The sequence below is a fragment of the Pipistrellus kuhlii genome, unplaced genomic scaffold, assembly GCF_014108245.1.
Source record: "Pipistrellus kuhlii isolate mPipKuh1 unplaced genomic scaffold, mPipKuh1.p scaffold_m20_p_6, whole genome shotgun sequence".
NCBI classification, from domain to species: Eukaryota; Metazoa; Chordata; class Mammalia; order Chiroptera; family Vespertilionidae; genus Pipistrellus; species Pipistrellus kuhlii.
The window spans coordinates 55683305-55738958 of record NW_023425562.1 but is presented as its reverse complement, the minus strand read 5'-3'; the positions used below and the strand labels follow the sequence as shown (position 1 = coordinate 55738958).

General features: G+C 54.4%; 1 protein-coding gene across 1 annotated transcript; it reads left to right on the top strand.

Moving 5' to 3' along the window:
- The first annotated feature begins 22493 nt into the window (after positions 1-22493).
- On the top strand, positions 22494-49735 carry ANGPT4 (angiopoietin 4). Its single transcript, XM_036419158.2, has 9 exons — positions 22494-23317; positions 34226-34381; positions 34855-34976; positions 37543-37784; positions 39822-39928; positions 41893-41994; positions 43582-43748; positions 47217-47347; positions 48054-49735. Exons 1-9 carry the CDS (start codon positions 23021-23023, stop codon positions 48212-48214), a joined length of 1485 nt encoding a protein of 494 aa, XP_036275051.1. The 5' UTR covers positions 22494-23020; the 3' UTR covers positions 48215-49735.
- The last annotated feature ends 5919 nt before the right edge of the window (positions 49736-55654 follow it).

Genomic DNA, 55654 nt, shown 5'->3' with positions numbered 1-55654 from the left:
CCAAATGCCTGTGCCTTGCCTTTGCCCACCCCCTCCTCCCCCTCTTTCTATCTACTCCTTAAAGAAAGTACCTTTTTCTAGGCCTTTCCCGGTCCTGACCCCGCCTTCTCAGAGAAGGGGCGGGGCCAGGGACTCAGCACAGCGTGCTCCAGAGTCCGGACCCCGCTTCTGCTCCGGCGGAGAACCCAGCCCCTGGAGGCCTTTTCCACCGCCCTGGGCCACGGCTCTCCCAGGAAGGCTCCGGAAGAGGCTCCCTGTGCCCAGCTGGCCATGGAGGCGCCACAGTGCGGCCACTGGCCCGACACGCAGCCCTGTGCCCGCCCGTGGTGTCTGCCCGCTGGAAGCCTTTGGCGCCGCCCTCTCCCCCGGCACTGAGGCCCCCTGCCCTTCAGGGAGCCAAGCACTCCATCCGGAGCTGGAGCCGGCTCAGCCCACACGAGGCTGTGGACGCTGAAAGGAACTTGAAGCAAATCCGGGAGCTTTCCGCCCACTGCACCCCTGGGGAAACTGAGGCCTGCGAAGAAAGGGACTGGCCTAGGGCCTCGGGGAACCCAGGGGCTGTGCCCCCCACCCGCTGGCTGCCCACTCAGCACGCCCACAGCTGGGAGGACTTCAGGCCTTTGAGGGGCCATGAAGAGCACGGTGATCAGGGGCAGGAGCAGGCGCCCACACCCACACCCATGAGCGCTGTTTCACTGTGACCGCCCCCCTCCCCCCACGCCAGGCAAGAAGACGGGGTGGGGGAGTCTCAGGCTAGGCCCAGCTCAGAAGTAGGTTTGCTCTCACTGCTTGTCATTCCACCGCCACGGCACCCCTTCCTCCTTTGTTCCCCAAACCCCCGGGAAGGGGCACCCCAGATTTGCAACGGCGTTACTGGCCGGCCTGAACTCAGCAGCTGAGAGGAAGACTCTGACCTGAGGGGCCCGGGATGGGATGGGGTACCTGAAAACGGGGTGCCAGCAGGCTGGGGCAGGCGAAAGGTGATGAAATGCCCTCACTGCCCCACTCCTAGAGAGTGCCCAGCCTCGGGCCCTCCTCCCCGTCCTCCGCTTGGCACAGAGGAGCCCCGGACCCCTAAGGCCCACCCTACCTCTCACCTCCCTAGGGACGGCTAGACCCCTCCCCCCTCCTCACCTGGCCAAACCACCAGCTTCTATTCTGCAACAGTTTGTGCTTCTGAAATGCTCTTTGTTGTTTCAAGACCCCAACATTTTTTTTAATAAAGAGAAAAGGAAAAAGGAACTTGCAAATGCTTCTTGGGCTTGAGTAGTTGAAATGGAACCATGTGGGTTGTTTGCACGGGAACGCTCAGGGCTGGGGGAGCCCCGTGGGTCAGTGGCGCCTGCGGCTGGGCTTTGGCCCTGAGGCCCCCAGACCCCACGGGAAGGGGGTCAGCCAGAAGCAGAAGAGAGCACCCTGCTCCCCCCCCCCCCCGGTGCCTTTAGCCCCCTGACCACAGAAGTGGCCGCAGAACCCAGCTGTGCTCTGTATGACACGTGCAAGGGGCCAGGGAGGTATGACAATCCCACAGAGCCATGTAACGCCTGCACTGTTGGTGAGGTGGCCTCAGCACTGGGAGGCACGGGTTCGAGTCCCAGCCTGTCAGCGGCCTGTGGGGCCAAGGCCGAAACATTTCCCTTTTCTGGGCCTGATTCCCCCTTTGATAGATGAAGAAGAGGTGTGACTGGATTTAATCCAGGGCCCAAATCTGGTGGCCAGACAGCATCCTCTGGGGGCTTTTAAATATTCTGATGTCAGGGTCCCATCCAGACTTTCTACATGTGGACGAGTTCGGGATCAGTCGGTGAGAGCCAACTCTGGAATGGGTGTTCCAGGACAAGCTCAGTGCGAAGGCAGCTCGCCGGGACCGCCAGCGGGGGTCCAAATACAGAGTTTTCTGATAAGATTCAAATGCGAGGATGCTGACGTGTCTAAAACCCACAGCTTTAAGAGATCCAGAGAGGAGTAGAAGTTTCCCTTCTGGCAATCTCTGGCCGCATTCTCTCCCTCATGGGGACTGGTTTTCTGTGCCCAACTGTGGTCTGTGGTCAAGGTTGTTTCTTACGTTTCCAATTAAAGATATATGTTTCAGTGCCTAAGCCTCTCCCGGGACCTTTGGAGCTCAGACATGCCCTCCCTTCCAGCTCTTAATTCTTTACACATTCTTCTGAGGATGGAAGCGCTTTGCTGGGAAGGACAGCTTCCCGCATCACTGCCTCTCATGGGTGAGGCTCAGAGATAAACTCAGAAACTGGCCAGGCTGTGGGCGGAGCCAGAGGATGGTGCGGCCCCTCCAATGGGAGAGAACAAAGATTTGGCGGGAGCTGGAGGTTTCCTGTCCTACTCCTCCAGCCTGGACACCTGGATCCCCATCCCTGCCTGATGCTGCACTGAGGCCCGGCCTCTCATTCCCACTTTCTGTCACTAGAGGGCGCAGCCGAACCAGAAATACAGCAACAGCCCTAATTACAACATTTTTCTGAAATAGGAACAGTGCATTGCTTTTCTCTCCTGCATAGACCTGGGGAGGGGGCGGGAAAGCTGCCTCCTTCTTCAGGCCGGAGGACCAGCGTTGCCTTAGTGACCTGAGTGACATTCAGAGGAAGACCGGAGCCCAATATCCCACAGCCAGTAATCATGACTGGCAGTTCCTGTTCTCCTGCTAAGACTTCCAGGGACGGGAGCAGTGTTCTATGTCTCCATTTTCACCAATGGAAACATTTCACTTTCTTGTGTGGTCCTGTTGACTCAGGAAATATGCATTCTTATAATAACATAAATAATAGTCATCACGACGCCCTGGCCAGTGTAGCTCAGTTGGTTGGGCGTCGTCCATGTACCCAAAGGTTGCTAGTTCGCTTCCTGGTCAGGACATATGCCTGGGTTGCAGACTCGGTCCCCGGAGGCAGCTGATCAATGTTTCTCTTTCTCCCTCTCCTTCACTCTCTCTCTAAAAATCAATAAAATATTTGGGGGGGGAATAGTAATCATGATAATGATTAAATAAGAGCAATGTCTTATTTGTATGTGTCAGACAATGAAGTGCTTTGGGGCAGTATTTCATTTCCTTTGCTTTCCTCTCCGCAGTAAAGATCACAGTAACTCCCACTGGACTCATTTGCTTTAACGTGCGGACATTTTCACGCCCTCATCTCCTGCCATCCTCACAGAAACCTCGCAAGCTAGCTTCTCGAAGAGGAAACTGAGGCTCAAGAGAAAGTCATTCAAAATTCATCAGTCTCCATTATCCATCCTTTCAATAAACATACCAACGTGCCTGCTGAGTGCCCAGCAGGTGTGCCCAGGCCTTGCCGCTGTAGCTTTCAGTCTGTGGACAAGTCCGTTACAAAGGCCTTCCTCAGAGGATAGGATCCGGGGGGAGGGGGGGGGGGGGAACAGCACTTCCACCCACAGCCTACAGGGCCCCGGGAGCTCCTCCCTTCAGACCAGACAACCCGGCTGAGAGCTGGAGAAGGAGGAGGCGTTGATGGGACGGGGGAGGGGTCCCAGCTCAGGACATCACATGCCAAGGCCTGGAGAAGAAGCTCCTAATGGGTGCCAACCCCAGAACCCTCCTGGGCTGTAGACACTGGAACACAGGGACTCAGCCCTGGGGACTGCTGGCTCCTCCATCCCCACACCCACACCCCCTCCGTGGCTCCCAGACTCCCCTCTAGTCTTTCATGAAACCTGCCAGCCACAAGGTGGAATAGCCCCAGCCAGACCCGCCGCTGAAGACGCCATCTCAGGAGGGAGCTTCCAGTCCCAGCCTCCAGCCCCAGGCGAGGGCCCCGGCAGGGAGACCCTGGCCCCACTCTGTCCTGCTGAACCCTTGGCCCTCAGAGCCCAGGAGCACAGTGAAATGGTTGCTGCTTCATGCCTCTAAGGTTGGAAGGTTTGTTTCCAACAATGGACAACTGAAGCAGCACTGCTGTCCTAGGGCAGTGGGCAGGTAAGCGTCAGACAGCAAGGCCACAAATTCCATCTCCACCTCCGGCCAGCAAGGAGCCCTTAGGCAAGATCCTGTACTTCTTTCTGCCTCAGTTTCCTCATCTGTGAAAGGGGATGGTGACTATCCCACATGGTGTCTCTGTAAGATTTAAATAACAGAAGTTTTTTATTATGACATATATTTATATTACATTTATTCATTCAATAACCATTTTTTAAATATATATATTTTTATTTTTTTTTTTAAGGAGAGGAAAAGAGAGAGATAGAGAGTTATAAACATCGATGAGAGAGAAACATCAATCAGCTGCCTCCTGTACACCTCCTACTGGGGATGTGCCCAAAACCAAGGTACATGCCCTTGACCAGAATCGAACCTTCAGTCTGCAGGCCGATGCTCTATCCACTGAGCCAAACCGGTTAGGGTCCAACAACCATTTCTTAAGCACTAAGTCTGACCAGGAACCGTACCAGGCACTTAACATTGAAAACTTAAATCCATCCTCCCCAGAGCCCTCTGAAGTGGATTTTATTATTATTCCTACTTTTTACAGAAGAATCTGAGGCTCAGAAATTAAGTAGTGAATGAGAACTCAAAACCTTGTCCTCCAGGGGGCGCTCCATGCACAGGCGCCCATGGGGCACATCCCACTCAGCCCAGGGAGGGGAGCATCCCGGAGGAAGTGTGTCCAGAGCTCCATTGTCATCTTCCCCTCAGCAGCTGGAAAAGGAACCTTAAACTACTCTGACCCACACACCAGAAAAGACTGTCCACCTCACTCCAATTAAATGACAATGAAGTCACACAGAAGTACCATTTCTCACCTATCTGATGGGCAAGGAGTCCAAATTTGAAACCACGGGGCCTTGGGTGGGTTGTCGGTGAGCCGGTGTTTTCTCCTACCTCCCTAGGGGAAGGGACATGGCCCAGCCTCTATGGGCAGCGAACTAACAACACCCATCAACGTTATCATGCACATGTGCCCTGGCCCGTTCTAGGGATGTGTCCTCTAATTCTCCTTGCCCGCATGCAAAATGACAGGTGTACTCAGCACAGGGCTGTTCTCTGCAGCCTAGCTGTGGTCACAAAACCCGAAAACATCCTAAATGTCCAGGGGAGATGGGGTCACCTTGATCATTTGATTGGTTTCAGGTCTGACTCTACTTCCCCTGGAAGCCTTCCCAGAGACCACCTAAGGTAGGTTAGGTGCCGCTCTCATTAGCGCTGCATGACATGCCTGTACTGTCCCTGACTCTATGTGTCTGTCTTGCCCCTAGACTGGGAGCTCCATGAGGGTAAGGCCTGGGTCTGACTCATCTCTGGGTCCCTGTGCCCAGTCCCAATCTGGCACAGGGTGGGACACAGTTGAAGGGATGAATGAATGAATGAATGACCCCAATGTGGCTCTAGGCCAGAATGAGATATCCTGTTACCTGTCAAGCAGCAGCCACTGCCCATGAAACCACAGGCTGCAGCAGATCAGAATCAAGCCCCCACCCCAAGGTCCCAAGGTCTCAGCAAACAGCATCCCATCTCGTCATCGAACCCCCACTCTTCACTTCCTACTCACCCTTAGAAGCCCTGCCCTCGCCCTCACACTATGAGCGTGAACAATGAATCGGTGCAGCCTCTGTGGGCAGCTGGAAGTAGTTATCAAATTTATCGACATAGGTATGGCTTAAATATCAGGTTTATTGGAACACAATTTACTACCATAAATAAAATGCACCCCTGGGAAAGGTGAAGTTCATTGCATTTTGACAAATAGGTTCGGTCGTGTGACCACGGCCAGGAACAGTTCCATCACTCCGAACGTGTTCAGGCCTCTTGGCAGTGGCTCTCATCCCCCCTCCGCACCCACCCTGACAAACGCCGATCAGGGTGCTCTCTGACATGGGGCTCTGCCTCCTCCAGAAGGTCACGTAAGGCACATGTGGGGATCATACAGTAGGTAGTCTCTTCTGTCTGGTCATCATTGCCTTCGATTTTCCTCTATATGTTTGTGTGTAAAAATCAATACTTCGTCCCTTTTCATTGCTGAGTAGTAGTTCATTGCTTATCCACTCACCTGTTGTAGGATGATTGTTTTTGCTGATTGCGATAAAAGCTGCTATATACACTTGTGTACAGTCTTTTTTTTTCTCACACAATTTCCACTTGTCTTGGGCAAATACCTAGACTAAGGATTGCCAGCTGGGTGATATGGAAATCATATGCTTAATTTTATAAAAATTACCAAACTGTTGTTGTTTTTTCCAGTTCCAGTTGCTATGTCCCCTCACCAGCTCTTGGCGTTATCCATTATTTAATTTCAGCTATTCTGATAAGTGCAGTGGTATCTCTCAGTGGCTTTCACTTGCATTGGCACATAATATTATGTATCTTTTGATGTGGTTATTTGCCATCCATAGTTGTATTTTAGCAAAGTATCTTTTTAATATTTCGCCCATTTTTATTGCATTAGTTCTTTTCTCATTATTGAATTGTGACAGTTCTTCAAATGTATCCTGGGTACAAATTTTTTAAATCAAATATTACTTTTGAAAATATTTTCTTCCCATCTGTGGTTTTCATTTTCTTAACAGTGTCATTAGAAGAGAAGTTTTAAATTTTGATTAAGTCAAATTTATTTTTTTTCCTTTTTATAGTTCATTCATTTTGTGTCTCATCTAAAACATCTTTGCCTGACTCAAGATCACAGAGATTTTTCTCCTGTGTTTCTGTCTGTATGTTTACCAGGTTGAAGCTGGGCATTTAGGTCTATGGTCCATTGCAAGTTAATTTTTACATGTGGTATGAGGCATGGATTGAAATAATTTTTTACTTATCAATGTAGAGTGTAATTTTTACCTTTGGAAAATAGCCCTACGTATGCCCTCTCACAGAGGTACAACATCGGTACTCACTGCCACACTGGCTGGAAAAGGAACGCCTTGGAACTGCCTCTGTGCCCTCTCACCAGAAGACAGTAATGGGGGCACATCGCTCAGTGAAAACGCCGCGAAGATCAGAGCCCGCTCCGGCCCCCAGCACCGAGCAGCTCCCTGTTCTGGCTGGTCAGCGTCCCTGCTGAACACTTTGGGACATTTTGAATGTCATCTTATTCAGGCGTCTAAAAGACTCCAGAGTGCTTTATGGAGTGATGTGGAAAGACCTCTGGTGTCTTGTTGGATAACAAGAGGATGGAGCAAAGTAGAGGATGCAGTTGGCCGTCCCTGGGTAGAAAGCTCCTAGGTGGGTTTCCTTGGATGCTCATAAAGGATCTCTGGGAGAGAAGTCGGGGTAGGCTGCCTGGGGGAAGGGGCATCTGAGTGACTGGAGGCGGAAGTGGGAGGCTCACTCTCCCCATGTGCCTTCAGGGATTTGTGCTATGGCTATATATTATACACTCAGAAAACAAACGCAAATAGAAAAGGAACACCAAACAAAAAAGCTCTACTTCCGCAGGGGTGCCTGGTCTGGGAACGTCTGTCCAGCATGCACAGGCCTCCACAGATTGGGAGATTCCCTCACGTTCCTCAGTTTCCCCACACAAGCTGCTCTGCCAGGCCAGCTGGACGGAGAATGCCCATCTCTCGGGTGGAGAAACGGAGGCTGTGAGGAAGGCTGACGTTCCTGAGGCCTCCTGGCCAAAGGGGTTGAGAGCCAGGGAGGAGGCCTGCAGCCCGCCCTGCGGGGACCCAGACAGTCACTTAAGGTACCGCTCAGGGCTGAGCCCATCTGGAAGCCATCGCCACCCCCACCCCGGGCTGCAGAGGAGCAATGGGTGGGAGCCCTGACTCTGTGCATCTGTTCCTCATCAGCACTCCTGCTCCGGACCAGGCTCCAGCCCTGGAAACCCCACTTCCCAGCCAGGCCAGGCCACCCTCACGCCCGGCACCTTCCCCACTGGGGCCTGAGCCACGGCACATGTCGGGGAGCAGCCCTGAGATGCAGGCCGGAGCGTCCCTTTACCTCTCAGAGCCTTGGGTTTCCCTGGTTGTAAGGATTCAATAAGCCAGTTGGTGCAAAGCACTCAGCACGGTCCACATTCAGCTACTGCCTCTCCCCGGACACCGCCCTGCCCCCCTAGCCTCAGCACTGCACGGCAGGTTCCCACAGAATCACGCCCACGGGGAGTGTGCCAGCACGGAGTGTGCCAGCGCTGTCTGAAGCCCTGAGTGTGCCCTGACTCTTTCAAACTTCCCAACTGCGGTCGGAGCCAGGTGTGCCTACTAGATCGGCTCTTCTGCTGACCCAGCTGAGGCTCAGAGATGACGAGTAACTTGCCCAAAGTCACACAGCCAGCAAAGGGCATCGCCGGGATTCAAACCTGGGCCACCTGGCCCCAGAACCCCGAGTCCAAAGCTCTCCCGCACCGCCTTCGTGGATCTGAACCTTCTCCCACGGACCCCTGGCTCCTGCCGGTGCCTGAGACAGTGGCCCCCGAGACAGAGGTGAACACGCTCTCCACCAGGGATGTTTGCCTGAGAGACGACACCAACAGCTCGGCCCTGAGATGATGCTCAACCTTCCAGCCACCCTGGAGGCAGGGGACTGACAGCACAGAAGCCTGGGGTGACAGGCACCTCACACATGGCCTGGAGGCAGCAGGTTTGCGAGTCCAGAGCAGATTTCTGGGGAGCGGACACACACACACACACACACAGAAAGAGCATGCGCTGTCCGTCAGCCTTGGGGCCAGGGTTCTGAAACCGGGCCCCTGTGGACCAAGAGGCATGAATAAGGGCTCCCCCAGGGGCCCTGTGAGGAACAGAAAGAGCCACAGCCCGGAGGTTCGTCAGGGCCTCTGGCTCTGCTGCCCGGGTGGCCCAGCCGCTGGGTGGCAAACTATGCGGTGATGAAAAAGCCTGACGCAGGGCTCCCGAGCTGGCGCCCCGGCCAGACCCCATTGTGCAGAGGACAAAGGGAGCTGCAAGGCGCAGTGTGCAGGGTGCGTCCCTCTGGAGCTTTCTGTGCGTAAGGAGCGGGGGAGGGGCGTGCAGGGGACCCAGACATAGTTTTAACCCTTCGTTGGATGGCCGTCTAGGTCTTCTTTCACAGGCCTGATGACTGCTTTATCAGAACAGGGAGAGGGAGAGCAGCAGGTAGCACTGGGGGCTATGTATCATACACTCAGATGGGGCTCAGTATAACCACAGAGGGGGCTCCCCCGAAGTGGAAGAAGGTCCTTTGGGCCCCTGGGGGCCGCTCGGAGCCAGGGCAGAGCTGTGAAGGGGCAGCCAGGCGTCCTTCCCTGGACGGTGGCAAGTGCCTCAGGGAGAGCCGTTCCCGGAGATGGCAGAGGCGGGGCAGGAAAGCCGAGAGGAGGAGACAGGAGGGATCGGAGGGTTAATGTCTACAGGGGGGTTTCTCGAGTGTTTACAATGGGCCGGGCATCAGTCTAAGCAAGAAATCTTCCACTCTTACCCCCACGTGCCGATGAAGGAACTGAAGCCTGGGGAGGGAGGGCAGAGGGGCCCATCCCCCTCCACGCACCGCGGGTCCTGCCGGCGAGCACTGCACCGGGAGTCTGAAGCTGGCTCGCAATCCGCTCTGGCCTCTGCTCCCGCATCCCTGACTCCCTTCCAGTGTCGGGTGAGGGCAGCCAGCAACCGTGGCCGCGCAGCCAAGAAGGCTGGGAGCGATTAGGGCCTCGCCACATTTTTTGGACAGAGGCGCCTTCTGCATGTTAATCACGCAGGGCGAGGGGAGAGCAGCCCGCGGTGCTGGTCTCCAGCGGAGCTGGGGCGTGGTGAGGAGAGGGGTCACGCCTCAGGAAAGGGGAGGCAGGGAGGCATGAAGCATGTGGCGGACCCCGTCCCCTGGGACCTGATGGAGAACCTCCTTTAAAAGGTAGCAAAGGCTTGGGCCTCCACTTCCTCCCTCATCCCTTCCTTCTCCCTCAGACTCTCAGGAACACAACCATAATCTCCCTGATCTTCCGGAGTTGCCATTTAGGCCCCAGGGACGATTTCTGGTCCTGACTTCTCCTCCTGGTGGAAACCACCTTTCTCAGGGGAGTAACGCTTGGGTCCCCTCAGAAGGTGTCAGGCAGGAGGGCTGCAAGGCTGGAGCAGGGAGGGGGGTAGGGCCCATCTCGTGGAGAGGAGGGCAAGCCCCGCCCTCCACCTGGGCCCAGGCAGAGCATCGGGTGGGTAGGTGAACATGACTCCTCAACCCTGGCCGAGGGGGGCAGGTATAGGCAACAACCAGGCCGATCTGAAAGCTGGAAAGGGGCCTCAGAAAGGATCCCCATTAGCACGGAAAAATAGTCGTAATAACATTAATTCCAGCAGGTACTGGGAGTGATCACTGTGCCTTTCATTCTCACCGTAGCCCTGGGGACCCGGCCATCCCCATGGAAACTGAGGTTTGCCCATGGGCAGCAGCTGGAAAACAGTGCCCACCCTCAGGTGGAGGAGAAACGGGAGGCCCAGGGGGTGGGCAGGGATGAGCGCCAGGTCACCCAGCAAGTGAGAGGCCGGGCAGAGGTGTCTGGCCCTTTCCTTTCTTCTGCCGCAGGCTCTCCAGGGTCCAGGAATGTGCCCAGGCCACTCCAAGGGCCGATGGACTCGAGCATGGGCCTCATCTTCCTCAGAGATCTACCCTCCACTTGTAGGAAGAGAGAGAGAGGGAGAGGGAGGGAGAGAGAGAGAGAGAGAGAGAGAGAGAGAGAGAGAGAGAGAGAGAGTCAGTCCAGTGGAGAGGGGAGGTACATTTGGGCTGAGACCCCTGTCTTCTCTCCTCCTTTGGGTACCCCTGCCTGGACCCCCAGAGCAAGCACCCAGATGTACTTTTTCAGGAGTGCCTTCTACCCTTCCCCCATTGCCCACCCACACTTGCCCCTTGTCCCATCCCTGCACCCTCTGCAGCTCGTCACCCTCCTCTGCTGCTCACTGCGCTCCAGCCACTGCCCTCCTGTCTGTTCCCTGACTCCATGGATCTCATTCTGCCTCAGGCCTTTACACTTGCCCTCCCACGCGCCGTTTCCTCTGCCAGGGACCCCGTTTCCTCTGCCAGTGGCTCATCCCTGCTCTCAGGCTAATGTGAGGGAGGTCTCCTCTGACATAGAGATTCAGGACGCCACCTCCTCCCATCACAGACCTGCCGCTTCCTGGCTTAATGTGTTCATGTTCCTCATCCTTATCTGACCCCTTCTTGCTGACTTGCCTATGTACTTACTAGAGGCTCATTGCACGAAGATTCGTGCAAGAATAGGCCTTCCTTCCCCTGGCTTCGCTCCCCGGCCGCCTGCAAGTCTTCGCTCCCAGCTGAAGCACTGTTCCTGTAGCTCCCTCTGCCGTCCGCCCTCCCCCTCATAGCAGGCATCCTGCCCCACTGGTCCGCACCTGCATATGCAAATTAACCCACCACCGCTGTTGGGTTAATTTACATACTCATTCTTGATTGGCTGGTAGACATTGTGGAGGTACAGTCAGTTTGCATATTTCTCTTTTATTAGTGTAGACTAGTGGCCCAGTGCATGAAATTTGGGAGGGGGAGGGCATGCGGGAGAGTGTTCCTCAGCCTGGTCTGCACCCTCTCCAATCTGGGACCCCTCAAAGGATGTCCTACTGCTGGTTTACAGGGATCAGACCTAAACTGGCAGTCAGACGTTCCTCTCACAACCCGGGACTGCTGGCTCCAGCTGCTCACCTGCCTGCCTGCCAGCCTGCTTGCCCTCAAATGCCCCTCTGCTGTCCTACTCACTCTAAACTGCCCCCTCCCACTGTCCTGATCACTCCCAACTGGGCCCCTGTCCCATCCTGGCCTGATCACACCCAGTGACCCAAGATCCCAGCACCTCCTTTTTTCCTTTTTCTTTTCTTTTCTTTTTTTTTTTTTTTCAGTGCTTCCTTGAGTAGAGGCCAGGGCTGGCTGGGAGCAAGTGTCTAGGATTTATTTATTTTTTAAAATATATTTTATTGATTTTTTTACAGAGAGGAAGGGAGAGGGATAGAGACTTAGAAACATCTATAAAAGAGAATCATCAACTAGCTGCCTCCTGCACACCCCCTACTGGAGATGTGCCTGCAACCAATGTACATGCCTTTTTTTTTTTTTTAATATATTTTATTGATTTTTCTTACAGAGAGGAAGGGAGAGAGATAGAGAGGTAGAAACACTGATGAGAGAGAAACATCGACCAGCTGCCTCTTGCACACCCCCTACCAGGGATGTGCCCACAACCAATGTACATGCCCTTGACCAGAATCGAACCTGGGGCCTTACAGTCCGCAGACCAACGCTCTACTGCTGAGCCAAACCGGTTTCGGCTACATGCCCTTGACTGGAATTGAACTTGGAAATTTTCAGTCCGCAGACCAATGCTCTATTCACTGAGCCAAACTGGTTTCGACTCTAGGATTTATTTATCTTTTGTAATTGAAACTCTGTAGCCTTGAGCAAGGCCAGGGACAGCAAGGGCAGGCGGGAAGCTTGGCTTCCTCCATCACCAGGGGAATCCCAAGCCTCCTGCTTGCTCCAGCTCTGTGGCTGCCACCATTTTTGTTGAGATTTATTTATCTTCTATAATTGAAACTTTATAGCCTTGAATGGAGGCCAGGGCCAGCCAGAGTGGGTGGGAAGCTTGGCTTCCTCCAACCCAAGCCTCCTCCTTGCTCCAGCTCCATGGCTGGCCTCCATATTGGTTGAGTTATTTCCATACTCGTTCCTGATTGGCTGGTGGATGTGGCTTGTGGGCAGAGCAGAGTGATGGTTAATTTGCATGTTTCTCTTTTATTAGTGTAGATTGCCTGTCTTCCCACTAGCATATCAGCCCCATGAGGTCCAGGATTGCCATCTGTTTTGTTTGCGGCTGTGTCCTCAGCCCCATACACCAGGCCTGGCACGTAATGAAGTGAAGGCAAGAGCCCCAGTGAAAGGCCGCCCATTGGGAAGGAAGCTTGTCTCAGGGACGTGCTGCTCACCTGAAGGTGCTGCCTTTTGGACGTACCCTCAGGCACTCTCTGTTCTCACCTACAAGCCGGGGCTGACACCAGCTGTGCCCTCCTCCCTGGGTCACCATGAGGATCAAATGAGATCAGGCCGATGAGCAATCAGCTCGGTGCTGGGCCAGTGGTGAGTAGTCTTGAATGCTGGCAGTGGCTTCCATTATTATTATTATCATTATTGTTATTGTTAGTCTCTTATCCTGGCTCCAGGCTTGACTCCCTGAGCTCCCATCTGGTGGCCAGGGAGGAGTGCTCACGCTGAGTCTGGCCTCAGCATCACGCAGTGTGGTCACTGCTGGCTCTCCAGTCCTCCTGGCCCCCACCTTCTGTCTTTGCTGACATGCACAGGGGAGTCCTCTCTGACTGGCCACCCATCGCTTACCCTGCCAGTCTTTTCAGGCCACACTGTTCTCTCTGTGGGTGTCTGCTCATCATTCCTGCGAGGCTCAAGGATCTGCGCTCAGAGAGGTCTTCCCTGAGCACCCTACAAAACACACTCTTTATCCCTTTCCCCACCGTGGTTCCTTCGTGGAGTTTTTATTATCTGACATCATGGTTTAAATGTATTTTCCTATTTGCTGTCCATCTCCCCCATTTGATTGTAAGCTCCTGAGGGCATGGACTGTATCTAAGGCATTCATTTCCGAATCCCCATTGTGTACAATGTACCTAGCATGCAGCAGGCACTCAAAAAGTATTTGTTTTTTTTGTTTTTGTTTTTTTAAAATATATTTTATTGATTTTGTACAGAGAGGAAGGGAGAGAGATAGAGAGTTAGAAACATCGATGAGAGAGAGTCATCGATCAGCTGCCTCTTGCATACCCCCTACTGGGGATATGCCCGCAACCAAGGTACATGCCCTTGACCGGAATGGAACCCAGGACCCTTCAGTCCCCAAGCCGACACTCTATCCACTGAGCCAAACCAGTTTTGGCTCAAAAAGTATTTGTTAAATGGATGAAGTACTGTGCCATCTAATCGAATTCAAGCATTTCTTGAGCACCTGTGGTCTATAGGTTGTGGATATGGACATATGCCTGGGGTGACCACGCTTCGTTTCCTTGTTACATACAGCTCAAAGCATTCTGACGGCTGCACCTCTCTGCCAGGTCCACATGCAGTCCTTGGGAAGGTGTCATCTGATGGGGCCCTGTTCCCTCTGCTGAAATAGAGACTGCTCTTCCCAGCAAGGCTGTCCTTCAAAGATGGCGAAATGGAGAGCTTCCCAACAACACCCGGCGGCCAGCAGAGGTGGGGCATGCCAAGTGACCCCTCCAGCCGCCGCCTCATGAACTGGGAGCGGGCAGGGCTGGTTCCCCTTGGAAAAGCAGCGGCAGTCTGCAGAGGGGGGCAGTGGCGGTGGCTCGCCTCCCCACGCCCCAGGATCCTAGGGATGAGGCAATGTGTTCTTGGCCTAAGCTTCCTCCCATCGTTTCCTGGACTGCGGAGATATTGGCACCTTTATCCTCCAGGCTTTTTACTGGAGAGGTGAGGAGGGGATAGCTCAGCAGAGCTGTCCAGACAGGGGCAAAGGACAAGCCATCGAGCCCACATTAAATGCAGTGGGCACAGGGCCAGCCGTCTCCTGAATCCATCCTATCACATCTCATCTCTCACTGCCCCAAAAGAGAGGAGGACAGGCCTCTCCCTCACACTCCCCCAGGCTCCTTGTAAGACTTCTGAGATAACCAAGTTTGAGTTGAAACCCACCTCCATCGCCCTGGCAGGGGGGTGGCCTCAGGCTGTTGCCTTTCCTCTCTGCACCTGTGTGTCTCGCCCTGGAGACAGAAGGACCCCCCATGGGGGGCGGGGGTGGGAAGGGGATGGCATGAGAAAGAGTAAACTGAGCTCTTGGCCCACAGTGGCCCTGTGGCCAGCAGCAACACTGAGGGCACTTTCTCTGCAAATCCTTCTCATCATTGACGTTTCTATCTCTCTCTCCCTCTCCCTTCCTCTCTGAAATCGATATATATAATTTTTCTTGTTTTCTGAGGTAAGTCTGTAATGCTATGAACTTCCCTCTCAGAACTACTTTGCTGTGTCTCATAGATTTGGAATTGTTGTGTGTTCACTGTCATTTATTCCCAGGAAGTTTTTTTTTTATTTATTTCTTGATCTCATTGGTAACCCAGTCATTGTTTAATCCATTTAGCTACCCTATGTCTTTTGGTTGGAGCATTTAAGCCATTTACATTTAAGGCTATTGATGGTAGGTACTTATTTATTGTCATTTTAATTCTTTATACCTATGTTTCTCTCTCATTTCTTCTGATTATTACTGTAGTCCCTTTACCATTTCTTGTAATGCTAGTTTGGTGATGATAAACTCCTTTAGCTTGATGTTTTGTTTGTTTTGTTTTGTTTTGTTTTGTTTTGTTTTGTTTTAGAAGCTCTTTATTTTACCATCTTTGAATGATAGCCTTGCTGGATAGAGAAGTCTTGGTTTCAGATCCTTGCTTTTTATTACCTTGACTACTTCATGCCATTCCCTTCTGGCCTGTAGAGTTTCTAATGAAAAATCAACTGACAGCCTTATGGGAGCTTCTTTGTAGGTAACTAATTGCTTTTCTCTTGCTGCCTTTAAGATCCTCTCTTTGTCTTTAATTTTTGGCATTTTGATTATGATGTGTCTGGATGTGGACCTGTTTGGGTTTTTCTTGCTTGGGACTCTCTGTGCCTCCTGAACTTGTGGTCTCAGTTCTGGTGCTCTGGGCTTGGGGTTTAGACCCCAGAGTTCTCAGTGGAACCCCCAGTCCCCCGGGCTGAGATATCTCTTCAGAACTTCAGATGCTGTCTGTAGGAGCCCAGCCAGCCCTCTCACACCTCCACACTTCCTACCTACCAGGCTCTACTAGTATGTGGTCTCCACTTTCCATCCTTGGTTATAGGGTTTTCTCCAGCTGGTCCTCAGTTGATTATTTGAGATGGTTTTTCTATATTTTAGTGGCAATCCAAGTTTGGTCCTGGGATGGTGTCAGTGTACCTTCCACTTAATCTGCTTCCATTTGAGGAGGGGGGTACACCATTTTTATGCACCAGTTCGCAGCCATCAGATTGCCAAGAATGTAAAGCCTGATAATACTAAGGAGTGGCAGGCATGTGGAGCAACGAAAATGCTCATGCACAACGTGGCCGTGTCCTCAGGCTGGCACTGAATACACCTCCATCCCAGGAGAAGTGCTCCTCCATAAGTACCCTCAGGTCATGGGCACAGGGTGCAGGTATAAGACAGCCACAGCCGCCTTGTTAGGAATCACAAAACAATTGTCCATCCCTCTTGGGCTGAATGAAGAGTGGTATTGAGGCAATGCTCAACAATGAAAAGAACGTGACCCTGGTCACAAGATCTACAATATATGTGGAATTTGGGTAGATCTGGAGAACATTCTGCACAAGTGGACATTAGCATATATAGGGTGTCCCCAAAAAATGTATGCAACTTTAACGGCTGGTAGCTCAATTTTGAAAATGAAATGTATTTTAATATACCCTGCCTATATAGTTATTCAAAGTATGTGTATACATTTTTGGGGGGACACCCTATATTTAAGTTTTGAATATACTTAATGTACATTATTTGTGGATACATGTAAAAATGTATGTTATTTATATATATATGCCTGTGGGCAAGGTGGAGTGATGGGCATAATGGGATTATATTGTCCTATACAATTTTCTAATTCCCTTTTTTTTAATGGTAAATCCAAAATAAGTAAAATTTTTAAAAGTTTAGAGAATGATTCCTTGTGTTCTGTTTTATTTTGTTTTGTTTCGTTTCTGCTAGAAAATCCTTCCAAAAACATATGCATCTGTACATAGAGGGACATGATTCGGAGGAGAACAGTCCAAACCGTTAGCTGCAGTTTTTGCCTCGGGCTGGTGGGAGCACAGGCAACATCTATTTTTTCCCTCTTGCGAATATATTTTTTTCTGACTTTTCTATGAAGGACATGCTGTGCTTGTTTAATAAAAACAAACAAAATCCAGAGGGCCGTGTTGGTTCTCTGGGTCACAGGCTCCTCTGAGCCTCCACGGGGTCCCAGGTTCCAAAATAGATCTGTGCTCTGACCTGGCAGGCTCCGGCTGCACGTCCCGGAGCCGGTGCCAGGCTCGGGCTCCGAGGCAGCCGAGCTCCAGGCCTGGGAGAGAACCGGCGCGGCTGCTGGCCCCGGCCGAGCAGCACTAGAGGGTAGATGCCCTCCGCCTGGATCCCCTCAGCTTCTAGGGAGGATAGTCCCATTATTCAGAGGGGAAACTGAGGCTAAGGTTCGTACCTCCAGGGGCAGCAAGTATTGGCAACAGCGGTGTTCGAGGCCGGGCCGGCTGATAATGGGCTTGTTGCTGGTATCTCTGGGCCGATCTCTACGGCAGCATCAACGGAACAGAAACAACTTTCTGCTGCACCTTCAGCTGTCAGCAGGCCTAAAGGACATCTTTTCCGTAAAGAGAAGCTCGCTCTTTCCAGTAATACAGATGATGTAATGATAGCTACCAACTTCTGAACACTCACTCACATGCTAAATACTTATCCAATACATAGCATTTTCTTATTCTCCCCTCCTTTGGCGATTATGTTTTCCAACCATACCTTCCACCTGACATGCTCTTCTGAGACCTCACTGGTCTCCCTTGACAGAAGTACCAATATGTTCCTCCTCTCCCTGAACTTGGGTGGGACTCTGTGACCACGAGTATGAGCAGAATATGAGAGTTGGCCCTGCAGGAGTCGTGAGGTTAGGTCACCAAAGGTCCCATGCCTTTCTCCCTGACTCTGCAGATGCTTGCCCTTGGGATGTTGCCACTGTCCCAGGAGATGCTCACCCTTGCAAGGCAGCCGCCATGCTGCGAGGAAGCCCTGGCCACGTGAAGAGGCTGCATGGAGTCATTCTGGCTGAGCCCCTGAGCCCAGGTCTCCGATTATGTGAATGGATGAGCTCTTGGGTGGCTCTGGGCACTAGCCTTCAAGCGACCCCAGCTGACGCCAAATGGAGCAGGGTCAAGCTGTCCCCTCTGAACCTGGCCAAAGAGGTGTCACCATTGTTTTAAACCACTAGGTGTTGGGGTGCTTTGTTAAATAGACTGAAAGAACCTCCCCCACACCTTGCTAGTGAGATACCGTTCTCTCTGTTTTATACATAAGAAAACCGAGTCTAACCCACTAGAGTGGAATCAAGATTCAGTGCCAGAAGCCTGGGGCTCTTAATCTTTAGTCCTGGGTCACCAGAGTGACCCCAAAACTCACCTTTGTGTCCCTTCTGTTGTGGCTTGGCTTTGGGGCGGTGGAGATTAGAGGTGGGACAGTTGACAGACTGTTGTCTTGGGGGAGGGGGGGAGGGGTCGGCCAATGATTCCTGCTCCACAGATTCATCCCTCGAGTCTTGGGGACACTGACAAATGTCTCCGGGGTTGTCAGCAGCCCCAAGGCTTTGAGCCGGGACAGCACCCTCGGTGGCCCTAAGAGATGCCCAGGGCACGTCGCAGGGACGTGAGCAGCACAGGACCAGAGGCTTTGGTGTGCTTTAAGCTGCCAGGTTTGCAACCCTCACGCATCACCCTGTTGAGATGCAGGGAGCTGGGTGGGGACGTGCTGGGTTCTGGGGATGCGGCCAGGGGTCGGGTGGCTTCAAACTCTTCTTTGGACCCAAATACCAGAGGAGCCCCCAATTAACGAGCGACTTGCCAGGAATGACCAGTTTCCCTGCCTGTGCTCCCAGGAGCAGAAAGGTCAGTTCTTCCAGGAGCACAGATTCCAGTCTGTTGCCTCCTCCTCGGGGTCTGCTTCCTCACCAGCTAAATGCGAGATGAGAGCCCTTGGCATCCTGCTCATGCCCAGGCTCCCTGGGGCCGGGGTGGGGAGCTGGTTCACTGGGTGCGGGGCCAGGATGGGGACGCAGGGGGCCAGGTGTTTCATGCCCATCAGCACCCATTCCTTTCTGGCCGCCCTCCCCCAGGCTCCCATGACTCCCCTCCCCTCAGCCCCTTTGGGTCCCATGTCCCCAGGTTCCTGCTGCAGGTGCCAGGGAAGGCTGTGCACTGACCAGCGCGGGAAGCGCCGGGAGAAGCTTGCTTGGGGCGCAGCAGGGGAGCAGGATGGGAGCTGGGTCTCAGGCCCTGAGGGCTGTGTCCAGGAAACAGAGATGGCTCTGGGTGTGGGGCTGGGAATGGGGTCGGGATAAGTTCCCCCACAGAGCACGCTGCCTGCCAAAGGCCCTTCCGGGGCCTCCGCTGGATGCTGCCTTTGGGCACTGGCATGTGGGCTCCCTGAACTTGCCGCCTGACCCAGATGGCGTCTCCCCATTCCTTCTCTGGGCCCTGCCGCCAGCGCCTCATACCTGCTGCTGCCTTGCCACATGCTGGTCCCTGTTTCCCTGAGAGCGGGGAGGTCCCCCTGCGTAGCTCCTCTCCGGGCTGGACTGATGCCCAAACCCCCGGACACTGGCTGAGAGGCCTGTGTTTAAAGGTCCTCGGCAGCTTGACCATTTATGAACTTTCTCTACAGCTCACCTCTGTGCGATCTGGTGGGGAGGGGAGGACAGGGGGCGAGGATAGGGCCTATTCACGCTCTCCAATGGAGGACGAGGAAACTGGGCCCAGAACGGACACCCTCGGGTCTGTGTCCGCCAGGCTTGCCCTGTTAGTGTAGCCAGTGGTCAGCAAACTCATTAGAGCCAAATATCAACAGCACAACGATGGAAATTTCTTTTGAGCGCCAAAAACCGACTTCTGCGCATGGGCCACGAAGTCTCATGAATGTGGTATTCTGTGGAAGAGCCACACTCAAGGGGCCAATAAGCCGCATACAGCTCGCGAGCCACAGTTTGCCGACCACCGGTGTAGCCCATAGTGACTCCACAGCATCCCTCCGGGTCCCCATCTCCAGGCAGGGAGAGCCTGGCTCAAGCACTGCATTCATCCATCCATTCATTCATTCACACATGCATTCATTCATTCTTCTGGCAGGTATTTCCTGAGAACAAACTGCATATCCCATGCTGGGGACAAACAAACAGAGATGAGTCACCACACAAGCAGTTAACCTTGAGAAGGGTTCAAACAAAGGGCAAAGACTTGGGATGAGGGGGGGGGGGGGCTGTTTTAAAGCTTGAACAGGGCCCAGGGCCTGTGTGAGCAAGTGTCGGCAATATTCCAACTAAAACAGTGAAAGATGCAAAGCGCTTCTCCTGCCGGTACCACCTCCCAGAGGGTCACGGCGCCCCCCCACCCCCACCCCTCCAGCACGTGCTTCCTGTGACAATGACGCCCTCCATGGAGGCGGGTCTCCGTCCCTGCCTCAGACCTGGGGAGGCCCGGGCCAATGGAAGGCGGTAGAAGTTCCGCTGAGTGACTTCTAAGGCTGGTCATAGAAGGCGATCTAACGCCCACCTGGCTCTGGGGACGGCACCTTTGTAGCCCTGAGCAGCCATGGAAGAAGCGTGGCTGCCTGAAGCCGCCATGCTGGAGACCCCTGAAGAACATGGACCGGGAGGGTGATGGGGGACGCCCAGGGGCTGGCAGGTGAGATGAAGAAGCTTACAGATGACCCTCGCTCAGCCTGCGACCTCATGAGAGGCCCGAGCAGACTGTCCAGCTGAGCTGCTCACCAATTCCTGATCTACAGAAACCCTGAGAAACAATAAATGGTTACTTTGGTCTTAAGCCACTAAGTTTTGGAGTAACTTATTGGCAGCCACAGTAATGGAAAGCTGGTGAAAGGTGGGTAAGGGGGAGTGCTCTGAACAAGAGAAAGCAGCATATGCAAAGGCCCTGGGGTCAGAAGGGGTGCTGGAATGAAGGTGCAGAGATTGGCAGGCCATTTCCCAGGCTTTCTAGAATTCTCCTTTTTATCCGATCGACATTTCTTCTGTGGATAGGTAGTTCTGTTTCTTCTTTTGTAAAGAGAGACCCTCATGCAACGTTAGGGCCTGTGTCTGTTTAAGTCTATGCAAGGAAGGCACTTACATTACATTCATTCATTCTCTCCATCAGGAAGATTAAATGCATCACCTGTGCCGGAGGCTTCCCATCATCACGTGGCTGTCTCACAGGGTTTAATGCTCTCTCTACAGCACAGTGAGGAGACAGAGAACGAGGGGCTGCTGTCCCCGCACACTGCACACTGCATGCTGCGTGCTGCACGCTGCACGCTGCACCCTGCACCCTGCACGCTGCACGCTGCCCTGGGAGAGTGGGTTAGGCTCTGGAACAGCCTGGTGGCCAGGCCTGTCCTCCTTCAGTTCCGACCAAGCGCTCCGGGCCGTGTAACCTGAGACAAATCCCTCTTCTCCTCTAGAGTTCCGTGTGCTCTTCTGTAAAATGGGTGGATAATAACGCTGGTCTCACTGCGAAGCTCAACCTACTCAGTCCTAACGGAAGGCTTTTACTCGGGACTCGTGCATACCAGGCACTGTAATAAACCCCAGCCTGTGTGACCACACTTCTTCCTGGCCAGGTCGCAGGCGGTGTGACCTCTGACCCTGAGGGGGAGGTGAGAACGGGGCTCTCAGCAGGCGGGAAGCCGGCGCAGGCAGGTGCCTGATGCCCAGCTGCCTTTCCTTTTCCTGCCCCGGCCAGTCGGCACACCTGGCGGAATGTTCTCCGTGCCCCGGATGGGCCCCAGCTCGCCACTGTCCCAAGCAGCTGCCCTGTTCAAAATCCCAACAGGATTTGGGAAAACAAAGGGAACAAAACAATACCCAACCGCCGGATCTGTCCTCACTCTGGGAAAAAGGGCAGAGAACGCCGGAAGGCAGCCACCCAGGAGAGCCCCCGGCCGGCTCCGGGCACCTCCTGCCCAGCAACCACGTCCGCCAACTCCTGGGCCTCGTGGGGTTAACGTTCCCGTGGGCTGGGGGAGGGGAGATAGATAATAACTATGACCCTGACAATAATTTACAATAATCATTTCCACTAACCCGGTGCCGGCACTGTTCTAACTGGCTGATTTTCACACCCTGATATGTGGGCGGTATTTCACTCAGTTTGTCAAGAGGGAGAACAGAGACTTGCCCACAGTTGAAGGTAAGTCGTGGTAAGTCGTGGAGCCAGGATTTGAAGCAGTAGACAGATAAGTACATCCACAGCCCCTCAGGCCCCATGCTGGGGGCTCACGGGCCTTCCTCCTGCAAGAGATGGGTTTACTCAGCTGGCAGGAGGGGAAAGGGAAGCCCAGGGAGGGGACGCTGCCCACCCAGGTCTCAGGGCCGGCAGCTGGGGAGCGGCTGAGAGCCAGCCGCCTCTGACTCCGGGGCTGCCTCCCAAGCTCTTCTCCCAGCCCTCCACCTCCCTCAGAGTCACCGCAGAGCAGCCTGCCCCAGGACGGACAGCCTCTCCTCCACGCTGTCACAGGAGCTGAGCCAGGGCCACCTCAGGGCACATGTCCCTGGCTCGGCCCCGAGGGAGCAGCTTCGTGGTGAAGCATGCACTTCCTGGCCAAGAAAGGTCGCTCTGTCTCTGAAACAGGTTGGACTGGCTGCCCACTCCCCAGCCTCACCCCTCCGCCCTCCTTTTGATCTATCCGGGTTATTCCCTGTGTGTGCCAAACGCTCACACGGAACTGGAGCAGGAGCATGCTGGGGGTGGGGGAGAGCGGAGGCATGGGGTGCTGAAATCTGAGATCCCAGCCTTCGTGGGAGGAGGCTGGGAAGAGAGACAGAGACAGAGACAGGAAGAGATAGTTGGGTTGGTTTTCTGCAGCAGGCGGCCTTGGGGTGTGTGCGTGTGGCTCTGTGCGTGTGTGTGTGTGCACACGTCCGTGGGCTGTTTCCTTGCCTGTGCTCTCCCAGCCAGGTGGGTCCCCACGGGGTAATAAGGCCTCTGAGGCCCCACGCACAGCAGGGCTAGTGCACAGGCGGGGTAGCAGGAGGGCCTGTGAGAGGAAGGAAGGGAAAGGGGAAGAACAGAGGTGAGGGAGAGCCGGGAGCGAGCAGGCCGGTGGGAGGAGCTGAGCAGCTGTGGCATCTGGAACGAGTATAAATAGCTGTCTGGGTGGAGCTTGGCCAAACAGGGGTCTGCCGCTGCAGCGGTTCTGGGGCAGACCTGTCCGCTGCTGGCCACCGCGGGGACACCCGGGCACGGAGTGGGGCCTGCGGGCTCCGGCCAGGCCTCCCCCCCTCGCCATCACCGTGTCTCTGGATGCTCTCCTGGCCGGCCATGCTGCTGGGGGGCCTCCTCCTCGCCGTGGCCACCGTGACCATGGCCCAGCGGAGGGGGCAGGAGGTGAGAGAGCGCCGCCTGGCGCACCGCGTCCAGCACGGCCAGTGCAGCTACACCTTCCTGCTGCCCGAGCCCGAGGCCTGCGCTCCGGACACTGGGACCTTCCGGGGCTCCAACAGCCTCCAGAGGGACTCGCTGAACCTGGTGGCCTGGCCTACCAAGCGGATGCAACACCTGGAGAAGATGCTGGAGAACAACACGCAGCGGCTGCAGAAGGTACGGGCTGGGCCTGCAGGGGGCGGAGGGGGTGGGCAGCAATTGGCAGCTGCAGCATCCACCCCAGAGGCCCTCCCTGGGCACCAAGGGCCAGGCTGGTGGCACCCTTGTCTCTGAATTGCATGGGCTGAGATAATGAGGCCCAGAGAGGGGCAGGGATTGATTGGCCCAAGGCCACACAGTGAGCCTGGGAAGGGCCAGAGGGAAACCTGACTCCCTCACTGCCAATCACTCACTCGCCTCATAAAAGCCTCCGAGGGCCAGGCCCTTCCTAGGTGCCGGGGACTCAGCAGCAAATAAACAGCATGTCCCCTCTGGACTGAGGTGGGGACAGAGGCATAAAGAGATGGACAGCCGAGACCGGTTTGCTCAGTGGGTAGAGTGTCAGCCTTCGGACTGAAAGGTCCTGGGTTTGATTCCAGTTAGGAACATGTACCTTGGTTGTGGGCACATTCCCAGTGGGGGGTGTGCAGGGGGCAGCTGATCGATGTCTCTCTCTCATCGATGTTTCTAACTCTCTATCCTTCTAACCTTCCTCTCTGTAAAAAAAATCAATAGAATATATTTAAGAGAAAGAAAGAGAGGGAGGGAGAGAGAGAGAGAGAGCGAGAGAGAGAGAGAGAGAGAGAGAGAGTGTTATGGATAGTAAAAATCTACCCGGCCAGAGGGTGATGCAAAATGGAAGAGGGGAAAGGCAGGAAGTGACCTGGGGTGGCTATTTGAGGTCAGAGTAGCCAAGAGAAGGCAACATTTGACCCAGAGGACAAGGGGAGTGAAGGAGTGGCCCCTGCAGGGACCTTGGAGGAGAGACCAGGAGCGCCAAGGCTGGGCAGTGGGAATGCAGCCGGGTGCCCGGAACGGCAGGATGGCCAAGGTGTCTGGAGCAGAGGAGGAGGGGGATGAAGGGTGAGGGACAAGATCCGAGAGGGGAGGAAAGGGGAGGGCAGCCCACGTGGGGCCTTGGGGGCCTCTGGGAGGACTCTGGCTCTTGCTCCAAGGACCCTGGGAGCCATTGCAGGATTCTGAGCAGGAAAAGACACACCTGGTTCTGTTTGAACAGAATGGTTCGTAGGGACAGAGTGGAGGATTGGAGCCGGAGGAGGAGGCTGCTGCAGCCACAGGCGAGAGGCCATGGAGGCCTGAAGCAGGAGGGGCTGGGAGCAGGCACTGATGCCATGTGTCCACAGCCCAATGCTGGTCTATCCTGGAAAGGGAGCCGCTGGACTCTGCTGATGGACTGAGGCCAGCACGGCTAGGAGCTCCAGCCCTCATTCTTGCAGCACGCACTCCAGGTCAGACACTGACGTGAACCAGGCAGGCTTGGCCCTGGGGCCGGTGTAGGGGCAGTAAGGCATCCTGCAGGTTCCCGGATGGCCTGGCCAGCCCCCTACGTAGGAGTTACCCCGGGAGGACCCAGCACCAGACACCAGAGACCATCTGTCCGATAGCAGGGAGTGGAGAGGAGTGAACCGGTTCCCGGAGTTTGTGAGTGTGTTAAGCAGCAGACAGCAGCTTAGAGACTACGGTGCGCACAAAGGAGACAAGCATGTTCCCCGAGGGGCCTCTCCCAGGAGAGGGCCCTTCTTGCCCGCGGTTTCCAAACTGTCCCAATGATGTGCCCCAGCAGCAACGGTCACTCCCTCTCATGCGCATATTTACTAGATCGTTGCCCACATGAAGGTCATATGTACAAGGTATGACACAAATGGAAATACACATTGAAAAGATGACATAGGACCCTGGCCAGTGTGTTTCCGTAGGTTAGGCACTGTCCCATGCACCAAAAGGTTGCTGGTTCAATTCCCAGGAGGGATTGTGCAGGAGGCAGCCAATCAATGTCTCATTCACATCAATGTGCCCCTCTCCCTTCCTCTTCCTTCTTCTTTCTCTAAAAATCACCAAAACAATCTTTTAAGAACGATGACGTATGAAATCACGAAAACTGACGTTCTGGTATTTCCCCGTTTTCCAAAGGATTGCCTTTCGCACACCCCTGGTGGCTCCATCCTCAAGGGAGAGGCTGCCCTGCATCCGTGTAGCCAACATGCGCCATGCACACCTTCACAGGCCTTCGTGCACACGCGCACTTAACCACCTGCTTCCCTCCTGCCCAGACCATCCGTCTCCTCTGCCCTCACTCAGCATCTTCCCACAATCCTCTGCCCATCTGCCCTTCCGCTACCTGTCCTGCAACACCTCCAGCCTCCACCATCCCACCCTCAGGTCCTTCCCCCCAGGGAGCTCTTGGCTTCACACTCTGGAGCCAACCCAGTGGGGGCTCTGTGCTGCCCTGAAATTTGTGTCTTCAGGCACCTGCTCCCAGTCCCATAAAGTTACTCCAAACCTCCCCTTCCTGAGGCCTCCATCCTGAGCCCCACCCGTCCTCTCACCAGACCATGGGCCTCCTGCCACAGAAACAGGGCCCAGGAGAGAGATGCCCTCAGCAGCCCGCCCCACACCTGCAGGTCCACCCGTGCACCCTCCAGTCCCCAAGCCTGTCTCCGGGGCCCAAGGCCGCTGCTCCGTTCCAGGCTGTGAGCCCCTCAGCTCCTCAACTCAGCCATCCTTCCTGTGTCTCCGTCCACTCCTCCCTCCCTGCTGGTCCTCCCCCTTCAGGTTTAATCGCATCCAGGCATCTTCCCTGTTTCAGAAGGAAGAGAAAGAGAAGAGGGGAAGCAGCCTCTTCATCCCATGGCCCCTCTGACTTCCGGCCCGGCTCTCAGAAGCCACGTGCTCTGCCTCTGCCGCCTCGGTGCCCACCTCCTCGCTCCCGTAAGGCCGCCTCCACACCCCACTTCCCACACCCAGTGGCCATGGCTCAGTCTCCAACATACTTGACCTCCTGGCAAACCTAGAACTGCTGCCCAGCACATCCTTCCAGAAGCTGTCTCCATCAGCAAACTCTCCTCTACAAGGCCTGCTGCCCCAACCACTCTCCCCACCTCCATGGCCCACCTTGGACAGCCATCTCCACCTCCTTCCTACCGACACGGTCCTCACAGCCTCCATCCCGGGCTCCCTGTTTCCACCTGGCCCCACAGTCCTGTCTGCACACAGCAGGCAGTGGGGTCCTTCTCAAACCTAAGTCAGGTCCTGTCCCTCCTCTGCCCAAACCCTCCCCACGGCGCCCATCTCTTCAGCATCAGAGCAAATATCCTTAATTCCTGGAGCACCCCCTCACACAGATACCCACAGGTCTTACCCCTGACCACCCTCCAATGCCACCTCCTCGGAAAGGCCCTCCTTGTCCGTCCTCTGTACAATAGTCACCTTCCTTCTACCCCTTCACCTGGTTTGGTTTTCCTCTTAGCACTTACCACCACTGTTCTTAAGAGCATTGCTTCTGGTCTGTGAGCTGCCAGAGGGCAGGTACCGCGTCTGTTTTGTTCACTTCTGTGTTCCCAGGGCCTGGAACGGTGCCTGGCACGTAGTAGGTGCTCAATACATGCCTCCTGAATGCACGCTGTTCCTCTAATCTCTCAGGTTGCTCCTGCTCCTCCCCTCCCCCCCATCCTGACATGGTGGTGGTTCCCAGGACTTCATCTCATCTCTTGGTTTCCTCTCACACTCAATGGCACTGCCCTCAGGGCTGTTCCCACCACTCCTGCTCACTGTCTCCAACCTGCTCCTCCATGACACCAAATGGGCATCTGATGGGTCCCTGTACCCCAAATCTGTAACCCTGCTTACCCGTACTCCCCCTCCCCCCCAGACATCTCCTCTCTGAGACCCCAGTGTCTCAGCTCCCAAGTTGTCTGACACTCAGCTCTTCCCACCTGGCCCACTGCTCTCTCTGTTTGAGGTATCATCACCCAGCCAGCAGGCCTCTGCACCCTGGGGCTGTCCTTCACCTTCCACTCCCTCGCCCACCATTCCCCCCAGCCCCCTTAACCCCACCCCCCACCCTCACCAGGCAGCATGTCCTACCCATCCTGCTGCTTCAGCTTCTCTCCTCAGCATCCCTCCTCCCGTCTACCTGGCCGCTGCCCTTGTCGCTGCCCTGGCTCAGACCTCATCAACTCCCCCCTGGCCTCTCTTCCCCAAGTCTCACCCTCTCATCCTCTGACTCCCCTGGATGCCTGGTGCTTAGGCAACTCTGGCTCAGCCAAAGGATGGGTTTAAAGCACAATGTGTCAAACACAAGGCCCGCGGGCCAAATCCGTCCCGCCAGGCCTTGCAATGTGGCCCGCACCGCGCTGTCATCACTGCGCTCCGCTGCGTTTCCATCACAATGACAGTTTATGACTGTTCAGTAAACCATTAGGCCCACAATTTAGGCTGGATTTTAGATTTTGGCCCCTTCTCTGATTGAGTTCGACACCCCTAGTTTAAAGTGAAGGCTTTTGAGTCAGAAGGTCACCCAGCTCACCCCTCAGCTCGCCATGGAATATTTTCTCCCGGTGTCCATCACAGCCAGATAACCCAGGAGTCCCCACAGAACACGTGGGCCAGCGGGCCCTGAGGCAGGAGTCAGGCAGACCTGAGCTCACAGCCTGACCCCGGCACTTGCCTGCCACGTGGCTGTGGGTGAGTGAGTCCTGTTTCCCCATCTGCAAAATGGAGAACGCAACAGGACGTCAGGGGGTGGCGGGGAGGACCGGGAGGTCACTGCTGTGCCCTCTCAGCCTGCTGCTGGCTGCTGCCCCTGCTTCGAGTAGCCCACCTGCCCACAATGCAGAGGACCGATGGGCTGTCATTTAACCAACATAATCTCATTGTGAACTCAGTACCCCCGGCTGGGGGAAGCTCCATCGTGGTCAGGTCAGTCCCAGGGTGGCAGATAGCCTCAGGGTTGGGAATGTCACTTGTCTACGCTGGTGTTCTCGAGGGGTCCCCATCATGCCGGTCTTTGGTGGGGTTCATGCACGTGTTGGCCATGGCATCTCCTAGGTAACGGACCCCTTGGGTTGAGTGCTTCCCTCATGCCTTTCAGTGTCCAATCACTGTGCCCAGGGAGCCTGCCACGAGGTCAGACCCCTTCGCCTAAACACCCCTGGCAGTCACTTCCCCTGGGCCTGCACGTCCGTGGGTGGCTTCCGAGCCTGGAAGGTGAGAGCCCCAGCGCTGGAGCCCAACTGTTGGAAATTGAAACCAGTTCTGCCTCTTCCTTGTTGTGTGACCCGGGGCAAGTTGCTTCACCTCTCTGAGCCTTGGTTTCCTTTCCCATAAAGTAGAATGACGGCTCCTACCTGCATGAGGATTTAATGAGATGAGGCTCAGTGAGCTCTTGGGCCGGTGCCAGGTACATAGTAAACTCAGTACCGGCTGCCGCTTCCATCTGGCGCTCTCCCTGGAAACAGCAACGTGATCCTGTACTTCCTGGGTCCTTCCTCCCCCTCGGAGACAGATGCCCCTGGCTCAGTGATGGGCAGCATTTGAATAGTCACTTCTCTCCCTCCTACTCTCCCCGGCCCCAGTCAGGAACACTTGCTACCTTTGGTGGCCATGGTTGTGACCTCCCTCTGCCTCTTCTCTTGTGTAGTCTCTCAGTCCAGTGTCTTTGAAACTCAATGCCACTTTTGGCTTCTTCTAGAACAGCCCAGAAGAGGGAAAAAAAATGAGTTTCAAAGTTGCCTCATCTCTCAGCAGCTGCAGCAGCATCACCATGGGGCATGGCCACCTGGGGTGACGGGAGATAGCCTGCCCCCCAGACCCAGCACCCTGCAAGATTCTGTTCATCTCGGTGGGGGCAGGAGTGCTGTTGCAAGCTCCCTTGGCCAGTGCTGGCCCAGCCATGCCCCCAGCTCCTCCCCGGTACAGATAAGGAAACTGAGGCCAACCAAGAGAAGGGGCTTGCAGAGTCATGCAGTGGCAAACACCAACCTCCATGCACGTCCTTTCTCCTGGCCAGAGGGGGTCGGGGAGGTGGGGCAGCAAGATCTGAGAGCCATCTGGATGCTCCCTTCTGCCTCAGAATCCCAAGTCCCGGGTTCCCACTCTTCTCCCAGCATGCAGCTGGCTGGTGTCCTGCCCTCTGCTCAGATGTGCATAGGGTGGGGTGCCCTGCACTTGCTCCCTCTCCCTGTTTCTTGCTCTGCTCCCCTGAGCCCCTCTCCCTTCTTCTCCTTTTACTCTTCTTACCTCCCTCCCGCCTCTCTCTTCTGCCCCAGGGACTCATGACCGTCAGTGGGTCAGGACTCTTGTGGGCTGCACAGCCGCTCCTGGCATCAGCCAGGAATGTTGGGCGGGGGGAGGGGGGACACAAGGCTAGCTGGCGGGCAGGCTCCCTAGCTGAGCCGGGTGGTGCCGTGGTTAGTCATGGCCTCCTGGGGTCACCACAGACTCGCTCTGTGACCGGTGTGGCCCTCACCTGTGGAACCACACCAGTGAGATGTGTGATGGGGCCATGAGCAGGAGCTGGAAAGTGCCTGCCCTCGGCTCCCAACAAAGGCACACGCGGTTCCTGCCATCCCAGCCCCCAGCCCCTCAGCAGGAGGCGCCCCACTGCCCCGGTCCATGCTCCCACAGGCTCCTTCTGCAAAGGGGAAGAGTGAGGAAAACGGGGGCCACACGGGGCCCCAGGCGCCTGGCCCCCTCAGCACCAGAGGGCAGCACGCCTTCTTCCAGGTCTCTGGGGCCCGGCCTGGCAGACTCTGAACCCGGACACTGCAGGTCACCCCTCCCTGTCCTGGCAGCAGCTGGCCCTCTGCCTGCGTCGCTGTCTGCCTCTCTCTGCACCTCCATGTGCCTCCGCCTCGCACGGTCTCTCCTGGGCCTCTCAGGTGGCCCTGTGGTTTCTGTGTGTGTCTGTCACTCTCCAGTTCTCTCTCTTGCCTGGCTGGTGTCTCCCGAAGTCTCTCCCTGTCATGCTCTCAGACTCTCCGCTAACCACTAGGCCATCTGTCCCCACCACCTCTACTTCCCCAGATGTCCACATGGAGGACACCCCGGCCCAGTGGCCAGCGCCCACCCCGCAAGGGGGAGGCGGGCGGCTGCGCGGGAGCCTCTGACCTGGCACTGCCCCTCGCCGCTGCGGTCTGCTCCAGCTCCCTGACGTCAAACCTCAGAATAGCTCGGCCCCTTGCCTGGCGGCCCCGGGTCAAACGCCAGTGGGGCGGGAATGCAGTGTGGGGTCCTGGCGCAGCATGGACCCTCCCTCATGGCCGGGACTTCCAGCCGCCCCAGCCTCCCCGGGCTGCCCGTAAATTCTTGGCATTTTCAGCCCTGGGTTATCCAAACAAGAAATGAATCTCGGTTGCTGAACCAAACCTCTTGGGGTTTGATTTCCTAACCTTCCCCTGGCCGCGTTCTGCTCGGGGCTGGGGGTGGGGTGAGGAGAACAGCATCTATGCCCTGGAGGAGGAAGGCTGTTTTCCCGAGAGAGGAGCCTAGAAAGGCTGGCACAGATGCCCAAAGCCTAGGGGTGGCCTGGCACAGAGGCCGCAGAGGCCCCGAGCACGGCTCCCTCCCCCCACAAAACGGGTTTATTTGTTCAAGTGCCTGGCCCGGCCATCCCATGGGGGCAGGGCATGTGTTTCTGGCTCCTTCCTTCCAGCCCCAGAGCTCGGCGGGCTGGATGCACACAGACCCTCTCCCTCGCCTCTCCGTGGGCAGGAAATGTGAGAAAACAGCCCTAGGTCTGTCCCCCGAGCCCGCACCTCTGGCCTCTGAGCGTTTGCTCCGCCACAGAGCCGGCCCTGCATGCCTGGAACGGGCCCCGGGAACCCCTGTGGGATCCGAGGAGGACTGGGCTGAGGTCAAGTGGCCCCAGCGGTACCACGGACCAGCTGTGGGGTTCTGGGCAGCCACCACCTGCATCATTCGGTTCCTCTAAGAAGCGGAACTGAAAACACTCCCCGCCTCCCAGAGAGAGCGCAGGATAAAGGAAGACAACCAGCATGGACTTACCGTGCGCTGGACCCCCTATGTGAGAAAATTGTCCCATTTCTTTCTCACAACAAGACTGTGGAGCAAGGTTGTTCACCCATTAATGGATGGAGAAACTGAGGCACCAAGCGGTGCCACGGCTCCCACCTCAGGCCTTTGCACTTGGCTTTCCCTCCTGACTTTCCACAGCTGGCCCGTCTCGTCCTCTCAGCTCAGGGGAGGGTCTCCCTGCCACTCTGGCTCACCGTGCCCTCGAGCCCAATCATGACTCCATCCTATTCTCTTCAGAGCAGGTGTCACTATTGGAATGTAACTGAGGGGTTTAGTGGCAGTGCACTGGAGTCAGGTAACTTGCCGATTTTGTTCACTCCTGATTCCATAGCGCCTAGCAAAGTGCCTAGTGCGAATAGGTACTCGAGAAATAACTCCTGGCAGAATACATGAGTGAAACTTAGGGTGGGGACTACTTTGAGGAAACGTGTTTATGATGATGTTATATATGGAATGTCTGAAAGAACTTTGTGTTGGTGGGTTTTTCTTATTGTATTTTATTCCGCATTCAATGAAATTCACCCTTTTAACCTATAGTTCTAGGCGGTGTGCTTGTTTTGTTTTGTTTTTAATGCTTGCCCGAGGATATTTTCCCACTGATTTTTTAGAGAAAGTGGAAGAGAGAGGGAAAGACAGAGAGAAATATCAATTGGTTGCCTCTTGCACACGCCCCAACCAGGGCCCAGGCCAGGGAGGAGCCTGCCACCAAGGTACGTGCCTTTGACGGGAATCGAACCTCAGACCCTTTGGTCTGCAGGTCACCACTCTATCTACTGAGCCAAATGGGCTGGGGCTGTTCTGTGAGTTTTGACAGATGTGCAGTCATGTAGCACCACCACAGTCATGATAGAGACATCGCACACTCCGAAAAATTCTATCGCCCTTTGTAGTCAGTCCTTGCCCCCGGGCCTGAGCCCCCGCAACCTCGGATTCTGACTTTTCCAGAGTCAGACAAACAAACCAAACCAAAGGCGTGTAGCCTTTGGAATATGCGGGCTTTGTTCCTCAGCAAAATACCTCGGACAGCCCCTCGGGTTCCTTCCTTTATGCAGCTGAGCAGGGCCATTGGCTGGATGGACCCAGGCTGTTTATCTGTTCCCCGGAGGAAGCCTTCTTTATTTAAATACTGCGGGAGGAAAGGGGTGTGAGAAGATTTCCTTGGCCACCAAGACTCACCCACAGACACTCACCCGTGCTCTTCCCGAAGCACCGTTCTTCCTCCCCCCGCCCCTGCCTGACCAGATTCCTTTCCTTTCTTCCAAGCCCTTTCCAAGCGCCCTCTCCTCCGTGAGGAGCAGTGTCCCGTCCCCATGCCTCAGGCTGGTCAGTGAGCTCAGAGAAGCCGAGCCCTCAATGACCAGAGGCCCACCGCTGCAGGGGAGCAGAGCCAGAGCTCAAACCCAGGGCCAGCGGGGAAGATCAGCCTCTGCAGGCTGGAGGGGTGCTGGGAGTCCCCATCTTAGCCCTAAAAACTTGCCAGCGTGAGGGTGAGGGGGAAGGGATAAGTCTAATGGTGGGTGGGAGGAAGCTGTGGCACACCCCATCACCTGCGGGTACTTTCATTGGGATCCCCCCGCCCCACCCTTTCAGCCGGCTCCTGAGCCCTGGTATGAACCCAACTCCTCCCACATAGGCTGACATCAGTCTCCAGGGTCCCACCTTGGCCATACTGGGCCCATCTGGCCTGGATTACCCATCCCAGAGCCCGCGCTGGTGAGTGGGTGAGGCAAATTAGATAATGAGCCCCAGCTGCCCGCAGCCTTTGCCCCACTCAACCCCTTGTGGCCAAAGGACAAGTGAGAGACCAATGAGGGAGTTCCTGACACTCAAGATGACCCTAAGCCACCCTGAGGTCCCACCCAGCTCTGCAGACCTGAGGAAGCCCCTGAGCAAGGAGTCTTGGAACCTAGCCCGCCAAGTAGTGGCCTTGGGCACGTCTTCTGGACCTCGGTTTGTCCCTCTGCAGCAGAGGCTTGGGGGATGGCTGCAGAGGTGTTCAGGCAGGAATGGACTTGCTGCTCGAGAGTGTGGGCCAGGAGCTCAGGGCCTAGGAGTCCTGGGGGTGGGGGTGGTGCAAGGGATTCTACAGAATAGGTGATATTTTTCCTTGAGCGTGGAAAACACAGCTTTTATTGTATTATTCTTTATGCTTTTTTTTTTGTATAGGTGTGAAGTATACTGTAATAATGTTGTTAAAATTTTTAAGGTGGGGGTTAGAATGGAGATGAGAAAAAGGAAACAATTTGTTCAGAATAATTAAAGTTATACTACTAAGGGGACCAGAGAAATTGGAGGCATAGTTGAAGGGGTCTGGGGTGTCCAAGTTTTTTTTTTTTTTTTTTTTTTTTTTTAGAGAGAGAAACAAAGGGAAAGGGAAAGAGAGAAACACTGATCTGATCAGCTGCCTCCTGCACACCTGCTGCCAGGAAGACGTGCCCAAGGCCACTACTTGGCGGGCTAGGTTCCAGGCCTCTAGTGTAACATAAAGTCAGGGACTGGTAAGTGACAAGAAGAGACCTGAAATGACATGAGGGAGTGAGCCATTTGATGGGGAGGGTGAGGGAGGGAACGGCATGTGCAAAGGCCCTGAGATAGGCACATGCTCGCTGGGTTGGAGGGATGTCATAGAGGCCAGCGCCTCTAGAGCGAGGGAGGAAGAGAGGACTAAAGAGAGATCAGAGTGGTGGCGGGAGGCCAGGTCACACAGCAAGCGGCAGGAATAGCAGACTGGCTTTCCCTGTGAGTAAGGTAGGGGCCTGGGAGAGGTTTGAGCGGAGGAAGAATGTGATGTGACTTAGTTAAATGGGATCCCCCGGCTGCTGAGCGGAGGATAGACTAGGCAGAGAGGGACAAGGGTGGAGGCAGAGAAGCCAGGGAGAAAGCTGCTGGGAAAGCCCAGGCAGGGTAATGGTGGCCTGGCACTGCAGAGAGATCTCTCCTGGTTGTTCCATGTCCTTCGTGGAGACATAGGAAGGGGCAGGAGCCTCCCCGGCACTCCTGCCCATGACCGTGCCCACGGTCTCCCCACAGCTGGAAAGGTACATCCAGATGAACCTGAGGTCGCAGCTGGCGCAGGCGCGACAGCATGTGGTCCAGAACCAGACGGCCGCCGTGCTGGAGCTGGGCACCAGCCTCCTGAACCAGACCACCGCCCAGGCCCACCGCCTGACCGACATGGAGGCTCAGGTACCAGGGGGTAGCGGGTGGCATTGGGAGAAGGGGGGACTGCGGCCAACCAGGCTGACTCACAGCCCAGGTCATCTTTTTTTTTTTTTTTTTTTTTTTAATATATTTTATTGATTTTTTACAAAGAGGAAAGAAGAGGGATAGAGAGCTAGAAACATCGATGAGAGAGAAACATTGATAGCTGCCTCCTGCACACCCTCCACTGGGGATGTGCCTGCGACCAAGCTGGAGCTGGGGGCAGTGATGGGAAGAACAAACTTAGGATGAAGATCATACACTCAGTGAGTGAGTGAGTAAGTGAGTGAATGAATGAATGAGTGAATGAATGAACAACCACAGGAACTAACTACTGGGAGGGTGAAAACAGGCCAGCAAGATTCTGGGATGGCAGAGCCCGTGGGCCGGTGGACGGGTGCTGGGAAGGCCTTGGGCAGGCCTCACACAGCCCCTGCCCCTCCTGCTGGCCGAGGCAGGTACTGAACCAGACATCCAGAATGGAGATCCAGATGCAGGAGACCTCACTGTCCACCAACAAGCTGGAGAAGCAGCTGTTCCTGCAGGGCCTCGAGCTCCACCGGCTGCAGGACTACAACAGGTGGGCACTGGCACCAGGCAGGGGAGGGCTGGGGCCCAAGCCGAGGGCCAGGGCTGGGCTGGAGCCAGGGCCAGGGTTGGAAGCTGGATGTGGGCTAGTGCCTGGGACAGGGGCGGGGACCGAGCTAGAAGCCTAGATTAGGACTGGAGTGGGACATCGTTTGGGGGCTAGGGCTGGAGCTAGAGCTGGGGCTAGGCCAGGGCAGTGACAAGGACTAAAATTAGGATTGGAAACCAGACTGACCTTGGAGGGAAGGTAGGCACGGGACTGGGCTGAGGCTGGAGCTGGGGGCCAGGCAGGTACAGGGCCTGGGTGCGGACAGGCATTTTCCTGGAGCTCAGAGCACCCTGATTCTTTCTTTCTCCTTCCTTGCTTCCTTTCTTCCTTTCTCCATTTATATATTTTGTAAAATTTTTTAACAGCTTTACTGAGCTACAATTTATGTACCATACAATTTACCCTGTAAGTTTTAATTTGATTTATTTATTTATAAAAAGAAATAATAACAAATCTGATCTCATTCACCAATTTCCCTTCCCAGAAGCAAGCACAGTCAGTTACCAATTTCCTGTCTGCACGGTAGAGAGTCTCCGCATTTATCAGCAAGTACGTGTGAGGGGAACACCCTTCAAACTACAAAGAGAGAAGAGTCATGGGGTATAGCTAAGGCAGACACCCAAGGCTGATTTCATCTCCATTTCGAGCTGAGTAGAGAAAAATCTGCCAAGGTCAGGGTGCCACTGCCCGTGGACACAGCGAGGTGTGATTGCCGCTCATGTGATGGGTCCAGATAAGGCCAGGAGGACCGCCCCGCCCCCCTGACCTGGGTGCAGTTAATGACAGCTTGTCGCCTTCCGATTCTCACCCTCCCACCCCCAGGTGGGGCTGGGCAAAGGCCTGGATGCCTCTCATCACTCTGAATGGGCACCAGGTGCCTAGAAGTCCATGCGGAGGGATGGCATCGGTTAGCTCCTGGCCCTTGGAGGTGGCTAAAATTCTAGAATCCCAGTGTGCCCCAATTCTCTCTTTTCCTGAAATTAGGAGTCCAGGGGGAATCCCCGCTGCCCTGGCTGGGCGTGGTGTGTTAGCCTGGAGAATGGGTCAGCATAACCTCACACATAAGAAAGCCTTTCCCTCCCTTCCCTTCCCCTCAGCCACCCACCCACCCACCGGCCGCAGAGGACACCAGTGTTCCTAGTTTTCTGTGTCTCCTTCCATCATTCAACCAACAATATTTGGGGGGCAGGGAGGAGGAGGAAATATATAAATATATATATATATATATATATATATATATATATATATATATATATATATATATATTTTAGCTCTTATCACGTGTCAGGCACTATTTATAGACCCGGGGGTTAGAGACGTGAACAAATAGACAAAAATCCCGGTCCTGGTAGAGCTGACATTCTCGAAGCGGCTCTAAGAAGGTTTCTTATAGATCTGTGTGAATAGTCAATGCGTGGATATAGCTGTGTATGCACTTTGCCCTGGAAACGGTTCTCCCCGTGCTCATTCTCCTCTCCCGCCCCTGCATGTATCTCCACATCCCGGACTCACGGGTCCTGAGGCTGTCTCCAAGGTCTGGCAGTTGAGCCAGGGTTGCGATGAACAGCAAGCATTCCACGTCTCACGTCTGTGCAAAAAAATGCCGAACGTGGAAGGGCTCAGTCAAAAGCCTTTTTCTTTTAAAAACTTCTTTTCCCCAAATCATTACAAAAATGCCTCGTGCTTACGCCATCGGACGGTAGAGACCTGTGTAAGATGGAAGGGAAAGTCGGCTCCCTCCACCCAGCCCCTCTTCCCCCTCCCCACCGCCATCTGCTCCCCACCTCCATCTGCTCTGGCCGGCTCTGCAGAAGTCACAGTGCTTAGTGAATCCTTTCGCTTTTTCTTTCGCTTTTTCTGCAACGCGGGCAGGCAGCACGGCCTCCTCCCACGTGCTTTTCTGTGCCTTTTCTTGTAAGTTCACCTGCAACTCTCTACATTTACATAAATGCTTTTCTTCTTTCTCTCTTTTTTGTTCTCCCACATGAGGGGTTAACCTAGAGGCATTGGTGTGCCCTGGGCGTCTTGCCAGTCCTGTGCCAGGGATTCTGCCTCCTCCTCTTCGCGGCTGCAGGCTATTTCCAGGAACACGAGCCAGAACAGACTCAGCTGGCCTTGGTTGCTGGGCGCTTAGGCTCTTCCGTCCTCTGACAACAAATCCCCGGGTGGCCTCTGCTCCCTGGACAGTCCTGGGAGAGGGGCCTGCAGGACCAAAGGCGAGCAGATTGGGATTTGATCGTGGCCACCGGTTGCTGGCATGTTCCTCCCAGCCCCACCTCTTCCCTCTGCGGACCCAAACCTATCCTACAGGACTGAATCTCTCTTTCCTTCGTTTCTCCTCTGGGCCGCGGGCCTCTGAGCTTTGCAACTCTGGCTGGACACTCCGCCTCTCTGAACCTCAGCGGGGGCCGTAGTGCTGAGCCACCCAGGGGCCCAGGGGAAAGTCAGAGTGTGGCTGCTGCCCGGCGGGGAGGGCACGCTCACCCCTGTGCGCCCCGCTCACCCGCAGCGCGCTGGAGAGCCGGCTGCGAGCCCTGGAGACGCAGCAGCAGGCGCAGCTGGCCAGCCTCCGGCAGGAGAAGGAGCGGCTGGGGAGCCTGCTGAGCCGCCAGAACGGCGCCCTCGCCGGCCTCGCACGCAACCTGCGCGCGGCCAGAAGCAACTCCAGCCTTTTGCAGAGGCAGCAGGACCGGCTGCTGGAGTCCATGAAGCGCCTGCTGCGCACCGTGGCCCTGGGCCCGCGAGAGCAGGGTACGATCTGTGTGTGGGTGTGGGGGGGGCGGGGGGGAGAGAGAAAGGTGGGGGAACACATCCTGCTTACCCTCCCGGTTCATTCCTGAGCCTCAGCCTGGAAGCCACCCAAGGGAGAGGCCTCACCCCTCTCCCACCACCTGTGAAATAGCAATAACAGCAACAAATAATAATACCGATGACAAGTCCCAGCAGGAGCCAATCCAGACTCTTCTCCCTGACTCCATGAGTAACCCTGGGCATGCCCCGTCCCTCTCTTGTCCCCATCTGTTTAATGGAAATGATGATAGTAACAAGGGCATCACCAGCTTAGGTGAACACTTTTGGGTTTCAGCGTTCCCACTTGCTGGGCTCTCTCCACCCCTCCCTGGGTCCCGTCTCCCCACCTATAGAACAGGGGGTTGAGACTCAGTGTTCCCCCAAAGGCTTCTCTCATCCTAACACCCTTGCCCACGAGCCAACGAGGCCCAAAGAGAAGTAAGGTGGCACCTCTGGCCCTGACTTCCAGGTCCTTCTGACGGGCCCCACCCACGTGGCCAAGGCCCTCCTGGGGCCAGTTCAATCCCTCAGCCAACAAACAGTTCCTGGGCGCCAGGCCCAGTGCTGGGTGCTGGGCATACAGCAGTGAACAAGATAGTCATAGCCTGTGTCTCTTGTAAAAATGCCCACCCCACCCACATCCCGCCTGTGTGTCTCTGAGGGAAGGAGAAGAACATGCATGTTTGTCGAGTGCCTACTACGTGCCAGATGCTCTGCTGGCCGTGTTTCTGAACTTCGCAGACCACGAAAGGCCTAAAAGGCTGCGCTAAGGAAAGGGGACTTTAACCGAGGGCAGCAGCTAGGACTGGTTAGGGTGCTTGATTGGAGCCACGGTGTGGAGGGTGGCATGGTGAGAAAGACCCAGGAAAGGGTGCCGCTGCCTCCGGGTCGCCATGGGGGAGCTGAAAGCCAGACAGCACAAGGAATCCAGCTGTCGTGTGGGATGCCAGGCTGTGGCTGGCAGCGATTGGGGGACAGAGGATGGTACCAGGGCTCCATCTAAGTCGGGCATACTCTGCCCAGGGAATGCCTATGCCTGGTGGAGGTGAGGTCTGAGTCATTTCATTTGTGATCTAGGAAAAACTGCTTCTTTCTGACAGGTGCCCCAGCTCCAGGACCTGGGATCCAGGTTCTAGTTTGGGGCCAAAACAGGAAGTCCTGCCCCCTGGAAGCCTCCTGGTTCCTCATTGGCGAGGATACCTGTCTACCTGGAATGTTAGCCCATCCTTAGATAACCACCTACCTAGAGATTGGATTCTGAAGGACTCGTAGCTCAAGTCTACAATTGGACCCCTCTGAAAGGAGGCAGAGGGGGGATTTCAATCCCGTTCTATTGGTCAACAGCCTTTTTTTTTTCCTTTTTTTTTTTCTTTTCACATCAGGCTTAAGGCTCCCAGGGCGCTAGTGGGATTCAGACACTAATATTCTCCTGACGGAAGAAACATGGGCTCCTAAGATTGGTGGTCAGCTCACAGTGGGGGCATAAGGGGCACCTACCTCCAGGCTGCAGGGATATCCAGGGGGAGGGGTGGTCTGTGGAGGGGACTCTGAGCCGCCCACCCAAGGGAGCTCCAAGGACAAATCCCACCTCATGTGTCCTCCTTCCTGAGCCAGCTTTCCCTGCTCCTCTCAGGTTGATCAGGCAACCAGAGCTTTCTCTGGCCTCAGACAGGTTCTCATACTGTGAGTCATTCCCCCTCCCGGCCTCACTCAGTTCCCCTCACTGCGCCCTGTTCCCTGCACACACCAGGACTGTTCCCACCTTGGAGCCTTGGCATCTACTGTTCCCTTTGCCTCTCCTGTGCCACTTGGGCAACGCCTGCTCCTCACCCAGGTCCCAGCTCGCTGTCACTTCCTCTAGGAAGCCTTCCCAGGCCTGGGTATCTCCCTGTGCCCAGCCCCTCCCAACCAGGAGCCTGGCACTGAGCAGGCAGGAGCGCCCACCTGGCCTCTTCTCTCTCTTCTGAGCTCACCTGCAGTTGTTTTTGCTCCGTCCAGTTGCAGCTGAGCGGGTGTTCCAGGACTGTGCAGAGATCCAGAGCTTCGGGGCCAATACCAGTGGCGTCTACACCATCCACGTGGCGAATATGACGGAGCCCAGAAAGGTGAGGGTGCTCCCTGGGGACTGAGGTTATCAGGGGTGCTGAGCCAAGGGCTTCGCAGACACATCCTCCTCCCTCGTCAACTTCAGGCCTGTCCCACATCTTAGATCCCAAAGAAGGTGGGGTGGCCCTTCCTTCTAGAAAAGAAGGGATTAACACGGAAGTTCCCAAAGTTGGAAGTGCACCCTTCTCCTGCATCTTCCCCAGAGGCGCTTTTAATCGGAGTCACAGGAAACAGTTCTGTGTTGGTTAAGGTCATGCTAGCTGAGGTAACAAACAACCTCTGAAATTCCAGGATGTTAACATAAAGAAGTTTATTTCTAGTTGGCATATAGTCAGGTGAAGGCAGGAGTGGGGGCTCTCTGCTCCGCTGGGAAGTTGGGGACTGTCTTCAGTGAGTGGCTCCCAAGGTTGCCCTGAGCTTTGAGGGCCAGTTATCAGATGGGCCGGGGGCTGTGGGAGGGGGTCAAGGGAAAGTGTGGAGGTGAGGAGGGAGGGCTTGGGGCCAGGCCCAGGAGTGGGAGGGTATGAGGAACAATTTTTCAGTCTTCACACTTCATACTTCCCTTTTCCATTTCCTTTCAGCTCTTCTGGGTATCTAAAGGACAATGGCTCAGTTCGTTTCCATGTTATCTTTAACACACCTGCGAGAGCCCCCTTTTACCAGAGAGAGATCAGGCTCTCCATTTCTAGCTAGAATTTCGTAACACAACTTTTTCATTATATTTATTTTAAACAAATCTGAACAAAGGCAACTGTTGTTAGCTTTCCACTTATGGTACTTATAAGAAGTCCTTTTAAAGTGTACATTCTATATGAAATTAAATAAATTGAGCTTTGGTTTAATTTGGGAAGGTGTGAATGGCTGAAATTTGGGAAGAGGGAAGAGCTGGCCTGGGAGGCAGGAGATCTGTGCTCAAACCTCAGCTTTACCTTAGACTCACTTGCTTTGAGCCAATCCCTTTCCCCATCTCTGGGCCTCAGTTTTCCTTCCTGCATCCTCTGGTATCCTCACAATGATACCCCTGTCTTCCCTTACTGAGCAGGCCTTTCCCATCTCAGAGCCTCACCTCCTGCTGCTCCTTCCATTCAGAATGCCAGACTCAGGCACATTATCAACCAAGGCCCTGCTCCAATGCCACCTCCTCTGGGAAGTCGGTTTTCCAGTGGCTCCTTTTTGACGGCTCTCCTTATAGCCGCCCAAATGTTTGTCATCAACAGTCTGCCTGCACTATCCCAACCTCCTCCAAACCAAGTCAGTTTACAAAATGAGGGTCAATGTACATCTGATCTGTCTCTGACTTTTCTGACCCGGGGCCAGGCACCAAGTTTGTCTTCATTGAACAACGAACATGTAATGAACTGGAAAAAATAACATGTGAACAAAGGTTAGACTGAAAGATGTGATTGTCATAGATGGTAAGCATTTTGAGAGAAAGAACTCTTTGTCTCTCCCATATTGGCATCCAGTGCTTTGAATGGATTCCGGCCCATAGGAAATGTTCAGAAAACATTTGTCCACTGAATGGAATAGCATTTATTGAGTCTATGTGGTATGCCACGCACTCTACACTTATCAGCATTTAATCCTTACAGCAACCCAGCAAGTGAAAAGCCTGTATTGATTTAGTGCCTAGTGCATGCTAGGCTCTGTTCTTTAGATGATTCATCTCATTTAATTCTCACAACAAGCCCAGTTTGCAGATGAGAAACTGAGGTGCCAGGAGGTTAAGGTATTAACAGCCCATTTTACAGATGAGGAAAGAAAGGCCCTGAGAGGGCCTCACTTGCCCTCTTGGGGAAAAATGACAATGGGTGGGGAATTTGAACCTGGGTCATTTGACCACCAGGCTCACCTATTGTTACGTGAGGTTTTGTTGGCCGTATCACGCTTGAGCTGGCCCACACACCTGGCTTCTGGCTGCCTCTACGGACTCCCAACCCCCTCTCCTCACCAATTCCCTCAGGTTTTCTGTGACATGGAAGCCAATGGAGGTGGGTGGACCCTCATTCAGCGCCGTGCGAACGGCAGTGTGAATTTTCAGCGGAACTGGAACGATTACAAACAGGTAACAATGCCGCCCTGAGGAGCGGCTTTTCAGCCCTGAAATCTGGGGTGGGAGGTGGGTTGTGGACAGGGGGATGATTTGTCCTTAACCCTTCCAAATAAATAAATAAATAAATAAATAAATAGATAGATAGATAGATAGATAAAAATAAAATAAAATAAAATAAAATAAAATAAAATAAAATAAAATAAAATAAAGCAGCCCATCCAAAACCAACCACCTTCAAACAAACTTTCCCGGTGCACATTCACTTCCATGGACTCTATGCTCTAAATTTAGACCTTCTTTTAGAAAGTTCTGGCATATATCAAATAATGAAACTTTAACTTCTTTTTGTTTTAAATTTTAAAAAAGATGACATATATACAGTGCTAAAAAAAAAAAAAAAAAAAAAAAAGTAAGACTACAAAGAAAGGGAACATCAAAATCGTAATCTCTCTCTCCCACTCCTAGCTGCACTGCTTACATGAATTGTCTTGTCTTTGTATGCATAGGCAACCACATCTGCAGGAGAAAATCTGTCTGTAATGTGGAATTGCTGGCTCAAAAACCATGTGCATTTTACAAGATAAGAAGTAGACATCAATTGTCTTCCAATTTTTTTCAATTAAATTATGAATGAAGGATTTCTGGCCAGCTAGCTGAAAAGCTCTTATAGTTCTCAAAAGCAAAAGAAATGGGCAAAGATACCCACAAGGAAATATAACAATATTTGTTTGTGTGTGTGCCTGCTTGCTGTCCATTTGATAAATACTTAAATACCAAATTGAGCTCTGAGTGTTGTTGAAACACTCATTTTTTATTTGAAACAGTCATTTAAATAGCAAAGATATAGAGGGTGCTCAGATCCAGAAATACAGAAAAGTGTGCTGCATATTAACCACAATACGAATCAGCAGCACAGCAAGGCTAAAGTGGGGAGTGGGGCTAAGGTGCGCCCTGTCCTTGGTGCTGAATTGTTGTTCTGGCCCAGGACTTTGATTTCTCGTCACCCTAGAACGCCCGTGACTCTCTTTCCTTTACATACCTATGTTGCTGGAATTTTGTAGTTGCTTCCATGTCACTGAACAAAGTTTGCCCCATCATTTTTGCGGTTGATTAAAATCTTTAATTTTTAAATTGAGATTTAACAGAGATGTACTAAGTGCACAAACCTTAAGGGTAAATGTCAGTGCATTTTTGCATAGGTGCTCGTCCATGTGACCACCCTTCAGATATAGATATAGGACACTTCCAGCACCCCAGAAGCCCTCCGTGGGCTCCCCCAAGCAGTACTCCCCCAAAAGAAGTTGTTATTCTGGCTTCTATTAACACAGATTAGATTGGCCTGTTCTTAAACTTCGTAGAACGTGATTCGATTGTTTTAACAGACTTTTATAGTTGCAAATGTTTTAGTGTTTTTTTGCTCCAGAAGTTGGGGAGCTCCCCTCTCCCCAGTTCTGCCTACACTGTACTTTGTGAACTTGACCATTAGGCTAAGTGGTTTTGGATAAGTGACCCCAGGCCCTGGCCCGGCCCAGCCTCTCAGCCTGAGGCATAGCCTCCCTCCTTGGCATACAGCCCACCCTGACCTTCCTCTCTTCCTAGGGCTTTGGCGATCCAGCTGGGGAGCACTGGCTGGGCAACGAGTTGGTGCACCATCTCACCAGCAGGGCAGCCTACTCTCTGCGTGTGGAGCTGCAAGACTGGGAAGGCAACGAGGCCTATGCCCAATATGAGCGTTTCCAGCTGGGCAGCGAGGGGCAGCTGTACAGGTGGGCTCAGGCCCAGGCTGGTGGGTGGACTGAGGATGCTGGGCTAGTGGCTACGAAGTCGGCACCAAGGGTCAGTCCCTGGGCGTTCCCTGTTCCTACCATCTGTCCCCCATTTGGGAGCGCATCACGGGATCTGGAGGCGGCCGGTTAGCACTCAGCACCTCCTAGCCACGGGGTGGGCTGGAGACAGTGCTGCTGATGCTGTCGTTTCGTGAGCAGAAAGGGCCTTCCAAGGTCAGTCGCCCTAAGGCAGTCACCATACAGAGACTCGGACTTCCCAGCGTGCCTTGTGCTACGGGAGGAGATGGAAAGGTCACCTGGGCTGGGGATCGGGGACCTGGGCTCATTCTGCCTCTGCTTCAGCTCACTTTGAGAACTTGGATGAGTCAAGGTTCTGGCTTCTCTGCACCTCTGCTTTTTAACAACAGGGTGGGCTTGAATATGAGCATATCATAAAATCACCGAGGCCTCCCTCCTTCCGCCTGGTTCTGGGCTCAGTTTAGGGAAAGGCATGAGCATGTATTGATCACCTACCATGTTCCAGGCACATTACTCTACCTGACCTCCCACAACACTCTGAGGTGAGCGTTGCTGTACCTCTTTTGGCGATGTGGAAACTGAGGCACTGAGCTGATGCCTGTGAAGGGTGAGGCATTCTCCAAGAGAGAATAGGAAGGACCTCCCAGGCAGTGGGAATGTTCTGAAAGAGACAAAGAAAGAGTTGGCATTCAGTTGGCCACAGACACCTGAAGCCTGAGCAAGGCTCTTTCAAAGGCGGCTGAGATGACCAGGGAGAGGCCCCACTCACTCAGGAAGCGCTCAGGAGACTGGGGTGGAGAGTCTGGAAAGCACGGTGGGGCCTGAAACTGCCCAAGAGGGCCCGGAGGAGAGTGAGGAGACAGGCGCTGGCCCCTGTGCCACCACCAGACCAGGTCAGCCTGCTGGTGAGGTTGGGAGGATGCCCATGGGAAAGCCCAGAGGCAGCGATGCGTTGGCAGTCAGCAGCTGGGGCATGGGCATCCGGGGCAGGAGGGGTGCCCTTATTTGTCCATCACAATAAGGGGGGCTTCTGGAGTCCAGCTGGGGCGCAGGCATAACCCTAAAGAGAAAGTGGCCCATGAGGAGGGGAAGGGGGAGGCACAGGCGAGGCACCAGGTGCACACATACAGACACTGGGCACATGCCCGCCCAGGCCTGATTACAAGACAGTCAGGCATTCACACGTGCAGAGCTCGCCACACCCCTGGGGTACATGCAGAGCCCAATATCACACAAGTGCATAGCTACACAAACAGGCACAGACACACCCAGACACATGTGCAAATGTCCCTCACAGAAGCCCTCACAGGCAAACACGCACAACCCCAGCCTCAAAGGCAGATTCCCTAGCACACCCTGGACCCGCAATAGATATTCTAGCACAAACTCAACACTCACACACACACTCACACACACACGCTAGACTGGAAGATGGTATCACGCTCCAGACACATAGACTGGGATGCAGATCCACAGACACATGGGAGACACACCGGATGTTTCTAACTTGGGGATCCCCAGAGACTCGTGTGTTTGTTTGGGTTCCCCGGGACTGAGCTATGAAATATTCAAAGTGCATCTGAACAGAGGGCCAAGTGGGGTTTCCTGGTCCATAACTGGGTCCCCCCGGAGATCACAGACCCTAGGCTGGCTCCCAAAGGGGAGAGGAAGAGAGGCAGAGCTGCGCTGAGGACTTGGGGACCAGAGAGAGGCCAGGCCAATGCTGATTCCACACAGCCCCAGACGGAGTAGGACCCCAAACGGCAGTCTGTGCCCAGAGCCTGGCTTTGAGCTGACATCACCGAGCCCTCAGGAGGAGCCCTCAGGGGCCACAAGGAAATGCCAGGACCATGTCAGCAGGTGGATCAGCCTGCTTGTCCCCAGCCTGGGAGCCCCTGGCCAGCCAGGCCTCTTGCCAGGGCCAGTTTGCAACGCCAGTCGATTGAGCCCCAGGTGGCATGTTTAAGGGCACAGAGCCTCATGGCTGGTCACAGTGATCTGGACCCCAAGGGCTATGTGCCTGCCTTGCCATAGACAGAGCCCAAAGGTGGGAGGTGCAGGGACTTAGCCAGGCCATATGCCCTGGCCCCACATTTCTTCTGGGCCCCCATGGGAAAGCTCCAGGCTCTGCCTTGGAGATCCAGAGTCCCTGAGCTGCCCTGGGGGCATCTGGTGTCCCCTTGCCATCACCGGGAGGGCCTTCTTTATTGCTCCCAAATGCATCCTCATCTCAGTGGCCAGGGCAGCCCCTTTCCTGCTATAAGAAGCCAACAGTCCAACCAGGCCAGCAGCCTGTGCCAGCGCTGTGCCAAGGGCCAGCGGCACAGGGACAAATAGCAAGCAGCCTTACCTTGCTGAGCATTTATCACGTGTCAGCGCCGCTCTGCTCTGCGCCCATCACACCCTGAAGTCATTGAATCACAATAGCTGCTCGAGGTCAGTTTAACACGCTAATTACCACCTGGACAGATGAGGAAACCGAAGCTGAGAGGCAAAGCTGTCTGCCCAAGGTTATGCCCCTGGCAAGCGGCAGAGCTGAGTGAGACTCACCACCTGGCAGAGAAATAGAAACCCTCCCCAGCGGGCTGCGGAGGGGGAAGCCATAGGGACAGGGGTTCGACGGGCACAGGTCCAGGGGGGCTGGTGTGGTCGGGGACGGCCTCCTGAGGGGGCGGGTGGATGTGAGGAGCTGTGACGGGTGGGGCTGCACATGGTCAGCGGGGGAGGAAAATGCACGGCTCCAGGCCAGGCCCAGTGGGCTGGGGTCTGGCTCCCACCCTCATTCATTCTGAAACCTTAGGCCGGCTCCTTGGCTTCTTGGGGTCTTGGTTTCCTCGTCTGTAAAATGGAAATACTTGAGTGTTGTGAGGCTTGAACGAGATGAGCTAAACCAGTGGTCGGCACACTCATGAGTGAACAGAGCCAGATATCAACAGCACAACGACTAAAATTTCTTTTGAGAGCTGAAAACCGACTTCTGTGCATGGGCTACGAAGTTTGTCACACTGTACGTGTGCGCCCGCACGCGATATTTTGAGGAAGAGGCACACTCCAGGGGCCAAAGAGCTGCAGATGGTTCTTGAGCCTGCAGTTTGCTGACCACTGAGTTAAACCATGTGAAGTGTTTTGAACAATGCCTGGCACATGTTAGATGTTTTTGTTTTTGTTTTTTTTTTACAACGTTAGCCATTGCCCTCACTGTTATCATTGCCGTGATCATGCTGCTCCTGTGTAAGACTCAGGTGCATTGAGACGAGGGAGGCCCGGCACAGGGCGGGTGCTCGGTCACTGAGAGGCAGCAGGTTAGGGAGTGCAATCCAGGAGGGCGGGGGCCTCCATAACAACCAGATCGGAGCCCCTACCTCAGCCAGCCCCCACCTGACTCTGTGCCCTTCTCCCCCTCCACCACCACCTCCGGGTGGCTTCCAGGCTTTCTCTGAGCGGGTACAGTGGCTCTGCGGGGCCCCAGAGCAGCCTGGCCCTGGAGGGCACCAACTTCAGCACCCGGGACGCAGACAACGACAACTGCCTCTGCAAGTGCGCCCAGATGCTGTCCGGAGGTGGGTGCGGGGTGCGGTGACGCCCATCCGCCCACAGGTGGGAGGTGGGAGACCCCCTGAGACACAGAGCCAGGGACAGGTGGAGACCGAGAGAGACTGCGGAACCGGCATAGAGACAGGGGGCTGGAGACAGAAAGCTACGCGGGGGCGGAAGCACAAAGGAGAGATGGAGAGAGAAATGCAGATCGGGGCGAGAGAAAGGAACATGGAGTGTGAGAGACAGACAGACCCAGAAAGGTAGAGACAGTGACCATCAGAGAGAGGATCCCGGTTTGAGAGAGACCCACAGCGTGACAGGCAAGCACAGAGACCATCAGAGAGAGAAAGAGATAGCCCCAGGGTGTTAGAGACTCAGGGGACAGAGCACTGAACCCCACAGAGAGAGGGAGATGGGGCTTGTGCGGGAGTGAGAGGGGAGGCGAGGGGGAGGAGACAGGGATGCTGGGACATAGGGATTAGGGGCAGGGTGAAAGAATGGAGGGGCTGAGGGGAGTAACAGAGACCAATGCCACCCTCCAGGGGCGCCAGGCTGGGCAGAGGGTCCGGGAGTCTCCCTCTCACCCCCCTGGCCACTCCTCCCAGCCCCTGTCTCCCAGTTGCTGACTTCCTGGGGGAGTCGAAGGCTTGCTTAGTCTTTGAGGTAGGGGATGCCCTCACCCCACTGGAGGGCCTCCAGCTCCCACAGCCTCTTCCTCCGCTCCCCCAGGGTGGTGGTTTGACGCCTGTGGCCTCTCGAACCTGAACGGCATCTACTACGCGGCCGGCCGCCACCTGCGCAAGCTCAACGGCATCCGCTGGCACTACTTCCAGGGCCCCAGCTACTCGCTGCGCGCCACCCGCATGCTGGTGCGGCCCGTGGGCACCTAACAGCAGCCCCGCCGAAGGCTGGGACCCCGGGAGGAGGCGGGACTTACTATGCCCTGGGCGAGCTGGACCAACACAGGACACGGTGCCAGGGCCTGGACACCTGGATCTCCTGAGCCAGCCCTCCTGGCCCCACGAGTCCCCACGAGTCTCCGACGCCTCGCCTCCCTGTCGTCCTCCAGCTGTGACATGGGGGGCGACTGGGGGCTCCTGTCTCTGCAGGACCCCTCTTTTCCCCAGTCTTCTGCAGGGGCCCCTGCCAACCCGAGGGTCACAATACTCTGAATGAGCTGAGAACAGACAACGTGGCTCCTCAAAGGAATACCTGGCTGGCGATGGAATTTCAGGCAGGTGGGGAGGTGTCTGCAGGCAGGAGTCTGCTCAGATGGAGACCCAGATCCTATGCCCAGGGTTGGTGGGAAGGCCATCGCCTGTTCCAAGCCTTCTCAGCCTTGAGATGCCCTTGAGCTGTCCAAGGCTGAAAGGCCTGCACCTACCCCATAACAGGAATCACTATGTCCACCCTACACGGCCCACCACTCCCCGGGCCCCACATCTGGAACTCAACCCTGGTCTCTCAAGGGCTCCGGGAGATCTCAGAGAGGTTCCTTCACCCCCATCGGGTTCCAGAACAGGCTCCGCAGAGGATAACTGCTGAGCATGCCTGTGGTCCAGAGAGAAAGGAGAGCGCAGGTAAACCAGTGTCCGCACACATTCTCAGCTGCAGGACGCGTCAGAGCCTTCAATGGGGCTGGTGTGGGCAGCTTTCTCCAGATTTCCTTATCTCTCGGTGTGGTGGATGCCTCTGGGAAAAGCTAGTCCTCAAGTGTCATGAGGAGGAGCCCCAAGGCACCATCTCCCACCCCCAGCGACCCATCCTTTCTGGCTGCAAAAGCCACAGGGAAGGTCTCAAATCGTCTCTAAAACAACTGGAAAGAAACGTTGGATTAGAACAGACACACACCATCCCGGAGCTTCCCGGCTGCTGCCAAGGCTCCTTCTGGCTCTTGGGCTGCCCTCGGCACTCCCTGTCAGCCCAGCTCAGCCTGGCTCAGGTACAGGCACTGCCAGGGACTGTCCGCACTGCCCTGGGCAGAACACCCATCTGCAGGTCCAGATCCTCCCAGGTCTAAGCCGGAACCCCCAGCCCCCTCCCCCTGCTCCATCCAACATGATGTTGCCGCGCGGGGTCTGGGGGACCAGGGCCTCCTCCTGAGCTTCTGTCAGAGGGCAAGGTCACAAAGGAGCCACAGCCGCTCTGCTGCTCCCCCATCGCCGTGCCACCCTCTCCAGTCCCCACGAGGCCCACTGTGCGCAGCGTGGTGACGTGGGCAGGCTTGGCGTCGGACAGGCCTGCTCCGGTTCTTTGGACTTGAGGCCTGTGGCTCAGCCTCTTGGCCTCGGTTATCTTGTCTGTGAAATGGAGGTGATGATACTCACTCCTATGAGACCACGCATGTCAGCGTCTGATCAGAGCCTGGTATGAAGCAGGTGCCTAATAAATATTAGTTCCCAAAGAGGTGAGAAATTGCCCCGAGTGTGTCATCCCTTCTGCTGGGCCCAGATCAGTGAGCGTGTATTGCTGTGTCCACAGCACTTACTGTTACACTGCTCTGTGCTGGGGAGGGGTGGAGAGGGGAGCTGGGAGCCTCAGGAGACTCCTCTGCATGGGGTGAACTCTCTCTCTCTCTCTCTCCCCCCAAACTCCTGTCTGCAACCCCGTTCTCTAAAAGGTCAAAAAGCTGGTTTGGTTACCCTCAGACACTTGTTTTTTGTTTGTTTGTTGTTTTGTTTTTTAAAATATATTTTTATTGATTCCAGAGAGGATAGGAGAGAGAGAGAGAGAGAGAGAGAGAGAGAGAGAGAGAGAGAGAGAGAGAGAAAGAGAGAGAAACATCCATGATGAGAGAAAATCATCCACTGATGATCTGTCTCCTGCACGCCCCCCACTGGGGAACGAGCACACAACCCAGGCACCTGCCTTTGACCGCAGTCAAACCTGGGACCCTTCAGTCTGCAGGCTGACACTCTATCCATTGAGCCAGACCGGCGAGGGCCAGACTTGTTTTTAAATATTCACCCTTCCCTCTCACCTTCCTTCCTCCTCCAAGCCAGGACTCTCCAGTGCAAGGCATAGAAACCTTATCCCAAGCAATGGATTGGCTCACATAACAAGCTTAAAAGTGGATTCAGGCATGGGTAGATCCAGACGCTCGAATGATGCCCCTCTCCACCTCCTGGCTCTGCCATCTGCCATGTGGACTTCATTCCCAGTCATGTTCGGTCCTGACCAGAGGGCCCCACCCGCTGGGCTCACGTCCTCGCACCTCTGAAACAGAGCTCCCCTGTCCCACCAGGGCATGATTCTCCCCAGCCGGGACTGGTCCCGTGCCATCCCTGCACTTACCACTGTGATTCTAATTGACCAGACCTGGGTCACATGATCTTGCCTGGAACCAGCGGGTGGGGTCTGTCCCACCTAAGTCATGCGGCATGTGGACCAGCAGTGGGGAAACAGACACTGTTTCAGGAAGGCAAGACCAGTGATCGCTTTTTCTCCGTCTCTTATCTCTCCATCTCTGTCCCCCCCCCTCCCATTCTCTCTGACTCCGAGGCCTGGCCCCAGGCTCCCCATCCCCAGGTTGCCCCAGATTATCAAGGACACAGCTGCGTCCTGCTCAGGCAATGTCAGACCCTGACCGTCTCTGAGCCTCCGTTCCCATCTGTGCAGCAAGGACGGAACACCTGCAGACCTCTAAGAGCCTCTGACAACGATGCTCATGATGGCTGCACACGAGACCAGCTGCAGGACTCTGGGCAGCACAAAGCCTGTGCTGGGCAAGCCTGGTGTGGCCTTGGCCCTGCCGGGTCTCCAGGAGCCTCTGCTCATAGGAGCTGGCTTCTGGGATACCTGCATCTGCCAGCTGCTATGCAGAATCCTTGTCACCTCTCCCTACTTCAGGCCAGTGTTCTCCTCATTTTCGTGATGAAGAAATTAGAGCTCAGAGAGGGAAAGGATTTCATCTAAGGCAGCACAGCCAATCACCGCCGACGATGCAGAGGCATCCACAAGCTGCCTCCCTCGTCCAGAGCTCTCTGAAGGCATCTTGGCACAGAACATAAAAATGCTGGAGCGGTGTCCCCTCCACCTATATCAAGGGCTGAAGGAACTTTCTGGAAAGCTCTCCAAGACCCGTCTGTCTTTCCCACTGGCACCTGGTAGGTCCTGCTGGAGCCAGACAGACAGAGCACAATGTTCCTGAGATCTCTGCATGTTCCCAGCCAAGGCTGAGGGGGAGTGCTCTGTGCACCCCCAGAGATGACAGCCAGGGCAAGCCAGGGTGGCCCTTTGCAGGGGGATGGAGCAGCCGGCATAAGGGTAGATTGTCGCCGTGGGGGATTTGACCCCTTTTTTCCAGATTGCCCAGCCCTCGATGTCTGTGTGATCCTGACCTCTCCTATTTAAAAAGGTTTCAGAAAGCTGTCAGGCTTCGGGCTTGAGGCATTCCTTCTAAAGAAAAAGTCCCAAATGGCCATCTGTTGTCCTAGATTCTAGGACCTAGAAGATCTGTCCATTTCCACCTGTCCTTTAAGGAGCAGGATGCAGTGGCTGTTCCCTGTAAGTAACGTTTATGGCAGAAATCTGGGTCCAGGTCCCACGCGTGCCCCTCCCAAGATTAACACCAGAGCCTCCAGAATCCCCAGGTGGGCTCAGTGAATGGCGAGGGGACCCCCACGGGAGGGCCTGACAGAGCAAACTCTCTGTGACGTTATCTTCGCATCTTCTTACTCTATGCCAGGCGCCTCAGCAAGAACTTCCCAAAGCCCCATAACAACCCAGTGGGACAGGGGCCATTGTCCTCCCCTCCTTTCATAGATGGGGAAACTGGGCCCGGGGAAGTGAAGTCACTTGTCCAAAATCACAAAAAGGAGGGGTGTGGAGGTGGCTTTGGTCCCACGTCACCTCCTCCAAAGCAGGCTTCCCCTTGAGCGCATGTTCCTCGTGACGGAGGTTAAAGGAATAAGAAATACATGAGCAAGGGCTGAGTTCAAGCTGGCCAGCCAATGCTTGAAACTCACAGAGGAAGACAGAAGCCCGCAGTCTCCACTGGACCGCCCTGGGCAGGGACAACACCTCCCTTCCTGCTCGGACCTCCGGCTCTTCAACACATGGGCACAGGCCCCCCAGCCCCAGTCCTCTTCTGAGCAGGACTCAAGTTTTCTCTCTTGTCAACCACCTTGGCCTTCTCCTGTGCCCTGGGCAAGGGATGGGCAGCAGCTATTGCTGGTTTATTCTAATCTGGGGAGGCTGGAAGCCCCCTGGCTAGGAGGCCCTGTCCCTCAGCCTTCGCTGTCTGTCCCTTGGTGTCTGGGAGAAGTGTCAGGATCATCATCACTAGGTCTGACTGGGTCCATAAATCAAAAGAATGGACCAGCCCCTTCCCTCTTGGGCCTCATTCTTCTCCTCCATAAAATGGGAGTGGACATCCCAACCCTGCTTGTTTCACAGGGTTGCCATGAAAATCACATACTAGTACAATGGTCCCTCTCCTCAGCAGACATTTATAGGGTACCCACCATGTGCCAGCCACTGTGCTGAGCACTGGAAATGTAGCCAGGAGTGGGTGGGAGGAAACAGAAATTCAATAGAAAGTAACCAAACAATAGCCCTGGCTGGTGTGGCTCAGTCCATACACAGAGAGGTCGCCAGTTCAATCCCAGCTGGGGCACATGCTTTGGTTGCAGGCTTGAACCCCAGTAAGAGAAGTGCAGGAGGCAGTTGATGGATGTTTCTCTCTCTCATCGATGTCTCTTTCACCCTCTCCCTCCTCTCTCTCTAAAATCAATAAATACTTTAAAAAAATAACTAAAGAACAAAATGTACAGTGCCAGTGCTAGGGGAAATACACCGTGCCGTTGGAGCAAGGGTGTCAACTTAGAGGGAAAAGTGAGAAGGAATTAAAGATGGGAAGAACTGGATGAACAGGACAAAGAGGATTCCACGCAGAGGGAATAGCACATGCAAAGGCCCAGGCGCTGGCCCAGGGGAAAGCATCAGAGCACGGGGGCAGAAGCGGCCACAGCTTTAACAGGGGCTGGGTGGGCAGGGCCTTGGGTACCAAGCTGAGAAGAGAACACAAAAAGATGCAGCCATAGCAGCAGGAAGCCAGTGCCCGGGAGTCACTCAGAACCCACAGGCTTTCTCCTCCTCCAATGTGAGTGTGTGAACTTTCTCCTCCTCCAATGTGAGTGTGTAAACTTTCTCCTCCTCCAATGTGAGTGTGTAAACTTTCTCCTCCTCCAATGTGAGTGTGTAAACTTTCTCCTTTTTCAGTGTGAGTGTGTAAACGTTCTCCTCCTCCAATGTGTGTAAACGTTCTTCTCCTCCAATGTGAGTGTGTAAACGTTCTTCTCCTCCAATGTGAGTGTGTAAACTTTCTCCTCCTCCAATGTGAGTGTGTAAACTTTCTCCTCCTCCAATGTGAGTGTGTAAACGTTCTTCTCCTCCAATGTGAGTGTGTAAACGTTCTTCTCCTCCAATGTGAGTGTGTAAACTTTCTCCTCCTCCAATGTGAGTGTGTAAACTTTCTCCTCCTCCAATGTGAGTGTGTAAACTTTCTTTTTCTCCAATGTGATTGTGTAAACTTTCTCCTCCAATGGAGTGTGTAAACGTTCTTCTCCTCCAATGTGAGTGTGTGAACGTTCTTCTCCTCCAATGTGAGTGTGTAAACATTCTTGTCCTCTAATGTGAGTGTGTAAACGTTCTCCTCCTCCAATGTGTGTAAACTTTCTCCTTTTCCAATGTGTGTAAACGTTCTTCTCCTCCAATGTGAGTGTGTAAACTTTCTCCTTTTCCAATGTGAGTGTGTAAACGTTCTCCTCCTCCAATGTGTGTAAACTTTCTCCTCCTCCAATGTGAGTGTGTAAACGTTCTTCTCCTCCAATGTGAGTGTGTAAACTTTCTCCTCCTCCAATGTGAGTGTGCAAACTTTCTCCTCCTCCAATGTGAGTGTGTAAACTTTCTCCTCCTCCAATGTGAGTGTGTAAACTTTCTCCTTTTCCAATGTGAGTGTGTAAACGTTCTCCTCCTCCAATGTGTGTAAACTTTCTCCTCCTCCAATGCGAGTGTGTAAACGTTCTCCTCCTCCAATGTGTGTAAACTTTCTCCTCCTCCAATGTGAGTATGTAAACGTTCTCCTCCTCCAATGTGTGTAAACTTTCTCCTCCTCCAATGTGAGTGTGTAAACGTTCTCCTCCTCCAATGTGAGTGTGTAAACGTTCTTCTCCTCCAATGTGAGTGTGTAAACGTTCTCCTCCTCCAATGTGAGTGTGTAAACTTTCTTCTCCTCCAATGTGAGTGTGTAAACATTCTTTTTCTCCAATGTGAGTGTGTAAACATTCTTGTCCTCTAATGTGAGTGTGTAAACGTTCTCCTTTTCCAATGTGAGTGTGTAAACGTTCTCCTCCTCCAATGTGTGTAAACTTTCTCCTCCTCCAATGTGAGTGTGTGAACTTGTGCAAGTTATTTCCCCTCTCAGAACCTGGGTTTTCAGTGCCAATGAAACAGGAATCCTGATACCTATGTTGGCAAGGCTTTAGAGAAATTCTATCATGAAAGGCCTATTCCAACATGGAGGACCTCTCCAAAAGTGATGACCACTGCTATTTTCAATGCAGCCTGTGGCATTTCCGGGTCTTTCCATTATTTCCTGTTTCCTGAACATTTGTCACTGCTAAAACTTGGTAGCAGATAACTGAGAGTGGACCCTAAAATTTTTAATGAAATTTCTAAATGGAGAGAAGCCAAGCCATGGATTTATTCATTTCCTGTTATTTTGAAAAGGACTCCAGGGTTCCACAGGAACCTAGTTTGAGAATGATAACCCACAGAAAGGTAAAAGAGGATGCTCCAAGCCTGATATCTGTGCAATGGGTCCTGCAGACTATACAGCAGCCAAGGACTATAGCACACATTAGCCCCTAACCGGGAATGTTAAGAGGAAATGGATAAACAATGATACGGTCACACCACAGAAGTGAGTATTCCCTGGGAAGGGGGCAAGGGCAGCTCGTGAGGGGCTAGGAGTGTTTGTTTCTTGACACACATGAGGGTTACACATACGAGTTCTGTTTGCAAGAATTCAGCAAGTTGTGCATTTATTTGTGCACTTTTCTCTATGTATGTTTCTCTGTATGTGGGCAGCAAGGATAATCCTAATATATAAAAAGCCAGGGGCTGTCATGACCTAAATGACTGACCGAACAGGAAGCTATGTGGGGCAACCAGGCTGGTGGGGGGCGGAGGGGGTGCAGAGAGAGATGACCAAATAACTGGGTCCTGGGCCCCGCCAGGGCATGGTGGCAGAGGGGAGCTCTTGGCCCCAGCTGGGGAGCAGCGGAACTCTGAGTCTCCTACAATCGCGGGAGTGTCTGGGTGTCTGG

Bases quoted from the DNA above. Each gene is read 5' to 3' on its own strand.
- ANGPT4 (XM_036419158.2), top strand. From the start codon at position 23,021: ATGCTCTCCTGGCCGGCCATGCTGCTGGGGGGCCTCCTCCTCGCCGTG. The intron at 37,785-39,821 runs GTACGATCTGTG...TGCTCCGTCCAG, and splicing joins CCTGGGCCCGCGAGAGCAGG to TTGCAGCTGAGCGGGTGTTC. The intron at 47,348-48,053 runs GTGGGTGCGGGG...CCGCTCCCCCAG, and splicing joins CGCCCAGATGCTGTCCGGAG to GGTGGTGGTTTGACGCCTGT.